Here is a 72089-nt window from a genome sequence, read left to right on the forward strand (position 1 = left end):
GGCCAGCATATGCAAATAACTTAAGGATACAGTACAGCTAGTAAAATCTTAACTCCATTTTTGTTTAAGCAGACTTAATCAATATTAAGAGTTACTGAATCTGATCGTACCACAGTTAACATCAGGGATCTACAAAAGTTTCTCTTAAATGTGCTTCAGCTTAACCTTTAAAAGACTTCATGTGCACCAACGCTATGGTCATTAATCACTGCGCAGTGTAGACATTAGTGGGAGGTAGTTAGGTTTAATAGAGTTTCTAGAATATATATAGTAATACATTATACAAACGTGTGTTGAGTATTATACTCTTTATGCTTTAAACAAATACATATGATGCACGATCTCCAAGCGCTGCTACATAAAACTCGGAATCCTTATATCCTGGGAGTCCTCTAAGAAACAGAATATGACACCATATATGAGAGAGTCCTCAATCTGTTTGTTGCAATCCTGTTCTGTCACGGAGACTAACCTTGTTTACAAACCCTATGTTCCCATAAAGGTTTCTTTCAAGAGTTTCTCACTTCTTCCATGCACTATATAGTTACATCAATGGCATCCATCCATCAAAACATGGCTTACCTTTATAAGGAGCCTTATATGCACCAAAAGGTATCTTTAGCGCTCCTTCATCCACCGGGAATTTCCTGTATTCCAGATATAGCCTTTCATGCAATATTAAAAAACCAACTGCATGTTCTCTCTTAAAAACACAATTTATTTTCACCCAACAGTGAAAAAATACAGAATAATTAAAAACAAATAAGAATAAGGCACCCCCTATCGACAGGCAAGGCCACTTCCACTCATACCCCTTAGATGGAATGGGGAATGTGTATACACCGCTAAGATAATTAGTAGTTATACTTAATCTCAGTGGATGTCCACATGGGTGGTGGGGTTCAAGCCTGGGGTCCTTCTGTCATAAAACCAACGCGTTTCGGATGCAAATCCTTCCTCAGGGTATGATTATGGAAGTGTCCTTCTCGGTCTTATATACCCACTAACCCTCATCACATGACAGTGTTCACCAATACAATTCTACCAATATCAAATCCTATGTTTTTACATGACTGACCTCCCTCCAATCATCAACATATATATAATCTGCATATATCTTTAGCAATAATTACGTTTATTCCAGAAATTCATTCAAAATAACTCTAAAAAATATAAATTCATGATAATTGGCTATATCTAAAACCCGGTTGTAATCCAAATATATTCCATCCTTATGTAATAGTGTTCCAGTCCCTGGATTCTATTGTCCTTATATTATCCAGGTCGAGCAGCATCATTCTCCTCCTCCAATGACGTCATATCCTTTTCCTAGTATGTGTCACCCGTTACCATGGATTCCGCACGTACATATTCTGTCTTATTATAATGTTATCTCCTCCCCGCTGTTGTCCTGGTTACGGGGAGTGTTTACTATGATAAGGGAACGGACGTCATCCACTCCTCGTCCGCCCTGTGGTTGAATCGCTGGAGAGGTTCCGTTTCCTACGCGGCTTCCGGTATTTGGAACGCAAACCGGAAGTCGACCTCTCTCCGCTGTGGAACGCATACCGCTGTTCCATATACCCATTCAGACATAGGAGGAAAAGACAGAATATCAATAATGTTGTTCATGATACTATACTCGTTTCAAATGATATATATATATATCTCCATTCACAATTAGTACATCAGTAACATCCATTAACCAGCATATTGGGCACCAATTCCGCATTTTCCATACCATATAAAAGTACTCATAACTTGGAGGAACCATTTGGTCTCAAAGTCCATGTTGAGACCATTAGGGTGTAATGTTTTTAATTCAAATATTTTTCTCATTTCTGCCTTTGCTAATCGTTCCTCATCATCATCTCTTCGCCAATTAGGACTTACACACATAATGGCACAGAAATTCACTAGCTGATTAATATTGCAATTGTGTCCATTTTTAAAGTGAAGTGAAACGTTATGTGTCTCTAGCCCATTCTTTATATTTCTGACATGCTCTGCCATGCGTGTCTTCAGTGTCCTTGTGGTACGCCCCACATATTGGGACCCACATGCACACTGTAATAGATATACACAGTTTTTTGTAGAGCATGACAAGAAATCTCTAATCTGATATACTTGTTTGGTATATGTAGAAGTATATTCAGTGATCTTGTTACTTTTATCTCTACAGGAGCGGTACATCTTACATGAGCCGCACCTGTAAAAACCTTTGGATTTGATCCTTGTTTGCATTTTTGGGACTGCTATGACACTGCTGACAACACCATCTTTCAGATTTCTCGCTTTCCGATAAACAAATCTAGGGCCTTTAGACACATATCCTTCCAGTGTGGGATCTCTAGTCAAAATGTCCCAATGTTTTCTTACTATATTTTCTATCTGTTTATGCTGACTATTATATCCTGTGACAAAGGCTACTTCGTCATTTCTCCTATTTTCCTTAACCTTAACTTTTTTGATGGTATTAACACGATCCAGATTGGTCCCTACTTTCCTAGCTTTTTCTATTACTTGGGGGTCATATCCTTTTTCCAACAGATGTTCCTGCAAAATATCTGCCTGCTGTTCATAAACCTCTATATCTGTACAGTTTCTTCTAATACGGTGAAATTGGCTCATTGGAATACTTCGTAGCCAATTCATATGGTGGTTGCTTGTAAACTCAATAAATGAATTGCAATCCGTATCTTTTACAAAATTGCTGGTTTTAATTACCCCATCCTCCACATAAATTCTTAAATCTAAAAAATTGACCTCTACTTCACTAATATTGAATGTGAGCTTAATGTTATATTGATTATCGTTTAGATGTGCACAAAAGGTATCCAAGGTGCTACGGTCTCCTCCCCAAACAAAGACAACATCGTCAATATAACGATGCCATGACACCAGACTGGCGCCATGTTGATGGCCCCCCCATACTGAATTCTCCTCCCAGAGGGCCATGAATAAGTTTGCATAACTAGGCGCCAGTCTGGTGCCCATAGCTGTACCTGTCAGCTGCAGATAGAACGAGTCATGGAACCAAAAAAAATTATTTTTAAGGATCAAAGATATACCCTCTAGGATAAAGTCCCTCTGTTTTTCCTCCATCTGATGTTTTTCTAAAAAGAACCTAGTTGCTTCCAAGCCATGCTCATGTTCTATAATCGTGTACAGCGATGTCACGTCAGCCGTGACTAGACAGAACCCGGGTTTCCATTCTATCTCCGTAAGTTTATTGATAGTATCAATGGTGTCCTTCAAATAGGACTGGGTTAATTTAACCATAGGTTGCAATTTCCTATCAATAAACATAGACAGATTAGATAGGCAGGAGTTCGTGCCGGCCACAATCGGCCGTCCTGGTGGTTTTTCTTTGTTCTTGTGAATTTTAGGGAGTACATAAAGTACTGGTACAGAGGGACTTATAATGGTAATGAATTCACTATCCTCTTTATTTATTACCTCCCCAGACATGTATATGGCTAGAAATGTCCTAAGTTTCTCCTCAATATTACATGTCGGGTTGCCCCTTAATTTTTTATATGTATTCCCATCCTGTAATTGTCGAAAGACTTCAGCATTATAATCTTCTAGGTTCATGATGACCACACTGCCCCCCTTATCGGCGGGTTTAACCACTATATTCTTATTCTCCCTCAGGGTTTTGATGGCACCACGTTCCTCTTTGGTAAGGTTCGTTCTTCTATTGGGTCTTAGTTTAATACTTTCAAGGTCACTTTTAACCGATTTTTCAAATGCTTCTATGAAGCTACCCTTTTTATGCCTAGGGTAAAACGTGGATTTCCGTCTCAGTTTAATTTCCCCCTCAACCTGTGGTATATTTGATTCAGGTTTATCGTCGAAGAATCTTTTCAACGTAAGGCGTCTAATAAATCTTTCTATGTCTACATATACATCGAATTTGTCACAACGATTAGATGGGGCAAATTTAAGACAGTTTTTAAGGATTTCCTCCTCATGTTTAGTTAATTGATAATCACTTAGATTATATATCCTAGTGGTACTCTTAGAGTTAACCTGGTTCTCCAGGGCCACTGGGGTTTCTATCTCCTTACTATTATTTTGTATGGAGTCCAATTTATTATTTGAAGCTCTAGCCTTTCGTCTCCACTTTGAATTGAGAGATTTATATTTCCCCCCTCTTTTACCCCTAGTTCTATTTTTGACCTCAGTTAACCCCATTTTTTGTGGTTCCTTTCTCTCACCTCTAAAAAATGATTTTTATATCTGCGGTTATCCTGATCATCTCTCCCCCTTGGGTTAATTTGTTCATACTCTTCCCTTCCATTCCTCCAACTGAGATCTTCCTGATGTCTCCTATTTCTCCATTTCCTATCATCCTCTCTCTGCATACTGAATCTTCCATTATTAACCTGATCATAGTAATTTCTTTTTTCATCCTGATTATTTTTATATGTACGGTTAAAACTCTGGTGCTTCCCAACATAATATGTCTTTTTTTCATTAGCATAATATTTCCCCAATTTTCTTTTAGTATTTTCCTTAATCGGGGTTTCCTCTGTATTCCTCTTATCATCTACTACCTGGGATTTAGCCTCTCCCCTCTTTCTCTTGACCTCTTCAGTGTCCCTAAGGTACTTCTTACGTTTTTTGTCTTTTATTTCCCTCTCATTTTTTGATACCTTCTTAATAACCTCCTCCTCCATTTCTTTGAAGTCTCTGAGTTCCGAAAAGGGTTCTACCAAAGATCTCAACATATCAATTTCTTCCTCTATACCTTTAAGGACCTTACTTTTTTCCCCCATAATTAACTGCATGAGAGAATATGAACAACCATCTAGGATCTTTTGCCATTCATTTCTGAAGTCAGTGGACTCATTGTTAAAGGAGGGTGTTTTAAAAATCTTTAAACCCTTTGGTACCAATCCCTCCGAACAATATTTCTCAAGAAATGCTATCTCCCACCATACTTTACTTTCTCTTACAAGCAATTTTTCTAATTTTGACATTGCCTCCTCCAAATTGTTATCCATCAGCTCTACATCTCTATTCTCTCTGAATAAACCATCAATCTGGGCCTGTCTGTTGGCCCTATGCGAAAACATACTTTAGGCAGCAAGACACAATTATATGGTAAAAAATGAATACAGTATTTAAAAAATGAAACAGTGACTTGCGCCCTAGCTGCAGCTTGGCACTCGTCCAATAGAACACCACTTCCTTCTTAGATATACAAATACATATGATGCACGATCTCCAAGCGCTGCTACATAAAACTCGGAATCCTTATATCCTGGGAGTCCTCTAAGAAACAGAATATGACACCATATATGAGAGAGTCCTCAATCTGTTTGTTGCAATCCTGTTCTGTCACGGAGACTAACCTTGTTTACAAACCCTATGTTCCCATAAAGGTTTCTTTCAAGAGTTTCTCACTTCTTCCATGCACTATATAGTTACATCAATGGCATCCATCCATCAAAACATGGCTTACCTTTATAAGGAGCCCTATATGCACCAAAAGGTATCTTTAGCGCTCCTTCATCCACCGGGAATTTCCTGTATTCCAGATATAGCCTTTCATGCAATATTAAAAAACCAACTGCATGTTCTCTCTTAAAAACACAATTTATTTTCACCCAACAGTGAAAAAATACAGAATAATTAAAAACAAATAAGAATAAGGCACCCCCTATCGACAGGCAAGGCCACTTCCACTCATACCCCTTAGATGGAATGGGGAATGTGTATACACCGCTAAGATAATTAGTAGTTATACTTAATCTCAGTGGATGTCCACATGGGTGGTGGGGTTCAAGCCTGGGGTCCTTCTGTCATAAAACCAACGCGTTTCGGATGTAAATCCTTCCTCAGGGTATGATTATGGAAGTGTCCTTCTCGGTCTTATATACCCACTAACCCTCATCACATGACAGTGTTCACCAATACAATTCTACCAATATCAAATCCTATGTTTTTACATGACTGACCTCCCTCCAATCATCAACATATATATAATCTGCATATATCTTTAGCAATAATTACGTTTATTCCAGAAATTCATTCAAAATAACTCTAAAAAATATAAATTCATGATAATTGGCTATATCTAAAACCCGGTTGTAATCCAAATATATTCCATCCTTACGTAATAGTGTTCCAGTCCCTGGATTCTATTGTCCTTATATTATCCAGGTCGAGCAGCATCATTCTCCTCCTCCAATGACGTCATATCCTTTTCCTAGTATGTGTCACCCGTTACCATGGATTCCGCACGTACATATTCTGTCTTATTATAATGTTATCTCCTCCCCGCTGTTGTCCTGGTTACGGGGAGTGTTTACTATGATAAGGGAACGGACGTCATCCACTCCTCGTCCGCCCTGTGGTTGAATCGCTGGAGAGGTTCCGTTTCCTACGCGGCTTCCGGTATTTTGAACGCAAACCGGAAGTCGACTTCTCTCCGCTGTGGAACGCATACCGCTGTTCCATATACCCATTCAGACATAGGAGGAAAAGACAGAATATCCATAATGTTGTTCATGATACTATACTCGTTTCAAATGATATATATATATCTCCATTCACAATTAGTACATCAGTAACATCCATTAACCAGCATATTGGGCACCAATTCCGCATTTTCCATACCATATAAAAGTACTCATAACTTAGAGGAACCATTTGGTCTCAAAGTCCATGTTGAGACCATTAGGGTGTAATGTTTTTAATTCAAATATTTTTCTCATTTCTGCCTTTGCTAATCGTTCCTCATCATCATCTCTTCGCCAATTAGGACTTATACACATAATGGCACAGAAATTCACTAGCTGATTAATATTGCAATTGTGTACATTTTTAAAGTGAAGTGAAACGTTATGTGTCTCTAGCCCATTCTTTATATTTCTGACATGCTCTGCCATGCGTGTCTTCAGTGTCCTTGTGGTACGCCCCACATATTGGGACCCACATGCACACTGTAATAGATATACACAGTTTTTTGTAGAGCATGTCAAGAAATCTCTAATCTGATATACTTGTTTGGTATATGTAGAAGTATATTCAGTGATCTTGTTACTTTTATCTCTACAGGAGCGGCACATCTTACATGAGCCGCACCTGTAAAAACCTTTGGATTTGATCCTTGTTTGCATTTTTGGGACTGCTATGACACTGCTGACAACACCATCTTTCAGATTTCTCGCTTTCCGATAAACAAATCTAGGGCCTTTAGACACATATCCTTCCAGTGTGGGATCTCTAGTCAAAATGTCCCAATGTTTTCTTACTATATTTTCTATCTGTTTATGCTGACTATTATATCCTGTGACAAAGGCTACTTCGTCATTTCTCCTATTTTCCTTAACCTTAACTTTTTTGATGGTATTAACTATTAACACGATCCAGATTGGTCCCTACTTTCCTAGCTTTTTCTATTACTTGGGGGTCATATCCTTTTTCCAACAGATGTTCCTGCAAAATATCTGCCTGCTGTTCATAAACCTCTATATCTGTACAGTTTCTTCTAATACGGTGAAATTGGCTCATTGGAATACTTCGTAGCCAATTCATATGGTGGTTGCTTGTAAACTCAATAAATGAATTGCAATCCGTATCTTTTACAAAATTGCTGGTTTTAATTACCCCATCCTCCACATAAATTCTTAAATCTAAAAAATTGACCTCTACTTCACTAATATTGAATGTGAGCTTAATGTTATATTGATTATCGTTTAGATGTGCACAAAAGGTATCCAAGGTGCTACGGTCTCCTCCCCAAACAAAGACAACATCGTCAATATAACGATGCCATGACACCAGACTGGCGCCATGTTGATGGCCCCCCCATACTGAATTCTCCTCCCAGAGGGCCATGAATAAGTTTGCATAACTAGGCGCCAGTCTGGTGCCCATAGCTGTACCTGTCAGCTGCAGATAGAACGAGTCATGGAACCAAAAAAAATTATTTTTAAGGATCAAAGATATACCCTCTAGGATAAAGTCCCTCTGTTTTTCCTCCATCTGATGTTTTTCTAAAAAGAACCTAGTTGCTTCCAAGCCATGCTCATGTTCTATAATCGTGTACAGCGATGTCACGTCAGCCGTGACTAGACAGAACCCGGGTTTCCATTCTATCTCCGTAAGTTTATTGATAGTATCAATGGTGTCCTTCAAATAGGACTGGGTTAATTTAACCATAGGTTGCAATTTCCTATCAATAAACATAGACAGATTAGATAGGCAGGAGTTCGTGCCGGCCACAATCGGCCGTCCTGGTGGTTTTTCTTTGTTCTTGTGAATTTTAGGGAGTACATAAAGTACTGGTACAGAGGGACTTATAATGGTAATGAATTCACTATCCTCTTTATTTATTACCTCCCCAGACATGTATATGGCTAGAAATGTCCTAAGTTTCTCCTCAATATTACATGTCGGGTTGCCCCTTAATTTTTTATATGTATTCCCATCCTGTAATTGTCGAAAGACTTCAGCATTATAATCTTCTAGGTTCATGATGACCACACTGCCCCCCTTATCGGCGGGTTTAACCACTATATTCTTATTCTCCCTCAGGGTTTTGATGGCACCACGTTCCTCTTTGGTAAGGTTCGTTCTTCTATTGGGTCTTAGTTTAATACTTTCAAGGTCACTTTTAACCGATTTTTCAAATGCTTCTATGAAGCTACCCTTTTTATGCCTAGGGTAAAACGTGGATTTCCGTCTCAGTTTAATTTCCCCCTCAACCTGTGGTATATTTGATTCAGGTTTATCGTCGAAGAATCTTTTCAACGTAAGGCGTCTAATAAATCTTTCTATGTCTACATATACATCGAATTTGTCACAACGATTAGATGGGGCAAATTTAAGACAGTTTTTAAGGATTTCCTCCTCATGTTTAGTTAATTGATAATCACTTAGATTATATATCCTAGTGGTACTCTTAGAGTTAACCTGGTTCTCCAGGGCCACTGGGGTTTCTATCTCCTTACTATTATTTTGTATGGAGTCCAATTTATTATTTGAAGCTCTAGCCTTTCGTCTCCACTTTGAATTGAGAGATTTATATTTCCCCCCTCTTTTACCCCTAGTTCTATTTTTGACCTCAGTTAACCCCATTTTTTGTGGTTCCTTTCTCTCACCTCTAAAAAATGATTTTTATATCTGCGGTTATCCTGATCATCTCTCCCCCTTGGGTTAATTTGTTCATACTCTTCCCTTCCATTCCTCCAACTGAGATCTTCCTGATGTCTCCTATTTCTCCATTTCCTATCATCCTCTCTCTGCATACTGAATCTTCCATTATTAACCTGATCATAGTAATTTCTTTTTTCATCCTGATTATTTTTATATGTACGGTTAAAACTCTGGTGCTTCCCAACATAATATGTCTTTTTTTCATTAGCATAATATTTCCCCAATTTTCTTTTAGTATTTTCCTTAATCGGGGTTTCCTCTGTATTCCTCTTATCATCTACTACCTGGGATTTAGCCTCTCCCCTCTTTCTCTTGACCTCTTCAGTGTCCCTAAGGTACTTCTTACGTTTTTTGTCTTTTATTTCCCTCTCATTTTTTGATACCTTCTTAATAACCTCCTCCTCCATTTCTTTGAAGTCTCTGAGTTCCGAAAAGGGTTCTACCAAAGATCTCAACATATCAATTTCTTCCTCTATACCTTTAAGGACCTTACTTTTTTCCCCCATAATTAACTGCATGAGAGAATATGAACAACCATCTAGGATCTTTTGCCATTCATTTCTGAAGTCAGTGGACTCATTGTTAAAGGAGGGTGTTTTAAAAATCTTTAAACCCTTTGGTACCAATCCCTCCGAACAATATTTCTCAAGAAATGCTATCTCCCACCATACTTTACTTTCTCTTACAAGCAATTTTTCTAATTTTGACATTGCCTCCTCCAAATTGTTATCCATCAGCTCTACATCTCTAATCTCTCTGAATAAACCATCAATCTGGGCCTGTCTGTTGGCCCTATGCGAAAACATACTTTAGGCAGCAAGACACAATTATATGGTAAAAAATGAATACAGTATTTAAAAAATGAAACAGTGACTTGCGCCCTAGCTGCAGCTTGGCACTCGTCCAATAGAACACCACTTCCTTCTTAGATATACAAATACATATGATGCACGATCTCCAAGCGCTGCTACATAAAACTCGGAATCCTTATATCCTGGGAGTCCTCTAAGAAACAGAATATGACACCATATATGAGAGAGTCCTCAATCTGTTTGTTGCAATCCTGTTCTGTCACGGAGACTAACCTTGTTTACAAACCCTATGTTCCCATAAAGGTTTCTTTCAAGAGTTTCTCACTTCTTCCATGCACTATATAGTTACATCAATGGCATCCATCCATCAAAACATGGCTTACCTTTATAAGGAGCCCTATATGCACCAAAAGGTATCTTTAGCGCTCCTTCATCCACCGGGAATTTCCTGTATTCCAGATATAGCCTTTCATGCAATATTAAAAAACCAACTGCATGTTCTCTCTTAAAAACACAATTTATTTTCACCCAACAGTGAAAAAATACAGAATAATTAAAAACAAATAAGAATAAGGCACCCCCTATCGACAGGCAAGGCCACTTCCACTCATACCCCTTAGATGGAATGGGGAATGTGTATACACCGCTAAGATAATTAGTAGTTATACTTAATCTCAGTGGATGTCCACATGGGTGGTGGGGTTCAAGCCTGGGGTCCTTCTGTCATAAAACCAACGCGTTTCGGATGTAAATCCTTCCTCAGGGTATGATTATGGAAGTGTCCTTCTCGGTCTTATATACCCACTAACCCTCATCACATGACAGTGTTCACCAATACAATTCTACCAATATCAAATCCTATGTTTTTACATGACTGACCTCCCTCCAATCATCAACATATATATAATCTGCATATATCTTTAGCAATAATTACGTTTATTCCAGAAATTCATTCAAAATAACTCTAAAAAATATAAATTCATGATAATTGGCTATATCTAAAACCCGGTTGTAATCCAAATATATTCCATCCTTACGTAATAGTGTTCCAGTCCCTGGATTCTATTGTCCTTATATTATCCAGGTCGAGCAGCATCATTCTCCTCCTCCAATGACGTCATATCCTTTTCCTAGTATGTGTCACCCGTTACCATGGATTCCGCACGTACATATTCTGTCTTATTATAATGTTATCTCCTCCCCGCTGTTGTCCTGGTTACGGGGAGTGTTTACTATGATAAGGGAACGGACGTCATCCACTCCTCGTCCGCCCTGTGGTTGAATCGCTGGAGAGGTTCCGTTTCCTACGCGGCTTCCGGTATTTTGAACGCAAACCGGAAGTCGACTTCTCTCCGCTGTGGAACGCATACCGCTGTTCCATATACCCATTCAGACATAGGAGGAAAAGACAGAATATCCATAATGTTGTTCATGATACTATACTCGTTTCAAATGATATATATATATCTCCATTCACAATTAGTACATCAGTAACATCCATTAACCAGCATATTGGGCACCAATTCCGCATTTTCCATACCATATAAAAGTACTCATAACTTAGAGGAACCATTTGGTCTCAAAGTCCATGTTGAGACCATTAGGGTGTAATGTTTTTAATTCAAATATTTTTCTCATTTCTGCCTTTGCTAATCGTTCCTCATCATCATCTCTTCGCCAATTAGGACTTATACACATAATGGCACAGAAATTCACTAGCTGATTAATATTGCAATTGTGTACATTTTTAAAGTGAAGTGAAACGTTATGTGTCTCTAGCCCATTCTTTATATTTCTGACATGCTCTGCCATGCGTGTCTTCAGTGTCCTTGTGGTACGCCCCACATATTGGGACCCACATGCACACTGTAATAGATATACACAGTTTTTTGTAGAGCATGTCAAGAAATCTCTAATCTGATATACTTGTTTGGTATATGTAGAAGTATATTCAGTGATCTTGTTACTTTTATCTCTACAGGAGCGGCACATCTTACATGAGCCGCACCTGTAAAAACCTTTGGATTTGATCCTTGTTTGCATTTTTGGGACTGCTATGACACTGCTGACAACACCATCTTTCAGATTTCTCGCTTTCCGATAAACAAATCTAGGGCCTTTAGACACATATCCTTCCAGTGTGGGATCTCTAGTCAAAATGTCCCAATGTTTTCTTACTATATTTTCTATCTGTTTATGCTGACTATTATATCCTGTGACAAAGGCTACTTCGTCATTTCTCCTATTTTCCTTAACCTTAACTTTTTTGATGGTATTAACTATTAACACGATCCAGATTGGTCCCTACTTTCCTAGCTTTTTCTATTACTTGGGGGTCATATCCTTTTTCCAACAGATGTTCCTGCAAAATATCTGCCTGCTGTTCATAAACCTCTATATCTGTACAGTTTCTTCTAATACGGTGAAATTGGCTCATTGGAATACTTCGTAGCCAATTCATATGGTGGTTGCTTGTAAACTCAATAAATGAATTGCAATCCGTATCTTTTACAAAATTGCTGGTTTTAATTACCCCATCCTCCACATAAATTCTTAAATCTAAAAAATTGACCTCTACTTCACTAATATTGAATGTGAGCTTAATGTTATATTGATTATCGTTTAGATGTGCACAAAAGGTATCCAAGGTGCTACGGTCTCCTCCCCAAACAAAGACAACATCGTCAATATAACGATGCCATGACACCAGACTGGCGCCATGTTGATGGCCCCCCCATACTGAATTCTCCTCCCAGAGGGCCATGAATAAGTTTGCATAACTAGGCGCCAGTCTGGTGCCCATAGCTGTACCTGTCAGCTGCAGATAGAACGAGTCATGGAACCAAAAAAAATTATTTTTAAGGATCAAAGATATACCCTCTAGGATAAAGTCCCTCTGTTTTTCCTCCATCTGATGTTTTTCTAAAAAGAACCTAGTTGCTTCCAAGCCATGCTCATGTTCTATAATCGTGTACAGCGATGTCACGTCAGCCGTGACTAGACAGAACCCGGGTTTCCATTCTATCTCCGTAAGTTTATTGATAGTATCAATGGTGTCCTTCAAATAGGACTGGGTTAATTTAACCATAGGTTGCAATTTCCTATCAATAAACATAGACAGATTAGATAGGCAGGAGTTCGTGCCGGCCACAATCGGCCGTCCTGGTGATTTTTCTTTGTTCTTGTGAATTTTAGGGAGTACATAAAGTACTGGTACAGAGGGACTTATAATGGTAATGAATTCACTATCCTCTTTATTTATTACCTCCCCAGACATGTATATGGCTAGAAATGTCCTAAGTTTCTCCTCAATATTACATGTCGGGTTGCCCCTTAATTTTTTATATGTATTCCCATCCTGTAATTGTCGAAAGACTTCAGCATTATAATCTTCTAGGTTCATGATGACCACACTGCCCCCCTTATCGGCGGGTTTAACCACTATATTCTTATTCTCCCTCAGGGTTTTGATGGCACCACGTTACTCTTTGGTAAGGTTCGTTCTTCTATTGGGTCTTAGTTTAATACTTTCAAGGTCACTTTTAACCGATTTTTCAAATGCTTCTATGAAGCTACCCTTTTTATGCCTAGGGTAAAACGTGGATTTCCGTCTCAGTTTAATTTCCCCCTCAACCTGTGGTATATTTGATTCAGGTTTATCGTCGAAGAATCTTTTCAACGTAAGGCGTCTAATAAATCTTTCTATGTCTACATATACATCGAATTTGTCACAACGATTAGATGGGGCAAATTTAAGACCCTTTTTAAGGATTTCCTCCTCATGTTTAGTTAATTGATAATCACTTAGATTATATATCCTAGTGGTACTCTTAGAGTTAACCTGGTTCTCCAGGGCCACTGGGGTTTCTATCTCCTTACTATTATTTTGTATGGAGTCCAATTTATTATTTGAAGCTCTAGCCTTTCGTCTCCTCTTTGAATTGAGAGATTTATATTTCCCCCCTCTTTTACCCCTAGTTCTATTTTTGACCTCAGTTAACCCCATCTTTTGTGGTTCCTTTCTCTCACCTCTAAAAAATTATTTTTATATCTGCGGTTATCCTGATCATCTCTCCCCCTTGGGTTAATTTGTTCATACTCTTCCCTTCCATTCCTCCAACTGAGATCTTCCTGATGTCTCCTATTTCTCCATTTCCTATCATCCTCTCTCTGCATACTGAATCTTCCATTATTAACCTGATCATAGTAATTTCTTTTTTTCATCCTGATTATTTTTATATGTACGGTTAAAACTCTGGTGCTTCCCAACATAATATGTCTTTTTTTCATTAGCATAATATTTCCCCAATTTTCTTTTAGTATTTTCCTTAATCGGGGTTTCCTCTGTATTCCTCTTATCATCTACTACCTGGGATTTAGCCTCTCCCCTCTTTCTCTTGACCTCTTCAGTGTCCCTAAGGTACTTCTTACGTTTTTTGTCTTTTATTTCCCTCTCATTTTTTGATACCTTCTTAATAACCTCCTCCTCCATTTCTTTGAAGTCTCTGAGTTCCGAAAAGGGTTCTACCAAAGATCTCAACATATCAATTTCTTCCTCTATACCTTTAAGGACCTTACTTTTTTCCCCCATAATTAACTGCATGAGAGAATATGAACAACCATCTAGGATCTTTTGCCATTCATTTCTGAAGTCAGTGGACTCATTGTTAAAGGAGGGTGTTTTAAAAATCTTTAAACCCTTTGGTACCAATCCCTCCGAACAATATTTCTCAAGAAATGCTATCTCCCACCATACTTTACTTTCTCTTACAAGCAATTTTTCTAATTTTGACATTGCCTCCTCCAAATTGTTATCCATCAGCTCTACATCTCTATTCTCTCTGAATAAACCATCAATCTGGGCCTGTCTGTTGGCCCTATGCGAAAACATACTTTAGGCAGCAAGACACAATTATATGGTAAAAAATGAATACAGTATTTAAAAAATGAAACAGTGACTTGCGCCCTAGCTGCAGCTTGGCACTCGTCCAATAGAACACCACTTCCTTCTTAGATATACAAATACATATGATGCACGATCTCCAAGCGCTGCTACATAAAACTCGGAATCCTTATATCCTGGGAGTCCTCTAAGAAACAGAATATGACACCATATATGAGAGAGTCCTCAATCTGTTTGTTGCAATCCTGTTCTGTCACGGAGACTAACCTTGTTTACAAACCCTATGTTCCCATAAAGGTTTCTTTCAAGAGTTTCTCACTTCTTCCATGCACTATATAGTTACATCAATGGCATCCATCCATCAAAACATGGCTTACCTTTATAAGGAGCCCTATATGCACCAAAAGGTATCTTTAGCGCTCCTTCATCCACCGGGAATTTCCTGTATTCCAGATATAGCCTTTCATGCAATATTAAAAAACCAACTGCATGTTCTCTCTTAAAAACACAATTTATTTTCACCCAACAGTGAAAAAATACAGAATAATTAAAAACAAATAAGAATAAGGCACCCCCTATCGACAGGCAAGGCCACTTCCACTCATACCCCTTAGATGGAATGGGGAATGCGGAATTGGTGCCCAATATGCTGGTTAATGGATGTTACTGATGTACTAATTGTGAATGGAGATATATATATATCATTTGAAACAAGTATAGTATCATGAACAACATTATTGATATTCTGTCTTTTCCTCCTATGTCTGAATGGGTATATGGAACAGCGGTATGCGTTCCACAGCGGAGAGAAGTCGACTTCCGGTTTGCGTTCCAAATACCGGAAGCCGCGTAGGAAACGGAACCTCTCCAGCGATTCAACCACAGGGCGGACGAGGAGTGGATGACGTCCGTTCCCTTATCATAGTAAACACTCCCCGTAACCAGGACAACAGCGGGGAGGAGATAACATTATAATAAGACAGAATATGTACGTGCGGAATCCATGGTAACGGGTGACACATACTAGGAAAAGGATATGACGTCATTGGAGGAGGAGAATGATGCTGCTCGACCTGGATAATATAAGGACAATAGAATCCAGGGACTGGAACACTATTACATAAGGATGGAATATATTTGGATTACAACCGGGTTTTAGATATAGCCAATTATCATGAATTTATATTTTTTAGAGTTATTTTGAATGAATTTCTGGAATAAACGTAATTATTGCTAAAGATATATGCAGATTATATATATGTTGATGATTGGAGGGAGGTCAGTCATGTAAAAACATAGGATTTGATATTGGTAGAATTGTATTGGTGAACACTGTCATGTGATGAGGGTTAGTGGGTATATAAGACCGAGAAGGACACTTCCATAATCATACCCTGAGGAAGGATTTACATCCGAAACGCATTGGTTTTATGACAGAAGGACCCCAGGCTTGAACCCCACCACCCATGTGGACATCCACTGAGATTAAGTATAACTACAAATTATCTTAGCGGTGTATACACATTCCCCATTCCATCTAAGGGGTATGAGTGGAAGTGGCCTTGCCTGTCGATAGGGGGTGCCTTATTCTTATTTGTTTTTAATTATTCTGTATTTTTTCACTGTTGGGTGAAAATAAATTGTGTTTTTAAGAGAGAACATGCAGTTGGTTTTTTAATATTGCATGAAAGGCTATATCTGGAATACAGGAAATTCCCGGTGGATGAAGGAGCGCTAAAGATACCTTTTGGTGCATATAGGGCTCCTTATAAAGGTAAGCCATGTTTTGATGGATGGATGCCATTGATGTAACTATATAGTGCATGGAAGAAGTGAGAAACTCTTGAAAGAAACCTTTATGGGAACATAGGGTTTGTAAACAAGGTTAGTCTCCGTGACAGAACAGGATTGCAACAAACAGATTGAGGACTCTCTCATATATGGTGTCATATTCTGTTTCTTAGAGGACTCCCAGGATATAAGGATTCCGAGTTTTATGTAGCAGCGCTTGGAGATCGTGCATCATATGTATTTGTATATCTAAGAAGGAAGTGGTGTTCTATTGGACGAGTGCCAAGCTGCAGCTAGGGCGCAAGTCACTGTTTCATTTTTTAAATACTGTATTCTTTATGCTTTATAACAGAAACTGTATGCATTTATTGTATGTGATAACATTGATCCTGAGTTCAGTTTGACACAGCTCAAGACGGAGATTTGCTGGAATCGGCGGCTGCTGTGAAATAAAAGAACTATCTTTATGTGTTTGAGTGTGCGAGTATATATATTATTATGTGATGGTGTCTCTCTAACTGATTAATATTAGTGTGGTCATTGGGGAATATTTATTCAACGCATTGACTAGTTATAATATCAAGAACTAACGGGAACCCATTACAAAACTTGGCGTCCCACGAACAGGATTGCGAACAAAGAAAATGTCAGACAACGAACAGACATCCAGTATAGCGACAACAAGTGCAACAAGTGCAGACACGACAAGTACATCTAGCACAACAAGCACTTCAGCAACCATGACCAACATAAATCCCATTACCCTCCCTTATTATTTTGGGGCTCCATGGTTACCAGCGTATGCGGGATCGGGGGATACAAGTGGGAAGGATTCAAGTACATTCATTGAATTTAAAAGAAAATTACAAGCTATATTCAGACTTTACACATTAACCAATCTTCAACAGGTGGAGATTTTAGTCGGTCAATTAAAAGGGTCAGCCTTACGGGAAGTCTTGTCTTGGCCCTTGGATGAACGAAAGACAGTGGAGCAAGTATTTCAACGGCTGGCAACTATTTTTGATATTAGTACCCTTTCAGAATTAAAATCCCGTTTTTATTCCCGCAAACAGCAACCTTGGGAGTCATTGCGAGACTTTGCATTGAGTCTGCAGGAAGCATTACGAGATATACAAGAAATAGATAATGCAGAGATAAGGGAGGTGGATGAGACTTTAGTAAATCAATTTATCGATGGGGCGAATTGTGAGAATGTTCGAACTCAATTGAAACTCCTGAGAATGCAGAAAGCTACAGCCTCCTTTTTGGATTTTAAAGAAGCAGCTATTAAAGTAATAGGCCCAACACAATCCAAGGTAGTATCTTTTCCTGAATTACCCGGTTATCAAGAGCGATTCGGTGAAACGGGCGCTCCTAATCGTCCATCTACAGAAGTGACAAACCTACAGAAAAATCCCATGCAGGGTATGCAAACCCCAAATGCTGACACAGTTCTTATATTAAAAGGACAAATGGAAGAGTTGACGGTGGGGATGGCTAATATGAACCGAGAGCTGCAGAGGCTCGCCAAACATGTTCCATCAGGCTGAACCGGATCAAACTGGCGCCGAGACCGTAGAGGAACAGGAGAAGATTGGTGGGAACCGCCTGAGAGAAGAGGCCGTAGACCTACCGACAGATTTGATTCACAAGGCCGTCCCATCTGTCGAAGATGTAATAGGAGTGGCCATGTGGAAAGAGTCTGCTCTCAAGAGGAGTCTTTAAACGCCAATGCCCCGAGGCCAGAGACCAACCCTCGGGGAGATCAAGCAGAATAGGTCCTACACCCGAAGAATGGTGCCCTAGATACATAGGGCAGCTCCCCGTTCTTAACATCTGGATCAATGGGGTACAAGTACCAGCCACTTAAGACACTGGTTCTCAAGTAACAACCATCCAAGAAGGTGTGTTCCATCAGTATTGGGGAAGATTGGAGCTATTACCACCACCCCCAACTTGGCTGCGGCTAGTCGCCAGTAATGGGTTAAGTATCTCCTGTCAGGGATACTGTGAATTGGACTTTCAGATTGGGCAGGCCCAACTAGTAGGGCAGGGATGTCTCGTTACGAATGTAAAGGATCCAACGGTACCTCCCATTATTGTAGGGATGAACATATTGCAACTATGTCCGACTGAACTAATTACAGCTCTCCAGATGGAGCTAACTCACGCGCCATCTGCTTGCCAAAGGGCTCTGCATCGGACCATCAAAATCATACAGGGACAACAACAATTTGTTAGCCTCAGTGGTGAGGTGGGCAAAGTAAAGACTATAGATCGAAGACCCATTATTTTACAACCCAATTCAGAAACTATAATTTGGGGAAAAACCAAGTGTGGACCGCAAGGATGCAATTATAATGCGATTGCTGAACCTTGCCCTATTTCCACTCGGAATGATATAGTCGTTGCACGGACCTTAGTAACTGTGGAAGGAGGAAGAACGCCAGTGAGGATCCTTAATCCACATGACCATTCCATTAAAGTGTATCGTCATCAAGTTATCGCCAGGTTATCTTTGGTCACATTTCAAGATGTGATAGAAGTACCCTCTCTGCAGGCTCAAGTAAAACACTGTTCCCAAGAAATCGAGAAGAGCGAAGATCGATCTAACTGGTGGCAGGAGCTCCAAATTGGAGATGGGAGCACTCCAGAGGAATTAAGATCAGGAGTTCTGCGTGTGGTACAAGAGAATACTGCCACTTTCAGCAAGAGTGCATCGGATTTCGGGAAGGTAGATCGCATTTGGCATTATATTCCAACTGGAAATACCCCACCTATTAAAGAACGGTACCGTCCACTTGCTCCGGCTTTATATCAACCTGTGCGCAAGATGCTTGAGGAGATGGAAGCCTCTGGGGTAATTTGTGAGAGCTATAGTCCATGGGCAGCCCCGATCGTTTTGGTCTGAAAGAAAGATGGCACTCTCCGCTTTTGTGTAGACTATAGAAAATTGAATCAAGTAACTCATAAGGATGCCTACCCGCTGCCACGTATTGAAGAATCATTAGCGGCTCTAAAATCAGCCACCTATTTTTCAACTCTTGATTTAACCAGCGGGTATTGGCAAGTTCAGATGGCTCCGGGCGATCGAGAGAAAACAGCTTTCACCACGCCCATGGGATTATATGAATTTGAGCGCATGCCGTTTGGACTCTGCAATGCTCCAGGGACCTTTCAAAGAGTAATGGAGCATTGCCTTGGTCATAAAAACTTTGAAATGGTACTGTTATATCTAGATGATATTATCATTTACTCCAAGACCTATGAAGAACATTTACAGCACCTTCAGTACGTCTTCCAGCGACTTGCTGAGTATGGCCTCAAGGTAAAGCCATCCAAGTGTCATTTACTAAAAACAAGTGTACAATACCTGGGACATATTGTGAGTGCTGCAGGTATTATTCCTGATCCAGAGAAAATTGCTGCTGTACAGGATTGGCCTATTCCAAGTACCATCAAAGAAGTACGGCAATTTCTTGGGTTTGTAGGATACTACAGAAGATTTGTTGAGAAGTTTGCTCATGTGGCAGCCCCTTTGCATGAATTACTTAGAGGAATGTCTAAGAACCCACGTGGGAAGAACATGAGAATAAACTGGACCCAGACCCAACAAGTCGCATTTGAAAAATTGAAAAATCTATTGATCCAGACGCCTATACTGGCATACCCTGATTATAGTCAGCCTTTCCATCTTTACATGGATGCCAGTAATCAAGGCCTTGGAGCGGTACTATCTCAGAATCAAGATGGGAAAGAACGAGTCATTGCGTACGCTAGTCGAAGCTTAAAGAAAACTGAGCGTAATGACGCCAACTATAGCGCCTTTAAATTAGAATTTTTGGCGCTAGTATGGGCAGTCACAGAAAAAATTAAAAATTACTTGGCTGCTACTCCCTTTATAGCCTTCACTGACAACAATCCGTTAGCTCATTTATCAACAGCTCAATTGGGAGCATTAGAGCAGCGTTGGGCTTCTCGGTTGGCCAATTTCCAATTTACCATCAAATATCGAAGCGGTAGAAGTAATGTGAATGCTGATGCCCTGTCGAGAGTACCCAAAGAAACAGACCATAGATTTCATGAAGAAGGATGGGAAGAAGTAGAAATGCCAGCTTTTCATGCCATGTTAACATGCCAACCAGTTTTATTTACCAGAACTACCGGTACATCTAAGTTCAAAAAGCAAGTTGTGTTGGAAAATGAACCGGAAGAGAAATGGAGGCAAATACAAAAGGAGAGCCCTGTGCTGGAGCAATTGAAAGCTCTCTTGCTTGAAGGAAAGACAATGACCAGAGAAGAGAGACTGAATGCTGCACCGGAACTTCTCAAGCTCTGGAGACAGAGAGAACATCTTAGAATCCGGAAAGGGCTCATCATCCGCAGTAGTGTCCACCCAAAAACACACCGTCCCATTACTCAAATTGTGATACCATCGGCAAGAAAGAATTTCCTCCTACACGAGTACCATGACCAATCTGGACATTTCAGCACTCAGAAAGTGGAGGCGCATTTGAGAAAACGATTATTTTGGCCTAATATGGGACAAGACGTTGAGAAGTGGTGTATGAACTGTAAAAATTGCGTTATGCGGAAGCAAACTTCTTCTACTCAGAGAGCTCCTCTCCATCCTATCATTAGTCGTTATCCGTTGGAAATACTGGCCATTGACCATGTGAAATTGGAAACTAGTCGAACAGGATACCAATACGCTATCACCATGATCGACCATTACACTAAGTTCGCTGTAGCTCTACCGGTAAGGGATTTGTCAGCGAAAACGACAGCGGAACTCTTGTGGAGAGCATTTGTACGGCCCTACGGATACCCGGAAAACATCTTGACGGATCAAGGTCCTGCATTTGAGTCCAAATTGTTTAAGGAACTGTGTGACTTGTACGGATGTAAAAAGTTACGGACAACTGCTTATCACCCTCAGGGTAACGGGTTATGTGAGAGAATGAATCAAACCTTAATTAATATGTTGAGGGCTATTCCGTCACCGGAACGTCAAGAGTGGCCTACCCTGCTACCAGAGCTTACATTCCTCTATAACAACACAGAACATAGCTCCACTGGATATACTCCCTACTACTTACTATTTGGGCGAGAAGGAAGGTTACCCGTAGATGTAAAATTGGATCTGCCTCCAGCCATCGTTCAGGAAGTGATTCCACAGAGTAATTGGGTGAAAGAACATAGGCAGAGATTGAAGACCGCACAGAACATTGTAGATCAAAGAATGGGGGATGTACGACAGTATCAAGCTGAATACTACAACGAGACAGCCCATGCAGAGCCGTTGAAAGTGGGTGACATGGTATGGCGAAGAAAAAATCAGCCTATCAGTAAACTTGATAGTCACTGGGAGGCAGTGCCTTATTTAATTATCGAAATCCCACACTCCAACGTAGAAACGTACCGGATCTCTAAAGATAAAGGCCAGTCTTCTTTAGTAGTCCATAGGAATCAATTAAAGCGCTGTTCAAACTTGTCCCCATATGATGGTGAGAAACAGAAAGATAAAGCCGAGATATCTAGTCCATTCACCGATACTGAAATCAGTGACCCTATGGGCATGTTAAGTTGGTGTTGGCCAGTATTGTCTAGCATAGGAATGCCTACTGCGGAAAGAGATCTTCCTGGCCCGAAAACAGTACTATCTGAAATTACAGAGGAAAAGAATGACATTGCTGCAGATTTTCCCTCGATACTACCAGATACACTAGCGGAATACGATCACACATTGGTCAGGTCTCCAGTAGAATTAAGAAGATCAAAAAGAAGCAACAAGGGAATTTTACCTATTAGATACCAATGTTAATGGTTTATTAGAAAACTTGGGTACTTAGTAAGGCCAAAAAGATACATTAAGATTTTATCTGTTTAAGTTAAAATTTCGTTCCTTTAAGTATTTGTTGAAATTGTTACAGTAAATGTAAAGAAATGCATGAGGACATGCATAATTTAAGCGGGGATGTATGTAATAACCTGATAAAACCTAAATGTGGCCCTTTGCTCAGTCCCCTGTGTGGGCAATGAGTTGTGATAGCACAACGTATAATGTTAATAAATATGTCCTGTGTAGATAGGGATAAAAGAAGGATATTGGTATATTTATTATAAATACTTTGATAGAAAGAGACAATTGTGAACAAACGCCCCACACAGAGGGAAGTTGGTACTGTCACCCTAAATTGGGTATAGTAGACTGCCACACTGCACATCAAGGTGTGGGGGAGTTGCTGGCACGAGACTTTTCAACGGAGTAACCAGCTCGTGCAGGAGACCTCTGGCGGGACTGATCCGGGTCCCGAGTAGAAAAGAGATAAAGGGGACTGAAGGAGAGCCGTTAGAGGAAGTCTGAGGAGACAGAGATCAGGACCAGAGCTGCGCAGCAAGAGCAACGGATTCGTGGCAAAGAACGGACAACGGAGGAGGCGGTAGCATTACCTCGTTGGCGGCTCCGGTGTGTCCCTGTCAGGCAGCAGTGGCTATTGAAGTGCGGACGGCGGCGGTGGACGAGGTTAGCTGCCGGAGTCGGAGGCGGACAAGCTCGGATGATTGACGCCCACCGGGAGGTAGCTGAGACTGTCCAATCCAACCCGATCAGAGCTGGGCTGTGGCCGGATCAGTGAGTGACACTGTCGGGGAGTGGAGGAGGCGGATCCGGTTATCCCTTATAAGGGTAAAGGTGGGCCCAAGTAATTAATAACACAGGACGGCCTCACATTGAAGGGAAACTAGCCCCAGTGCCACAGTAGAAACTATTCAACTGTTACATAGCGTCCCCACACTGAAGGGGAAAAATCTCAGTATTACCTCAGACTGTTCATTTGTAGCTGATCATCAAAAAGGAATGATTATAATAATTTATAATATAGTATTTGTCCTTTCTACAAGTGACATTTGGAAAATTTTGTTACTTAAAGCAGCAGTCAGCAGTTAATTCCTGATAAGGAGTACAAAGTTAATAAGAGAAAGTTACAAGTTACTATTTTAATTGCTTCTGGAAATATACTTACCTCAGACACAGTGAATAGCAGTGATACCAGCGGCTCCCTTTTATCACAATGAAATATTGAATTAGACACAGAAACTTCCTCCGGAAGCTACAGTAATAGAAGAAGAGAGAAGGCAATTAATATTTCACTCTCAGTCACATTAAATAAATGTTAACTCAGTGCAGTGGCACAGAATGTGTTGCAGATAACTAAAGGCCAGCATATGCAAATAACTTAAGGATACAGTACAGCTAGTAAAATCTTAACTCCATTTTTGTTTAAGCAGACTTAATCAATATTAAGAGTTACTGAATCTGATCGTACCACAGTTAACATCAGGGATCTACAAAAGTTTCTCTTAAATGTGCTTCAGCTTAACCTTTAAAAGACTTCATGTGCACCAACGCTGTGGCCATTAATCACTGCGCAGTGTAGACATTAGTGGGAGGTAGTTAGGTTTAATAGAGTTTCTAGAATATATATAGTAATACATTATACAAACGTGTGTTGAGTATTATACTCTTTATGCTTTATAACAGAAACTGTATGCATTTATTGTATGTGATAACATTGATCCTGAGTTCAGTTTGACACAGCTCAAGACGGAGATTTGCTGGAATCGGCGGCTGCTGTGAAATAAAAGAACTATCTTTATGTGTTTGAGTGTGCGAGTATATATATTATTATGTGATGGTGTCTCTCTAACTGATTAATATTAGTGTGGTCATTGGGGAATATTTATTCAACGCATTGACTAGTTATAATATCAAGAACTAACGGGAACCCATTACACCCCCAATAAAGGAGTCGTTCTGCAGGTGGTGACCACAGACCACTTCTCAGCTCCTATACTTTCTGGCTGATATTTTGGTCACTTTTGAAAGCTGGTGGTGCTTTCACTATAGTGGTAGCATGAGACGGAGTTTACAACCCACACAAGTGGCTCAGGTAGTGCAGCTCATCCAGGATGGCACATCAATGCGAGCTGTGGCAAGAAGGTTTGCTGTGTCTGTCAGTGTAGGGTCCAGAGCATGGAGGTGCTACCAGGAGACAGGCCAGTACATCAGGAGACGTGGAGGAGGCCGTAAGAGGGCAACAACCCAGCAGCAGGACCGCTACCTCCGCCTTTGTGCAAGGAGGAACAGGAGGAGCACTGCCAGAGCCCTGCAAAATGACCTCCAGCAAGCCACAAATGTGCACGTGTCTACTCAAACGATCAGAAACAGACTCCATGAGGGTGGTATGAGGGCCCGACTTCCACAGGTGGGGGTTGTGCTTACAGCCCAAGACCGTGCAGGATGTTTGTCATTTGCCAGAGAACACCAAGATTGGCAAATTCGCCACTGGCGCCCTGTGCTCTTCACAGATGAAAGCAGGTTCTCACTGAGCACATGTGACAGATGTGACAGAGTCTGGAGACGCCAAGGAGAATGTTCTGCTGCCTGCAACATCCTCCAGCATGACCGGTTTGGCAGTGGGTCAGTAATGGTGTGGGGTGGCATTTCTTTGGGGGGCCGCACAGCCTTCCATGTGCTTGCCAGAGGTAGCCTGCCTGCCATTAGGTACCGAGATGAGATCCTCAGACCCCTTGTGAGACCATATGATGGTGCGGTTGGCCCTGGGTTCCTCCTAATGCAAGGCAATGCTAGACCTCATGTGCCTGGAGTGTGTCAGCAGTTCCTGCAAGATGAAGGCATTGATGCTATGGACTGGCCCGCCCGTTCCCCAGACCTGAATCCAATTGAACACATCTGGGACATCATGTCTCGCTCCATCCACCAACGCCACGTTGCACCACAGACTGTCCAGGAGTTGGCGGATGCTTTAGTCCAGGTCTGGGAGGAGTTCCCTCAGGAGACCATCCGCCACCTCATCAGGAGCATGCCCAGGCATTGTAGGGAGGTCATACAGGCACATGGCGGCCACACACACTACTGAGCCTCATTTTGACTTGTTTTAAGGACATTACATCAAAGTTGGATCAACCTGTAGTGTGTTTTTCCACTTTAATTTTGAGTGTGACTCCAAATCCAGACCTCCATGGGTTAATAAATTTGATTTCCATTGATAATTTTTGTGTGATTTTGTTGTCAGCACATTCAACTATGTAAAGAACAAAGTATTTAATAAGAATATTTCATTCATTCAGATCTAGGATGTGCTGTTTAAGTGTTCCCTTAATTTTTTTGAGCAATATATATATATATATATATATATATATATATATATATATATAAAATTATGGGTAAAGTAGAATATTTTTGACAGTAGTGAGGAGATTTGTCAAATTAAGTGTTTGGGGTCAGACATAGTTCAAAAGCAAAGAGTTATGTGATTTTCTTTTATCTCTTACTAGTTTTGTTAGGATTTGTTTTGTATTTCAGGGGATTCATATTACTTGAACTATGAAAACACATTCAATGGACTGAATAATACCACAAAGGTTTAATTGACTGGTTAAAAGAAAAAAATGCTATGAACACAGGAAAAGTGATTTGTTTAAAGGATTTCTAAGGAAGAAAATACCTTTTGTAGTAATTCATATATTGTGTTAGAATGACAATAGAACCATGTACTGTGTTACATGGCTTAAAGTTTAATTCCTCCCAAAATGTAAATTTATTAGTTACACCCCATCATGAGAATTTACATGCCCTGAGTTTGACGTTCCTAATGTTCTGCTTCTAAATGTCCAGAATCAGACATAATCGTTCTTTCCACTTTTCTGGTGCACCAGTCTTTATTAAAAAAAAGTCACAACCTGTGAAAGTGTAGGAGTTATAGCTTGTGAATAAAAAAACAAAACAAAACATAACCACAATGTTAGCTAATAATATTAATAAATTTTTATAGGCTTAATTTATTTTGTTGCAGTGCTGGAATAAGATAATCTGGAGCCCTGAGCTATCCAGAGGCAATTCTTATTACAGCAACAGCAAGGGAAGGGTATTGTCATTAATCCTCACTCTCTCATCTCTCCCTCAGTCCAGCTCCTGTTGGCTCAGGGAAACATCAGCTGCTCTGGGAGAGCAAGGGCTGTGTCTTCCCAGTAAGTACTCTCCTCAGGTATCTATGGTGACGCTCTCTCTCTCTCTTCTGGTAAACTCTGTGATCCTTTTACCTAACCACCCTCCATCTCCTTCTCTGGACCAGCCCCTTCTAGTGGGAGGAGGCTGCCTGTCTCTCACTAGATCAGGTACCTGACTCAAAGTGAATCCCTCCTCTCTCCGCCATTACCTCAGACCAACTCTCGTCAGCAGTTGCTGCTTGTCAGATGCTCCCATCTCTGCTTCTTTATTTTAGTACCCTCATGGTCATTTGCAGCACTGGACCTAACCATTCTTAGGCAGCAAAGGACCTTCTGGAAGATTCTGTCCTACACCACTAATGATGTATAAGTACACAAACAATACTGTGCAAAAGTTTTAGGCATGTGTTGAAAAAATGCTGCAAATGCTTTTGAAAATAGAAGTGTTAATAGTTTGTTCATCAATTAACAAAATTCAATGTGAATTCAGCAGAAGATAAATCTAAATCTGGTGTGATCACCCTTTGCTTACAAAACAGCATCAATTCTTCTACACTTGCACAAACTAGTCAGGTGTATGATAACCAACCATACCAAACAGATGATAATGATCATTTTCATATGTATGTTGAAACACAGTCATTAACTGAAAGAGAAACAGCTGTGTAGAAGGCTTAAAACTGGGTGAGGGACAGCCAAACTCTACTAAAATGGTGAGGTTGTGGAAGACCGTTTCATGTCATAGGTCATACATCATGGTAAAACTGAGCACAGCCACAAGACACAAGGTAGTTATACTGCATCAGCAAGGTCTCTCCCAGGCAAAGATTTCAAAGCAGACTGGGGTTTCATTATGTACTGTTAAAGCTCTTTTGAAGAAACATAAAGAAACGGGCAACAGTGAGGATTGTAGACACAGTGGTTGGCTAAGGAAACTCAGTGCATCGGATGAAAGAAACATCATGCTTACTTTCCTTCAAAATTGCAAGTTGTCCAACAGTGACATCAGCTCTGAACTTGCAGAACCAGTGGGATCCAGGTACAGCCCTATACTGTTCAGAGAAGTCTGTCCAGAAGTGATCTTCATGATAGAATTGTGGCCATACCTATTATTATTATTATTATTATTATTATATTTTATTTATAAAGCGCCTCAAGTGTTTCGCAGAGCCGTACAAAGGACAGTACAGAGAAACAAGAAACAAGAAACAAGGCCAAGCAACTCATCTATGCACGAAAACATAGGAACTGGGGTGCAGGAACATGGCTGCAGGTGGACTGATGAGTCAAAATTGAAATAACAGAAGGCAATCTGTTCGCAGAAGGGCTAGAGAGCAGTACAATAATGAGTGTCTGTAGGCAACAGTGAAGCATGGTGGAGGTTCTTTACAAGTCTGGGGCTGCATTTCAGCAAATGGATTTGGGGATTTGGAGGTATATTTACTAATGTTCGATTTTCAGTTTTGAGGGATTTGTCATTCGATTCCCATTCGATATTGACTTGGGAGATTTAATAAAGTAAAATCATATGTCAAATCGAACATAAAACTGAATTCAACTGAAACCCACTCAAAATAAAATTTCTGCACAACATTGATGTTGTCCCATAGTCGAATATAGGATACCCTCATTTACTAACGTTCAATTTGCAAATCAAATGCATATTGAACTCAAACTCGAACTTGAATTGAATAGAATAATAAGAGACAGGAGATTTGAGCTTCTACACCATTCAGTTGGTAGGCAGGCATAGGTTTTGTTACCAACAACTGAATATGTGAGCACAGAAAGTGGAAGGCAGATTAGGGCTACACTTATTGCCAACTATTGCAACTGTAAGGATTTTTATTTTTACAGATAAATAACACAAAATAATATTCCACAGCTAGGTGTTTATGTTTAAAACAGTGTAAACGCAGATTTTTTTTTAGTAATGTTATGATTTTGTACAGGACAAAAATAATCACTTTAACTTTATATGCTTACCTAAAATTAAGCAACAAACAAAAGTTTTGTATGGTTAGAAAAAAAACTCTCTTTTACATTCAGTTCCTGTATTCTAGAGTGTGCACAAGTGTTTCCAATTTCTCCCATTAATTAGTGTTCATGTAATACATTTGGCCAAATAGGAAGGAATGAGGAAGTTGAGTTCGATTAATCTGCAATCAATTTGGCAGGTGATTTAATGTTAATTTTTGGAAAGAAATTAAAAAACCGAACACAAAATCCCTTGTTAAAATCAATCAAAATTGAATTTAATTTGAAACTCAAATGCAAAATCAAAAATATGTAAATTAGGGATCTTTTGATGGATTTTACAGATCGATTAGAATCGTTTTAAGTTGATTTTATCGTTTTATAAAATTGTATCCCCAATTGAACTTTAGTACATTTACCACTTAGTCAGGATTGATGGTGTCCTCAATGCTGAGAAATACAGCCAGGTACTTATCCATCATGCAATACCATCAGGGAGGTGTCTGAATGGCTCCAAATTTATATTGCAGCAGGACAACAACCCCAAACATACAGCCAATGTCATTAAGAACATCTTCTTAAGTGTAAAGAAGAATAAGTAGTCCTGGAAGTGTTTACATGGCCTCTAAAGAACCCTGATCTCAAAATCATCTAGTCTATCTGGGATTACATGAAGAGAGAGAAGGATTTGGGACAGAGGATATGTGGTTAGTTTTCCAAGATGTTTGGAACAACACTTCTACAGTATTTTTGAAAGCATTCTTTCCACACCTCCCTAAAACTTTTACACAGTGCTGTATGTAATACATATTTGTGTTTCAATAATATATCATAACTAATATTTCCTCACAATGCCACTTACACTATCCCTATCTTTATTTAATTACCATTTTTTTTTAGCTATATATTTTTTTCAATTTACAATTTAATAATACACAAAAGTACAATCAGCAGAAACACACTTCACATGAATATACGAATAAATGTAATTAGCATACATATCTATGTATACATTAGAATAAACAATAAAAAGGGGGAAAAAGGAGGGGGGGAGGTTGAAAGCTTGCCCGGGGTCAGATATAGAAAGGAAGTGCAGTAAATAAAGTGAAGAGGCATGAGAATTAACATTTTTTTCCTATAACTATATTTCTTATTGCAGTTTAATACACATAACCCCTAACATTACTGTGGTTACATTATTGTTATTATTATTATTATTTTTATTATTATCCTTTATTTATATAGGGCCACAAGGGATCCATAGCACCTAATTACATAGTACATAAACAAATAATCAAAAACAGAAAAACAGTTGAAGACAATATAGGACAAGTACAGGGTAACTGAACATAGCTACATCAGCAGATGACACTGGAATGAGTATCAGGGTGGCAGAAAACCATGGGATTTGGTGCAATCAAAGATTATTAAAGTAAGAAAAGGATAGGTACTTGAGGGAAGAGGGCCCTGCTCGTGAGAGCTTACATACATTTATAGCACTCCTAAATTATGAAACAGTATCACAAAGTAACAGTTATTTTTATAAAACAGTATCACATTTACTGTAGACAGCAGCTTGCAAATGTATTCAAGAGGTTAAAAGTTAAAAAAGTTAAATGATTTGTTTTTATTACAAATAACTTATTTTTATGCAAATTTTTTTTTTAAAGTAAGCATTTCCAGCTTTATGTCTGTGGTTTTACCAGATTTGCACTCTGTGGTAAGATGTGATAAAGTGGAAAGAGGTAAGGTACCAGCTAACAAGCTCCTAACTGCCATGTTACAGGGTGTGTTTGAAAAATGGCAGTTAAGAGCTGATTGGTTATGTAGTTTATTTCCCCACTTGATCTCTTTCCAAGGCTTAGTACATCTGCCAGTGTATGAGAGTACATTTTACCTATTCTTCTTAGTAGATTTGCTCAGGGTTGTTCAGGATGGGTGGATGACACTTGTGGATTGTGAATTTGAGATAATGACACAGATTATTAATTGGATTGAGATCTGGACTTTAACTTGACAATTGGAGAATATCTATCCACCTTTTTGTTCTCTAAAAACACCAGTGTTGCTTTCAACTTGTGCTTGGGATCATTGTCCTGCTAAAAGGGGAATTTTTCCAAAGCATTTAGTTTTGCAGCACACTAAATATGGTTACTGTATGTCCCTGTGTCCTATCCTACTTCAATAGTTTCTGGGTTTCATTCAGCAAAAAAGTTAGCAATAAGCACTTCAAACTATAGCGCAGTATAATAAACTTATACAACATTTTAAATATATCATATTACCAACACTCTTGAATTGTCACCTCCAAATACTAAGTTAACAATTAAAAATTATTTCTGTGGTATTAACAGTTTATGTCTAATATGGATGCAGTTTAAATACAGGCTTTCTGGATCACGTCGTTCAGAAGAACAATGCCGGAATCTCGACAGCCAGTGAAACACCGCCGGAATGAATTCCAACCACTGCCGGGTATTCCCACTTGGTTGGTGGGTCCATGCCACCAACCGAGAGAGAATAGAACCTGTGGTGAGTGAAGCGATCCACCGACCCAAAGCGTGGTGAGCGCAGCGAGCCCACAAAAGGGACTCGCTGCCGGGATTCTTACAGACGGGATGCTGCTGTTGATATACTGACAGCCGGCATCTCGTCTGGTGGTAAAACATACCCATTCTGTCTAATATATAGGTAATGCCACTACACCAAATAATTATAATTGTCTATACAAAATAATGTCCACTTCTATGGTCTGTCTTTACGCCACAGTGGAAGGGCTGCTGCAGTCTGTGATGCTCTGTATAAGAAATCCTCTCCTGAGGTAAAGTTGGAGCTCAACTCTCCCTGTTTACTGCAAAGCTAACTGTGCAGTGCAACAGCCTTTAGATATTTCCTAGCATAATTTAACTGTAATATAAGCAGCTGAAAGCACCCTGATAAATGTATCTTTTAGGAGTGTCTGGATAATGTTGTCATTGAGGATATATACATTTATAAAGCAGACATTCTTTCTCAGTCACTTTACCTCACAGACCATTAAATTAATTCTCAAATCCTGAGAGGTCTCTTCCTATAATTCATAGGGACAGTTTATTAAGTCTCTATGCAGAAATGTAACCATGACTCTAGTAATGTGCAAAGTAAAAAGGGAAATATGCATCGCTATAGTGTTGTACTTCAGACTTAAACAGTAAGTCTAATTTCAACTGTACTAACTGACTCTTCACTTTCTTCAACTGCAACTCAGCACTACTTTCAGGCTGTCAGTCTATGGAAGCCAGGTTTCTTATTCATGTTAGTCTCTCCAGGGTCTGTCATCAAGTGAACAGCCACCACCCTGGGTGCAGCATGTGTAACATCTCGGAGTTGTCAGGTATCTAAGTGGCTGGAAAAGGATCACAGATGTTCAGTGGCTAGGTGATAGACCCTTTCCCTAAGACATTTTCCCCATACCTTGTTTGTTGTATTTGGTGCAGGAGGTAGAATAGATTAATACGCAGCAGTGATTCAGTGACAGCAATCTCCAACAGGAAGTTTCTTTTTTTAAGCTGCAATGACTTCTAGATTAAAGATGGTAATTAGCTATACCGTGTGAATTAGATAATCACAATGAAAATGGAAGAAAACTGTTACAAAGATTGAAGGTTACAAGAAAATAAAATGTAGCTACAGTTTACAGTACACTGGGACGTTCAATAATTAAATGATTTCAATTAATCTAATAACAGATACAGTACATGCATATTCTGAAAAAAATGATACGACAATAAAAACAGTGCAGAAGATAATTAAGAATACGATTTTCAATATCAATTGCTACTTGTTTAAATATCCCTAATACTCAAATATCTCCAAATCTTCACTGGCAATATATGTTGGAGCTCATAGATCTTACAGTGCCACAGTATTGCAATAGGGTTTGTGGTGTAACTGGACTTGTTGAACAAGTGACAGCGATCCTACAGTGCCACAATATTGCAATAGGGGATGTAGTGTAACTGCACTTTTAGAAGAAAGATTGATCCTGGGTTTCAGTTATTAAATGTCACTGTACTCCAATGTTGCACAAGGATGTAGGTAATGAAGGTGTCTTAGAATCCATAACAAGCAACTGTCTCTATAGCAATTATCTCTTGAAATGAATAACTCAGTCTTTTACTCTCTATAACAACTCAATGTCTCTATGAAGTTTTTCCCACAAGTAATGCCTCTGTACTGGTTAACACTGTTTAGACAGGGGTCACTCTACGTGATTCTCAGTTAAGAGTGTGGTAGCACCCCTTTTCTCTATGCGGTCATGAGTAGTATGTGTGTGACAATGGACAATATAGCTTAGCACTCACCTTTCTGCAGTCCACAACAAACAGTCTCTGTTACTCACTCTGAACCTCATAGGTTATTCCACTATCTCTCTGACTCTGTCTCAGCAGTTTCAGCTCTCTCAAGATGGCCACGGCGTCTGCGCTTCTGCATAGGCTTAGTGGTGTCCAGTCCCCAGCTGTAATGTCTCACGCCTGCTCTTCCAGTTCTCCACACTCGCAGAAGTACCCCACTGCTTCAGCTCTGCAGCGCTGCTCTCCACCACCCTGCATCAGCACTCGGTTTGTGCCAAATCAGCTCTCCTCCTCTGCTCCTCAACACATATCCAGCTCCTTCAATGGCTTCTCTCCAACAACACACATCACTTCCCTCTTGTTCCTATTAAGGCTCTCTCCTTTACTGTCCAATCACCTCCTTATTCCTCACAAACAGGACATGTGATCTGGTTCTGGTCTGTCCCTTAACTCCCGCTGTGCAAGCCAAGTGAATTGTCAGGTTGCAAACACTGTCATTTATTTTTAAAGGGTTATGCACATTTCACTAAGTTGCCGCACATGGATACGACTATTGCCTCAGGACCTTACACAGTCCTGGTCTCCATCATGCTGAAGTGCTCACACACAACTGTCCTGTCAGCCAGCACAACAATGTTTATCAAAATGGTTACCACAGTCCTCAGTACTGATCAACTGCCACTAGCTTTCAACTTACACTTGCCTCACCACTTGAAACTGATTATGTGATGTGATTGTGACAACCTGAGCAGCCGCTGCCGATGCTGGGAACCATTTGTCTGTGTAATCACATGCACCATACGTCAACCCACAGTGTCACAGTGCCGGGGGTGACAAGCTGAAATGTGTGAAAGGGAACGTCACTTTTTCCGATCACGCCCTTTAGTTTAGTCGGGATAAACATGACACTAATGGGCGCGATCAGCGTAATAGGGGACATCAATTGTATATCGCCCCCTGCAATTTTCTGTCACTTTAGATGGGAGATCGGGGGCGATAACATTTGAATTTCCCCTAATGTGCCTAGTTACAGGGACAAAGAGTGTGGCTACATCTGTCTGCTGCTGTTTTTAAATCATTAGCAGGTTCAATTGTCTTGGTAAATGAATCCTCAGTCAAATGCACCCAATGTTCAACCATCTTTTAAAGTAAGCAAAGTGACAGAGATTGCAGCAATGCTAGTCATAAATAAAGATTATTAGCTCAATATAATTATGACATTACCTCATGGAAGTTTGATAGTCTTGTGTCCCTCATTTATCGTGGTGTTCCATTTTTTTATCAACAATTTCCTGTATAAACTCATATACTGTAAGCTCCTTGATGAATTTTCAGAGATTATCACATACATTGGGACAGATGTACTGTACTAAGCCTTGGAGAGAAATAAAGTGCAGAGAGATAAACTACCAATCAATCAGTTTGTAACAGTAATTTTTCAAACAAAGCCTGCAGCATGGCACTTAGGAGCTGATTGGCTGGTACTTTATCTCTTTCCACTTTAGCACTCTCCATGGCTTGATACATATGCCCAATAGTATAGTGGTAGAACTACAGTGAGTGCTTTGAGTACAGTCAATATGGGACCCAAGATTAAGGGGAACCAAGGTTCCCACACCTAACTCTCTAAAACCTCACTGTTATATTGAATGAGAGGAAAATAGGCCTTATCTTAACTGCAAAAAAGAAAACTAAAGAGAACATGAGCGACGTCGCTCAGGAAGGGGGAAAATGAGCGACTTCGCTCATTTTCTCGGCAAGTGTGTATGCACCTTTAGTGCAATAATCTGTATCTTTATAAATGAAGGCAGTAAACATTGTTCTAGCAATTATTTGGAAAACATCATATAATTTAAAATGGGCATATTCCTTTAATTATATCTTTATCTTGTGGACTTCCTTTAATGGCACTCTTTTAACTGTAACATACAGTATTGTTTTTTCAAATTATATAACATCTTTTATATATTACATGGTAAATTGTAACTAATTACTAGCAATAAAAGATTACCTGTATATTATCCAGGGAAAAATCTGAAACAGTTCACAATGGCCCTCATTCCGAGTCGTTCGCTCGGTATTTTTAATCGCATTGCAGTGAAATTCCGCTTAGTGCGCATGCGCAATATTCGCACTGCGACTGCGCCAAGTATCTTTGCTATGAAGATAGTATTTTTACTCACGGCTTTTTCATCGCTCCGGCGATCGTAATGTGATTGACAGGAAATGGGTGTTACTGGGCGGAAACAGGCCGTTTTATGGGAGTGTGGCTGAAAACGCTACCGTTTCCGGAAAAAACGCAGGAGTGGCCGGAGAAACGGGGGAGTGGTTGGGCGAACGCTGGGTGTGTTTGTGACGTCAAACCAGGAACGACAAGCACTGAACTGATCGCACAGGCAGAGTAAGTCTGGAGCTACTCAGAAACTGCTAAGTAGTTTGTGAGCGCAATATTGCGAATACATCGGTCGCAATTTTAAGATGCTAAGATACACTCCCAGTAGGCGGCGGCTTAGCGTGTGTAACTCTGCTAAATTCGCCTTGCGACCGATCAACTCGGAATGAGGGCCAATATTTTTAACAGTGCTTTATAAGCAATATATAAAACACAATGTGTATTCATGTCATTCAAGGACAAGGGTTACATAAGGCAATCTCGGTTTTATGTTAAGCTCAACACTTTTATTAATCTGTTTAGGTGTATTCTAGTTTGATAACATTAAGTCATGATATAGTACATATCATATTTCTGGCCAATATTTATCATATGCAGCTGCATATTACAGTACAAGGTCCCAATCATTAAAATACCATTAGGCTTATGGGTATTGGCTGTCTTAGTTTATACTCTTAATAGTTTAACTCCTTGGGATTCTTGCATACTTTTATAATAACCTGTAAACTGACAGTTTGCCAACAGAGCTATTCTATGATGGAAATTTTTATAAAAGTACATTTTTCAGTTACCAATTACTTATATTTTTTGAGACAAGTTATGTTTTCTGGAGTCCTGGATTTTTATTTTTTTGATGAGATACGCATACCATATGTGTGAGAGACTTTTGTAGATTGCTAACACCCTATTCAGCAGCAGTTGCAGTTTTGCTAAAATAGCAAATCTGCTATTACTCAAAGCTGGGGGCCGACCAGCACAGGGCAATGCCGCACAGCATGCTAATGACGGACAGAAATTGACTGCAATTTAATTGCAATTGCATCGCTGATTAAGGGAAGCCCTCCCCCCTTTGACGGCTGTCAGGCTGCCTGCATTTTCCACATTGCATTGGCCACGTGTGACGTCACGTGGCCACCCCAAACCCCCATTTTTTTTTGTCAAGCCCCCGCAACACCACATTGCCACCCCCACAATGCCAACCCGCGAATGCCTCTGCCTGTCAATCAGGCATTCGCAGAACGGGACCTCCGTGGATCTTGCACATGTACAAAAGGGGACCTCCGTGTGCGCACTGGACTGAAAATCGTCCCAATGCGATCGCATGGCTTATGTGATGTAAGCTGAATAGACGCCAAAGTCTACATGTGTTTTAAAGTCTTGAAAAGACATATGAACACATATGGTACTGAATTATTTGTTGTGAGCTGCCCAGTATGAGCACAGTGACAGCTGTATCTGCATTCCCAATACTATGTTCAATTAATTTAGGTGTGTGTTGGCCTTCACCTAGGGATTCAGGCATCTTGTACCAAAGCACTATTAGTCCCTACAAAATGAGTTTACTGCATGTAGAGTGAAAAGTTTTTAACTGTATTGAGTCTACTGTCTTAAGGGGGTACTCACGGAGCAATAATCTAAGCAATCTGACCAGATTGCTTAGATTTTAAGCATGATCGCTCCGTGTGTACCCCCCACAGCGATAGCTATGCGCGGGGCTATCGCTGGTGCTAGCACACATCTCTCCCCAGATCTGCCCGTGAATACGGGCCTTTACTCTTCTATTTGTTTAAATACACCAACATTCAGTTCACATATTATTATTATTATTATTATTCTTATTATTCTTAATATATAACAATCATAATAGCATTTACATGAATAGTAAATTATAGTAATGTAAGCCTCCTGTACTTAGAAAAACCTTATAAATAAACAACTGAGCTTGACATTTCTGGTTAAATTTACTAAGCAGCACTTTTAAAAGTCTTCACAGCCTCTGGCTCTAAATAGGCAATAATATTCAATGCATAACCAGCCCTTAGTAAAATCTATACATAAATCACAGTACTGTATGTACATACTGTATAAAGTCCATATAAAAGCAGTCCTATTAAAAAACTTATCACTACCACATGTACTCAGTCACTGTAAAAAAAAGTCCATAAAAAGATAATAATTTTTATACATGAAATTTGTATTTAAAAATGGTAATTTGCGCAACTGCCGCAGATACTCAGTTATATTTTATTCAGGGGACTCTGAGAGTATGTGACGCTGATACTATTACAGTTCGTAGTTTCTCAATAAGTGTGAGTCCAGGTGTCCTTTAGTTAAAATCACACTTTCACTCAGCACAGCCAGTGAATACTTAGAGGTGCCAACCTCAAGTCTTTCCAAAATGCCTTTTGGAAAGAAGTTCTAAAATGAGGCACATACATCTAAGTATACTTTGCCAGCACTGAGTAACAGCATGATTTTTATTAAAGGACACATGGAGGGGAATGTAATAGGGTGTGAGAATCAGGAAGTGAGAGATTTTGTGAGAGTTTTTAAGTTGTTTTAAAGCGACAGTATTTTACATCGCGAAATTAACTTGGTTTTGACGTGTAAATGATTGTCACTTTAAAAAACAGATAAATGCTCATAAAATCTCTCACTTCCAGATTCTCACACCTTATTACCTCCCCCCATGGAATCATGTTTATTATAATAATATAATCACATGGTCACAGATGAAACCACTTGCCCTGGAGGGGTTCGACACAAGATACCGGTAGTCAGAATACCAACACCGACATCTCAACTGTTTGAAATCCCAACAAGGGTGCAGGAGCAAGCTAGCCCAAATCTCTCCCTTCCCCTAACCCTAACCCTCCCTCTCCACAGCCTAAACCTAACCCTCCCCCCACAGCCTAGTCCTAACCTCTCCGGAATACTTATGCTCGGCATCCCCGCTGTCGTGATGCCAGTATCAGTTTTCGAAGAGGTGTCGACATTCTGACTGCCGGTCCCGAGCACCGGATTCTCAACTGCATCCCCTCTGAAGTATATCTGAGTATGTGCTGCATTTGCATAAAATGACTCCCTTAATTATAAATTTCATTTATAAAACCATAATGATTTTATGAACTCAGTTTACATTGACTGAGTGCATGTGCAAGATATGGTATAAGTTGTTGCTTTTTTGGGACTGTTTTTATTAAGACATTTATATGTTCTTACTGTACTATATTTTGGTTTTATGTATAGATTTCACCAGAGCCGTAACTAGAGGGCCGATCTACACCAGATTTTAGGTGGGTATAAAACAGTGCACCAAAACTGCCCCCCTCCCTGACTTGTTATTCCCCCAATGCCTCAATGAAAATAATACCTTAGAACTTCTATCCCAGATCTGATAATCCCACTATGCTTCAATGAAAATAATGTCCCAGAATTGCCTGAAGGGCAGAGAGAACTGTGCCGCAGCAACCTGAGAGGTGCTGCAGCTGCCTGTGAGTCAGAGTAAGGTGCTGCATAAGCAGCTGGGGCAGAGAGAAGTGCTGCAACATTAATGTAAAGAGAAGTGGGGCATCAGCCAGGGTAGAGAGAGGTGCTGCAGCATCTGAAGTAGAGACATGTGCTGCAGCTTCCAGGAAAGAGAGAAGTGCTGCAGCAGCTGGGGCAGAAAGAGGTGCTGCAGCAGCTAGGGAAGAGAGAGGTACTGCAACATCTGAAGTAGAGACGTGCTGCAGCCTCCAAGAAAGAGAGATGTTCTGCAGCAACTGGGGCAAAGAGAGGTGCTGCAGTAGCTGGGCTAGACAGAGAGAGGCGCCCTCTAACTTTTCCGATGCCTGGAGCTCGCGCTCCACCGGAGCCACCCTTGCTACACCCCTGCATTTATATATGCATATGCAAATATCTTGGCAAAAATACTACTTGTACATGTCACACTTACTGTATCCTACATAAGAAAATCAAGTTTCCAACCAATTATACCCACTCACCTGAATGTGGACTCTAAATTGCCCATATTTTCTATAAGTTGAGTATGCAGACTCTGTACAGTTTGCTCAAAAGCACCACACCTGTCAGTAAAGAATTTACCCACTGCCTGTTCAAAATTCTAATTATAGTAATAACATTTGTATTAGTACAGCTTCAGTTTGTTTCCTGTAAAAAACAATAAATAAATAAATAAACAAATAAATAAATATCATATTTGTAGCATTTTATACAATAAGGATTCATTTAGTGTGCAGACACTGAAAAATGCAATTATTCCATTTGTGTTGCATTATCAATAAAGCCAAATGCTTCTCTATTTATTCCACACTGGTGTTTATAAACACCATAAGTGTTGAAGGTGTCAGTGGTGGCCTAACTGCAGACTATTGCATAATGAAGCTGTCTGTCTGTATTCACTGGGCCAGAATGGAGAAGGTCTGGGTAGCAGCTGTCGCTGTGTTTTTGCTTTGTCTCTACTTTTGTGTGCCAATGTTATAATTCACCAGCTGACACCCGTTGTTCAGTGCCAAAGCAACGCCACTATTCTGAAGTCAGAACTGCACATGAATTAATTAGACTTTTCATTATGTTAGTGAGAACCTACAGAGTAAATGACGAAAGGGTTAGCTTGAAATTCACATATACATACAGGTGTAGTTTTGTCTCATAGGGCTTAACATCTCTTCAACTATTTCAGTTGAAAAAACAGTAAAAAAAAACAGCATAATTCAAATTAGTTATCTACTTGTTCGAAATAGAAATGATTTTATTTTACTTTAATGATTAACTTTGTATTAATGCTTGCAATAATAATAATAATAATAATAATAATAACAACAATGAATAATACCATAGACTTACTACTGTACTACTGTATATGATAGGATTCTTTCCTTAATGTATAGTACAGGTGATATACTGTAAGAAGTGAACATGCACTGAAGTAAATGGCTCAGGAGGCACTGGCTAGTACCAGAGCCAGATTTACACACAATATTTGAGCCCAAGGGTTCATCTGGGCATTATACATAGGTGCAGCATACTGGTGGAGATTTGGTGAGTTTTGATCAGAGATGTGCGGACAAAGGCTTCACCTTTCATAGATTTTTTACTCCAGAGTTCTGACTATAAAAATGATTAGAATAATACAAAGAAGATATTTCTAATATATTCTTTGTATTTTTCATATACTTTATATAGTCAAAACTGTGGCGTATACGTTAGTATGACAGGAAAGGCTCTGCCTCACCTGATCGCACGTCACTGATATACTGTATATAAGATCCTATTCTGGGAATCATTAATTAGTTTTATGCATAGAGAATTAGGGACGGATGTACTGTAATGCAGCGTGAGGTGGCCAAACAACCTGGTTTTGCCTTGTAAATGTTTGCTGCTTTAACCACTTAACTGACGATTTTTTCCCAAAAAAACGATCAGAAGTTGTCAGGTTTTTTATGAGTGAATTAGGTGAAGAACATTGAATTTAACCTTATCCAAAATGATTTTAGGGCCTAATTCAGACCCGATCGCTGCAGTGATCACAGTCTGAAGCTTTTTGCGTAGTGAGCTCGCGCAACAGGCGAAAGCATCTCACTGGTGCGATCGCATCTGCCTGATTGACAGGTAGAGGCGGTTGTGGGGTGGGAGGGGGCATGCTTGGGCTGGTAGATTTACACTTCTCCAGTGGATGCTATTGTCTATAGTCGCTGGGTAGTGGGCCCTGCCGGGCTGACTGATCAGCAATGATCGGCAGCACGGCAACACTGGCAGGAGGGTGCGGGAAGGCAGAGGGACCTTCCGTTCCCCTTGAGAGAGCGGCAGCGGATGGAAGTTTCCCTTCACTGCAGCTGCTATCCTGTGCGACCAAGTCAGATAAAGCACTTGCTGGTGTGGTCGCATCTAATGCGACCATGACAGCAAGTTGTTAAAAACCGTATGAATATGGCTGGAATCTTGAAGCTCCCTGAGGCCGTCTCACACTACATTACATCCTATCCTTAGAGACTACTATTTATTCAAAGAAAGATCTCAGCCGTTTTTTTAAAGGGGCAATCACTTGCTAGGCAAAACCATACCTTGTAAGTGATTTTTAAAAAAACGACCAAGATCGGCCAGCATTTCACCCCTACGGCGATCTCGGGCATCATTTCAACCGGCCCAATATTTTCAATTTAGCTTTCAAATGTGTTCAGTGAGCGTATATTATTTTACACTATATTTGTTTTTCCAAATGATTATTTGAAGAATCACATCCTTTCAGTACGTTTGCTGTGATTATTGTTTTTGCATTGCTGGGGTGATACCTGCAATGCCGGCAATTACATGATTTATACTGCAGTGAAGAAATGGTGATGGGTGGCAAGTTGCGGGATAGTTAGGAAAAATGATGTAATTCTGCACATACAATAAGTTGTTGCTTGATATCAGTAGATGATTCCATTTTTCCTGGACCCAGGAGACACTCCCCAAGTTTTGGAGTCTCACAGTAGTTTTAGGAGAGTGGGCAAGTATGGACAGTATGGTGGGTTGAAAAGTGGGTCAAAAAAGAAAACAATTGTGGGACCACTAAAGAAGATGATTGGCATTTAATTTTTCAAAATCACATAATATCTTAGTCGACCAACCAGTGCCTAAAGATTTCATATTTACACTCTATAGGCATGCCCACAGAGTGCCGCAAAGCACTCTGGCAGCACTTGTTTCATACTGTTTGTTGCTAAAGAGCAGAATACAATAGTTTTGACATGTAATACACACTCTGTTCATTGTATAGTGTCATATAGTAAGTGCGCTCAACATAGCTGTATCATCTAAAATGCAGTAGTAGGGTATCTGTTGCCCTCTGCCTGCAGCTCTCAGCTTGTTGCAAACAAATACATGTAATTCATCACATGCGCAATTTCTGACATAGGAACCCCAAATCTACCTGTAGCCCTTGTCGTACATGTTGTTATGTGGTTTTTCTGTCAAAACTAAACCAAAGTGTAAGGATGGTTCAAGATACTTCTGTCAGTTAGTGAAACTTTCTAGGAACCACCCTTTCTCACTAAGGGGTCTATTTACCAAGCCATGAATGGAGATAAATTGGACGGAGATAAAGTACTAGCCAATCAGCTCCTGCCATGTTACAGGCTGTGTTTGAAAAATGACAGTTAGTAGCTGGTTGGCTGGTACTTTATCTTCGTTCACTTTATCTCCAACCAAGGCTTAGTAAATAGACCTTTAAGAAATGTAATTGATCCTGTACTACTCTGCAGAGATGCTTTCTGGGCTCCCCCAGAATATATCCTCTTGTCAATGATCACAGATGAGAATCAAGATATAGGAATTTTTTTTTGCTTACCATAAAATCTCTTTCTCTGAGTCCTTCTGGGGGACGCTGCGTCTGTACTGATGGGTTAGAGTGTGTGGGAGGGAGCTTTGGCACAGAACCTATCGAAAGAAACTCCTCCCCCCTCTAACCCCTCCCATCTCCAGCCTGACCAGCCCAACACCTCAGTTAACATTTAGCAAAGCCAGAAGAGGCACACAGAATACAACTAATAAACCAGACAAAAATATGGAAGGGATCGCAGCGTCCCCCAGATGGACTCAGAGAAAGAGATTTTATGGTAAGCAACAAAAAATCCCTATTTCTCTGTCATCCATCTGGGGGACGCTGCGTCTGTACTGATGGGATTTCCCAAAGCCAGCTAAGTAGAGGAGGGAGAACCAGATGGCAGAGCCATCCGAAAAATCTGACGCCCAACAGAGACAGTCTCCAAACCAAAAGTATGAAAACGGTAAAACCTGGTAAAGGTATGCACGGAAGACCAAGTTGCTGCTCTGCACAGCTGCTCAACAGACACACCACCACAAACAGCCCAAGAGGCTCCAACAGCTCTAGTCGAATGAGCCCTCAACGAACCAGGAACATGCAATTCTCAAGAAATATAGGCTTGTCGAATAGCCGACTTAACCCATCGTGCCACCGTGTTTTTAGAGGCCAGCCACGTTTGGGTGCGTCAATTAAAATCAACAAGGGATCCATACAACGACGGGTGCGTCAATTAAAATCAACAAGGTATCCGTCCGTACGGGACAAATAAATGCTCAAGGCTCAAACAACATTCAACGATGCCAAATGACAATCTCGTCCAGAAGGTTCAGGGACAAACGCCGGTAGTACTATGTCCTGATTCATATGGAAGGCTGACACAACCTTTGGAAAAAGGAAGGTTTGTATGAAGAACCACTCGATCATCGTGAAAAACCAACAAAGGCGGTCTGCACGAAAGAGCGGCTAACTCAGAAACACGCCTGGCCGAAGCAATGGGCAAAAGAAAGACCACCTTCAGAGTAAGAAAACATAAGTCAACATGTTCTAATGGCTCAAACGGAGGCTTCTGAAGAGCCCAAAGAACCAAATTTAAATCCCAGGGTGGAACCGGAGGGACAAAAGGAGGTTGAATTCTGAGTACACCCTGAAGGAACGTCTGAACCTCCGGAATAATAGCCAAACGTCTTTGAAAAAGAACCGACAATGCCGAAACTTGACCCTTAAGAGAGGATTAACGAAGTCCCTTAGTCAATCCCTCCTGAAGGAAGGACAATAGACGCGGCAAACGAAAAAGGTGTGGTGACAGTTCACGCTTCTCACACCAAGCTATGTAGATACACCATACCCTATGATAAATACGAGAAGTAACCAGTTTTCTAGCTTGAATCATGGTTTTTACCACTGGCCTAGAGAACCCCTTAGCTCTTAATATCTTGGATTCAAGAACCATGCCGTCGAAGCCAGACGACTTAAATCTTGGACAAGGACCTTGTAGAAGTAGATCGAGTCTCAGAGGTAGCCGGAACGGGTCTTTGGCCACCATGCTGCGAAGAAGAGAGTACCACGGCCGACGCAGCCAGTCTGGTGCCACAAGAATAACTGGAAGACCCTCTCTTCGAATGCATTGAAGCAGTCTCGGTATCAGAGGAAATGGTGGAAATACGTATCCCAGTTGAAACTGCCACGGAGCTGTCAATGCATCGATCAGCGCCACCTGAGGATCCTGAGTCCGGGACCCGTACCAGGGTAGTTTTCGGTTGAGACGAGACGCCATGAGGTCTATGTCGGGTGTTCCCCAGAGAGACACGAGAATTAGAAAGACTTCATGATAAAGATCCCACTCTCCCGGATGTATCGTGTGACGGCTTAAGAAGTCCGCTTCCCAGTTGTCGACGCCTGGAATGTGATAATCAAGATCCACCGTTCCGCCCACTGGAGTATATGTGCAACCTCCTTCATCGCTTTCCAGCTGCGAGTTCCTCCTTGTTTGTTTATGTAAGCCACCGCCGTGGCATTGTCTGATTGAATTCGTACCGGGTGACCCTGAACACTGGTCTGTACCTGAATCAGAACATAGCGAATTGCTCTCAACTCCAAAATATTGATTGGTAACCGTGATTCCTGACCGCTCCAGAGACCCTGGAAGTGTTGGGTTTGAAACACTGCCCCCCAACCGGTGAGACTGGCGTCTGTGGTAATCATCATCCAAGACCAGACAGTGAACTGGGCCCCTTTTGTTAAATTTGGACTGTGAAGCCACCAATGAAGAGACTGTTGAGTCTTAATCGACAGGCGACACAATTGTAAGTCAAGACGTGGGCCCGCCTGATTCCAAGAGCTCAATATCTGAGATTGAAGGGCCTGAGCATGAAACCTGGTATACGGTACTGCTTCGAAGGTCGCCACCATCTTGCCCAGTACTTGCATACATCGGAGAATGGAGACCCGAGGTAATTGTAACAGGCAACGGACTCTCGACTGGAGGTCCTGGAGTTTGTACTGAGGCAGAAAAACCCTCTGACTTCTGGTGTTGAAAAGGAGACCTAGAAAAATCATCTCCTGAGAGGGAGTCAAGGACGACTTCCGAAAATTCACAATCCATCCGAAAGAGTGTCTGTGGTGGTTCGAAGATGTTGTTGAATAAGCTCCGGAGACGGAGCTTTTATCAACAAATCGTCCAGGTAAGGAGTAATGTTGACTCCCTGACATCTGAGTATCGCCACTACATGGCCCAATATTTTTGTAAACACTCGAGGAGCCGTGGAGAGACCGAAAGGAAGAGCCTGAAACTGGAAGTACCAAGGACTGATTGCGAACCGCAACAGATGCTGATGACCGGACCAAATTGGAACATGGAGGTACGCTTCTTTTATGTCGATAGAGGCCAAATACTCCTCTTGTTCCATTGCTGCGATAATTGAACGAATCAATCCCATCTTCAATTTTTGGACAGCGAGATACGGAGTCAGGCTTTTTAAATTCAAAATGGGTTAAAACGAACCGTCCGGTTTGCTCACGAGAAAAAGACTTGAGTAAAAATCCTGACCCTGTTGTAGTCTGGGAACTGAAAGAATTACTCCGTCTCGCAAAAGTTTGAAAGTAGCATGAATTAGCGCTTGTCGTCTGGAGGGATCGTTTGGAAGGGGAGTGATGAAAAAACGGTCTGGAACAGGTTCCTCCAGATCCAAAATGTACCCTCGGGATATTACCCCTGTCACCCACCGATCCGGTTGCGTCAGGAGCCACGTTTCCCGGAAGTGTAGTAACCATGCTCCCACTACCAAAGATCCCTCCGAAGATCTCCCCGCGTCATGCGGTAGGTTTGTCGGCTGGCTTAACCGCTGGCCTGCGGGATGACTGTGATCCCCTACCACGGTATACACCTCGTCGTGGGTACCTGGAACTGAACATTAAGTGTCTGACGTATGGCCTCAATTAACAATTTGACACCTGAATTTAATGACAATTCCTCCTCTTCCCAAGCGGAAGAATCATCCCACTCAGGATCCAGTTCTCCCTCTTCCAAAGGAGTGTCTGGATCTGCCTCCTCACCAGGAAAGGTGATAGCAGGTAGCGGGTGCTGACGTTTCGAGGCTGCTGAGCCCGAAGTAGTCACAATTTTTTTAATAGACTGTGCTAAATCCGACAGATATTTACCCATATTCCTAGCCCAAAGTGGTTCCTCCGCAGGTTGATCAGTATGAGAACCTGACTGAGACTGACGCAAATCCGCAATAGCATCATCCATGTTCCTAGCCCAGAGAGGTACCGACTGATCTGTCAACCCACTAGACTGCTCGACTACAGGCGTCCCAGAGCATGTAGTGCAGAGAGAACCTGGATCCGTGCTATCCTTAGAAAGTTTGGATCCGCATTGGGAACAAGCAAAATAAACAGCCGAGCCTGTCTTCTCCGTAGCAGGTTTGTCTGGCTTATTGGCCATCCTGCAAATCCAATGATCAAGGCTATGCTTAAAAGGGGGATGTTAAGGAGCACTGACAAAACTACTCCTAAACCCTTATCTACCTTTTCCTTTTTTTTTCTTTTTTTTTTTAAACAAAACCCCCCTTAAATAAGGAAAACACAAGAAATGCAAAAATATTACTAGGGACATAGGACCTCCCGGTTAGGAGACAATGGTGCCTAACCCTAGGCTACAGGCTCAGTTATTTATAAAAACAATCACAGCTCCTATTGGGGACTTTACAAAATACTTGCGGTTGGCCGATGCCTTCCTCAAGGTGAGAGCCCCGCCGTGTGTGTGATGTGGCACGCAGCGTCCCCCGCATGCAGTAATGTGGAGAAAATGGTGCCCTGTGAAGAAGTCCGCCCCCACAGACTGAGGTAGGTGGCGCTGTGTTGAGCGGGAGACTGACTGCTTCTGCCACGGCTAGCGGTCACCTACACTGCCGCGCCAGCCAGCGGAAGTCAGGCACGACGGTGTGTGCCTCTGACAGCGGTGACCGGCGGCCGTAAGAAGAAGAGCCGTAGCCTGGTCGCCCTGCCCGACGCCACCAAGAGCGGCTGTAAAGTGCATCCCCTTCACCGCGCGCGCTGTAATCAGCACAGCACGCGCTGCACACACACATAATCAAGTAACACAGTAAAAACAGCCCAACACAGGGACCTGGTTGTGGCTGCAGAACATACCCATAGAAGCCTTCTTAACGGATAGGAGAGAGGGAGTGGTGACTACCCCGTAGGCTGCATAGAGTGGGGAGAACTCACTAACTAGACCCCACACTCAGAGACCTGTCGCCTGTAAACAGGGACTTAGGATCTGTTTCAATAAAATAAAACAAAACAAATAAAACCTAACTAAAAACTAATAGACAGGAACTGTGCCTGCACTCTACAGGCACAAAACTTAAACTGAGGTGTTGGGCTGGTCAGGCTGGAGATGGGAGGGGTTAGAGGGGGAGGAGTTTCTTTTGATAGGTTCTGTGCCAAAGCTCCCTCCCACACACTCTAACCCATCAGTACAGACGCAGAGTCCCCCAGAGGGATGACAGAGAAATTAGGTTTCTTGGTTTGAGCCTCATCTTGCAGGCTAGGGCAAGTGCAGCTCCATCTGAAAATGTGCGGGTATTTCAAGTACCTAAAATCAATTTTAAGGCATCAAAATACTGCCAGCGCATAAACTGGGAAAGGGTCAATGTCACAGAGCCTCCAGCTCTCCGTAATATGCCCTCAGATGTGCTCACCCAAATGTGCATGGATGGAGTATATCCTCTTTCTGCATTCCCTTCACACATCCAAAGTGTGTGAAGAATTATCAAATTAGTGACTGAGGCTTCTGAATAATGTTGTGATGAGGTAAGCCGGGATGGTTTCATTAGGTCTACGTGCCATAATGTCAAAGTTTGATTCTAAAAAAGATTACAAGCCATTTGCATAGTGAGCAGTGATTGGCTGAGCGCGTTATAATGTGACAAAGTGGGCAACAGGTGGGAATGAAGCATACTTGCCTACCCTCCCGGAATGGCGGGGAGGCTCCCGAAAATTGGGTGACCCTCCCGGCCCCCCGGAAGAGCAGGCAAGTCTCCCGATTACAGGGGTCCCCCCCTGCCCGGCTGCCCACTTAGCGAGTGAAGTGGGCGGTCCGGGCAGGCGATGACGTGATTCTTGTTGAATCACGTCATGCAAGCCACGCCCCCACTGTATAATGCCGGTAATTGTGGCATTACACAGTGGGGGGCGTGTCTTGCATGATGCAATCCAGCAGCCACGCCCCCACCCCTCCTCTGGCCCGCCCCCATGGCGCCTCCGGCCCGCCCCCCTCCTCACATCAGCTCACTGCCGTCCCCCTGCTGAGCCGACTGGCTGCTCTCTCCCAAAGTCGGCAACTATGGAATGAAGCCACCTCCATGTGGTAAGTCCTGGGTTGTTGCATTTATTTGTTCGCAACAAACCCATAAGAGTCACCTCAATTAACCTCGTGGTCTACCGCAGACCACAAGGTTCCCACTATGGGGGTAATTCTGAGTTGATCGCAGCAGCAAGTTTGTTAGCAATTGGGCAAAACCATGTGCACTGCAGGGGGGGCAGATATAACATTTGTAGAGAGAGTTAGATTTTGGTGGATTATTTTGTTTCTGTGCAGGGTAAATACTGGCTGCTTTATTTTTACACTGCAAGTTAGATTTCAGTTTGAACACATCCCACCCAAATCTAACTCTCTCTGCACATGTTATATCTGCCTCCCCTGCAGTGCACATGGTTTTGCCCAACTGCTAACATATTTGCTGCTGCGATCAACTCAGAATTAGGCCCTATAGGCGATAATGGGGATTTCTCTCCCCATTACTACCTATGCGCTCCGCTTATTTGGCAAGCCAGGAGCGCACAGCCAATCAGGAGAGCACTATAACACAGTGCTCTCTGATTGGCTGGTGGGTCCCTGTTAGGCGCCGGGGTCCGCTCGTCGGTGCGGCCCGGCGCCTAGCAACCAGGGACGCCGTGCGCGTACAGCCGCCGGCTCCCTGGCAATGCTGGACGCCGGGCGCACGGAGCCGCTCAGACCCTAGCAACGGGGACGCCACGTTCGGGCCGCGTTCCCCGTTGCTGGGTCTTTTCTAATTTGTATTAATGGTGTGCTGGCCGTGCAGCATGCAAGCTGCACGGCATTACTTGTGATTACCCAGTCTGGCTCCTGATTGGGGAGCTCACAGTTATAAGCACCCTTTGGACTTCTCACAGACGCCGGTGATAGCTTCCTGTTTGCCTGTGTCAGTTACAGAGAGTTTCCAGTCCTGCTCAATCCGGTTGTTCCTGTCCTCAGTGATCCTGTACTCGGAAGTTTGTCATCTATTCCTGGAGTCTGACCGAGCACCTTTAACATCCTGTGGTGTTCGTGAGTCGCGGCATAGCCGTGTGTTGCGGCTTGACCGCTTACTGTTTATTATTTTGTATCTTTGTGTTCTGGAGCTTTTGCGGAGGATTCCGCTCTCCCTGGTCCACTCTGGTGTCCAGCGGTGCTGGATAGGAGTGACGGATCAGTGGATCTTTGGTTGTCCTTTTCCCTGACGGCTAGTCCGCACATACTTCTTTGGTTAAGTTAGTTAGCTTGTAACCCCTGGCCTGGTTGCTTAGTCAGAGGGCCCCTTGTTATCACCCTGTCTCGGATTTCCCTTTGTCTCCCATTAAGACCTGAGGGGGCATCGGGGTTGGGCAGACATAATCCGCCCTTCGAACGCGGCTGCCATGGGCTCAAGCAACCATAGTCTCGCAGGGGATTTCTGATAACACGGGCGAGACAACGGAGTTAGGGCGCCAGGGGTTACTAGGCTCTCCTGCTCCCACAAACCAGTATATCTTTCCTGTACTCAGACCTCTGCCATAAGATCTCCTCTGGTCTGGAGTACGGGAATCATAACATTATCACCGGCCATACTAAAATTTAAAATTAACAGGAGTTAATTTTTCCCTTGTTCAGTTGGGAGATTTGTCGGCCTCATGAATCCCACCGGTGTCGGGCCAAATCCTGGCCAGCTTCTAGTTAGCCAGATTCAAGAACTTACTCAGATGGTTCAGGATCTGTCCCTTCGGGTGAGGTCACAGGAAGATCTGTTACGGACTTCCCCAAGGGTCATTCCTGAACCAAAAATGCATCTGCCTGACCGTTTTTCTGGGGATAGAAAACAGTTTTTTAATTTTAAAGAGTCTTGTAAACTTTATTTTCGTTTGAGACCAGTCTCCTCAGGTACGGAGGCTCAGCGGGTTGGAATTATTATTTCTCTGCTTCAGGGGGATCCTCAGACCTGGGCTTTTGGTTTAAAGACAGACGATCCGGCTTTATTTTCTGTAGACGCCTTTCTGAAGTCTTTAGGACTGTTATATGACGACCCTGATAGAGAGGCATCCGCCGAGACTCAGTTGCGTGCTCTCAGACAGGGTAGGAATCCCGCAGAGAATTATTGTACGGAGTTTCGCCGTTGGTCGAATGACTGTGGATGGAATGACCCAGCCCTGCGCAGTCAGTTTCGCCTCGGCTTATCTGAGTCTATAAAAGACAGTCTCCTTCAGTATCCCGCTCCTGAGACTCTCGATAAACTCATGGAGCTCTCTATTAAGATTGATCGTCGGCTCAGAGAGCGGAGGGCTGAAAAAGGAGCATCTGTCGGGTCAACTCCTTGTGTTTTTTCCATCCCTGTAGACATAGAGGAGCCTATGCAGATAGGTCTCTCCAAACTGTCTCCTGAAGAAAGAACCAGAAGGCAAAATTCTGGTCTTTGTTTATACTGTGGAGGTAAGGGACATTTTGCCCGTAGTTGTCCGAACAAGTCGGGAAACGTCTCGACCAAGTGAATTGTGAGGGGGTTCACTTTGGTCTGCAGCTTATCTCCTCAAATAATTCACTGTTAGTCCCAGCTAAAGTTTCCTTTGGCAGCCTCTGTTCCTCGGTCTCTGTTTTTGTGGACAGTGGAGCTGCAGGGAACTTTATGGATTTAACATGGGCCAAGACCTTAGGTATTCCTCAGTTAGCCTTGGGTAGGTGTATCACCATGCATGGTTTAGATGGGACTCCCTTGTCCAATGGGGTTATTTCTCTCTGTACACCTCCTGTTCTACTCTCGGTAGGAGCTCTGCATTCTGAAAAAATTTAGTTTTTCCTCACCCATTGCCCAGCAGTTCCAGTGGTTCTGGGTCACCCTTGGCTGGCCTTTCATAATCCCATCATTGATTGGCAGTCGGGGGAGATCTCACAATGGGGTACCATCTGTAATAAAGAATGTATTACGCTTCCCATCAGAATAGCTGCTGCCATTCCCGCACCCATTCCTGTGGAATACCAGGATTTTGTTGATGTTTTTTCCAAGGGCAATGCGGATATTCTGCCTCCCCATAGGCCTTATGATTGTGCTATTGAGCTAATTCCTGGTGCCACTTTGCCTAAGGGAAGGTTATATGCATTGTCCGGACCTGAAACCATGGCCATGAATGAGTATGTTAAAGAAAGCCTAGGGAAAGGATTTATCAGGCCATCTAAATCCCCTTTAAGTGCAGGCTTCTTTTTCGTAGAGAAGGATGGTTCACTCAGACCCTGCATTGACTTTAGAGCCTTGAATAAAATCTCAGTAAAAAATACTTACCCTCTGCCACTGATCTCTGTCCTCTTTGATCAGCTACGTTCGGCTGTGATTTTTTCTAAGATTGACCTGAGAGGAGCATATAACCTCATCAGAATCAAGTCAGGGGATGAGTGGAAAACGGCATTCAGTACTCAGTCAGGCCACTATGAGTATCTGGTTATGCCATTCGGCCTGTCTAACGCTCCGGCAGTTTTCCAGGATCTCATTAACGATGTGCTCCGTGAATTTCTTGGAAAATTCGTTGTAGTCTACTTAGACGATATTTTGATTTATTCAGACTCGGTAGAACAACATGTTACCCAGGTGCGTCAGGTTCTAAAAAAATTACGTGAAAATCACCTATATGCCAAGCTGGAGAAGTGTGAATTTCATGTCACGGAGGTATCCTTTTTAGGATACATTATTTCCCCTCGGGGATTCCGTATGGAACCAAAAAAGCTCCAAGCCATCCTCAGTTGGGCGCAACCCACCAACTTAAAAGCAATTCAGCGCTTTTTAGGGTTTGCGAACTACTATAGAAGATTTATTCACTCTTTCTCTGACCTAGTTGCTCCCATTGTGGCACTGACTAAAAAGGGAGCAGATCCTACCAATTGGTCACGTGAAGCTGAGTTATCTTTTCAGGCCTTGAAACAAGCCTTTGTCTCAGCCCCTGTCCTCAGACACCCCAACCCAGAATTGCCTTTCATTGTTGAGGTTGATGCCTCAGAGGTTGGAGTAGGGGCTATCCTGTCTCAGAAGGATCCGGATTCCCTTGAATTACATCCTTGTGCCTTTATGTCCAGGAAATTCTCTTCTGCTGAATCCAACTACGATGTTGGTAACCGGGAATTGCTGGCTATTAAATGGGCTTTCGAGGAGTGGAGGCATTGGCTTGAGGGAGCGACTCATATCATTTCAGTTTTGACTGATCACAAAAATCTTCAATACATTGAATCAGCTAAACGACTGAATGCCCGGCAGGCTCGTTGGGCTTTATTTTTTACTCGTTTCAAATTCATTATCACCTTCAGGCCAGGTTCCAAGAATACCAAGGCAGATGCCCTGTCACGCAGTTTTCTTCCAGTTCAAGACAACAGTCCTGTTACTCCCATACTTCCGTCTTCAGTCATTCGGGCAGGCCTCACACAGGATTTATTTACCCAGTTAAAGCTGCTTCAACATCAAGCTCCTGGAAATACTCCTGCTGGTCGTCTTTTTGTCCCTGAGTTTTTGAGAGCAACTGTTTTGACGGAGTTTCATGATAGCAAAGTTGCCGGGCATCCGGGAATCGCTAAGACTTTGGAATTAGTCTCCCGCTCAGTATGGTGGCCTGGTCTTTCCAAAGACATTAAAGAGTTTGTTTTTTCGTGTCAGGTCTGTGCACAGCATAAAGTTCCCCGTTCTTTGCCTATCGGTCAGCTTATGCCCTTGAATGTTCCTCTTAGGCCATGGTCTCATATCTCCATGGATTTTGTGGTGGACCTCCCTCTGTCAGCCGGATGCCGAGTCATATGGGTGGTAGTGGACCGTTTTAGCAAAATGGCCCATTTCATTGCTCTTCCCCGATTGCCATCTGCCCAGGGATTGGCAGTCTTGTTCCTCCGCCATGTTTTCAGACTCCATGGGTTACCCACTGATATTGTTTCTGATCGGGGTCCACAATTCATTGCACAGTTTTGGAAATCTTTTTGTGTCTCATTGAAGATGAAATTATCTTTAACGTCAGGCTACCATCCCCAATCCAACGGGCAGACTGAGCGAGTTAATCAATCACTAAAACAATATTTGCGTTTGTACTCGGCCAAACTCCAAAATGACTGGTCTGAGTTTCTTCCATTGGCGGAGTTCGCTTACAATAATGCCTGTCATTCCTCCACCAATGTGTCTCCATTTTTTGCAGTTTTTGGTTTTCACCCCAGAGCAAATTCCTTTTTTCAACATTCCTCTGTCTCCTCACTGACCTTGACCTCTCATCTTAGGCTCATTTGGAGAAAAGTGCACCTGGCTCTCAGAAAAGCGGCATTTCAGGAAAAGAGATTTTCTGACAAGCTCCGGCGGCCGTGCACTTTTAAAGTAGGAGATAGGGTATGGTTGTCGACTCGCAACATTAAACTTCGACAAACCTCAGCCAGATTGGGTCCTAAATTTATTGGACCATTTCACATTATCAAAAAAGTCAATCCAGTTGCCTTCCGGTTACGTTTACCAAAAACTTTACGGATCGGAAATACTTTCCATTGCTCTTTGCTGAAACCATTTGTCTCGTCCAGTAGATTTCCTCGTAAGATATCTCAGGGGAGATCACCAATAGATGTACAGGGTCAGCAGGAGTTCTTGGTGGAGAAGGTTCTCGATTCCAAGTTGTCCCGGGGTCGGCTTTATTTTTTGGTGCATTGGAGAGGTTATGGTCCAGAAGAAAGGTCTTGGGTCCTGGATAAGGATCTCCATGCCCCGAGGCTCAAGAGGGCATTTTTTCGAGAATTTCCCCAGAAACCTGGCTTTAGGGGTTCCTTGACCCCTCCTCAAGGGGGGGGTACTGTTAGGCGCCGGGGTCCGCTCGTCGGTGCGGCCCGGCGCCTAGCAACCAGGGACGGCGTGCGCGTACAGCCGCCGGCTCCCTGGCAACCCTGGACGCCGGGCGCACGGAGCCGCTCAGACCCTAGCAACGGGGACGCCACGTTCGGGCCGCGTTCCCCGTTGCTGGGTCTTTTCTAATTTGTATTAATGGTGTGCTGGCCGTGCAGCATGCAAGCTGCACGGCATTACTTGTGATTACCCAGTCTGGCTCCTGATTGGGGAGCTCACAGTTATAAGCACCCTTTGGACTTCTCACAGACGCCGGTGATAGCTTCCTGTTTGCCTGTGTCAGTTACAGAGAGTTTCCAGTCCTGCTCAATCCGGTTGTTCCTGTCCTCAGTGATCCTGTACTCGGAAGTTTGTCATCTATTCCTGGAGTCTGACCGAGCACCTTTAACATCCTGTGGTGTTCGTGAGTCGCGGCATAGCCGTGTGTTGCGGCTTGACCGCTTACTGTTTATTATTTTGTATCTTTGTGTTCTGGAGCTTTTGCGGAGGATTCCGCTCTCCCTGGTCCACTCTGGTGTCCAGCGGTGCTGGATAGGAGTGACGGATCAGTGGATCTTTGGTTGTCCTTTTCCCTGGCGGCTAGTCCGCACATACTTCTTTGGTTAAGTTAGTTAGCTTGTAACCCCTGGCCTGGTTGCTTAGTCAGAGGGCCCCTTGTTATCACCCTGTCTCGGATTTCCCTTTGTCTCCCATTAAGACCTGAGGGGGCATCGGGGTTGGGCAGACATAATCCGCCCTTCGAACGCGGCTGCCATGGGCTCAAGCAACCATAGTCTCGCAGGGGATTTCTGATAACACGGGCGAGACAACGGAGTTAGGGCGCCAGGGGTTACTAGGCTCTCCTGCTCCCACAAACCAGTATATCTTTCCTGTACTCAGACCTCTGCCATAAGATCTCCTCTGGTCTGGAGTACGGGAATCATAACAGTCCCCAACTGACAGAAGTCAAGAGGGGTCCTGGCATTTGGGGAAAGGGGATCTATATATGCATGCTTCAGGTTTTTTAATTTTATTTAATCCCTGGATGCCTACATGTAAAGAAGAGGACCGATCTACACCACATTTTAGGTGGGTATATTTTTTTTTACAGTTTGGTTTTACATCCCATGGATTCTATGGGACAAGTATATGGGATTGGCTGCGTGTGATGTTGGTAAGTATATGTGAGTGTGTAAGTATGTGTAAATAAAACTGTACTGTCATGGTGTGTGTGTGTATGTGTGTATGTTTATTTGAATACAGTGTATTTATTTTGTTGTGGAACTACAGGTACCAGCGGACTTTTAATACCCCGCATGCTGGTACTTGTGGTTCTCCAAGTACCCGCATGTGATGGAGGCTTGCTGGGACCTGTAGTTCCACAGCAAAAGACAATATTTATTTAATTATTTTTACACTTTTTATGGTTATCCGCCCGGTATTAGCATCCCGACTCACTTCAGCAAAACCATCAAACTCTAACATTTCATCAATTGTACTACAGAAGGGGTTGTCTATTGCATTGTTTGTAGGTGCAACAAATGCTTTGTATGGATGATCACTAGATCCTTTAAACAAAGAATTCTGGAATATATATTATCCATCCATAATGCTACCAAAGATCTTTAAAAAATTAGGAAACTAACCTCTGTTGCTCGACATTTCCTATATCACCATGCAGGATCATGAGAAGATCTGAATGTATGCGGTATGTGTATGGGGTGATATTTTTAACTACTTTTTGATGCCATTTTGTTCATGTATAACTCCATTTTGTATATGTATAACTTCATTGCTTTATAAATACTTTTTATTAGGATAAGTGCTTTTGCAGACATATAGGCACCAGTTAGAAATATAGCTCCACAGCTGTCTTTCGCCTTTGACCTAGTGTGAAGGACATAGTGAATGGGGAGTGTACACAGCTTTAAAGCTGGCTAATTCTAATAAATATATGTTCCTATTATCAGTATCTCAGATGGAAAATGCCTAGTAACCTGTTTGGTGTATTGTGTTCATAAGTGGGTAAAAGGGAAAACATTATCTTACATATGTGAATGACAACTGCACCCAGCTTCACAGACACTGAAAGTAATATCTATTAAAACAATGTTAGCATATACCTTCAGGAGGGCTATAAAGTCTAGATATTTACACATAGCAGATCAGTTCCAATCGAAGCTAGTTCTGACTGCAGCAGACCTAGTCTTCAACAAATGCCCTCCAGCCTTTATCTTATGAGAAAGTTATAGGATGGGACCCTAGAGATCGTCTGGACTTCATTATTTGAGCTACTTAATTGATGACTATCATCTGGGACAGATATTGAAACATCTGAGATAAGAGCTGAGTATTCTAATTTGTTCTTGCTATAATAACGTGTTATTTAGTTGCATGTTTTCATTGTTGTAACTTAGATAAATAAATGCTTATCCTTTTTGAAATGTCCTCTGTCAGTCTCCATATTTAACACATTGTATCCCAGAACCTGGTCACTTGAGTTTTTCAGCTGACATCAGTCTGGAAAAAGTAAGATTGGGCATACGATGTGGTGACCTCACAAACTCTCTTCTGCATAAAGAATGTGAATGGACTTTCAAACTGGGGACCTTGAATCCAGGAGGACTCAACAAGAATATCAACTTTGGAGCTTTTCTTCCAACATGTATACCCACCCACACATATTCCACAAAACTATGCATCTGGAGGTATACAAAAGTACACTGAGGTATAATCAACTAGATCAATTACGGCCACACCCACAACTCTTTAGGTTACATAGTCTTCTTATCTACAATAGTGTTCAACATCACATTTCACAACATAAACAGTCCTGGCAATAATTTTGAGAAAACTCACACCTTTTTGTGGCACACACATTTTTAATCACCATTTCACAACCATTGTGTTTGATCAGCACTTTTATTTTATCTCACATCATTGCTTTTAATTCATCACAATTATAACCTTTTCTGCCAACACACACTTATGAGGAATACATACTTCAGTTTAGACTCCCACCTTACCCCTGCATAGACACCAAACCTTTTTCAATCTTTAACAAATCCATCTCACTGATTTAGACACACACCCTGACACCAACTTACCTTTATCTTCACAAACCTACCTCACTCAATTAAGTACATATATCACAAATAAAATATAGAAATATTACATATCATCACTGATTTATTTATTTACACTTCATAACAGCAATACATATGTATTATCTATTAAGTAATGTTTTTCACAGATACTTATTTCAAAATAATTGACCAGTAACATTTAATTCGCAATATAATTCAGTCACCTGTTTTTCTGTATATAATAATGTTTTTCTGTATGCAAATAATGATATAAAATAAAAGTTTTATTAATCAGCAATCATTTGAGCCACCAATGTCTTCAAAAAGGGTTGTTTCTTCTAATTTTCCCTTATCTCTTTTTGTGTGATATTCTAGCCATCAACTTAGTTTAACCATGTCAAATAATCTCCTTCCTTCTAATAGCTAATTGTAATAACTACCTACCTCGTCCTTTTCCTTGTTTTATATAATATTGCATCAGATACTTTTTTTTAGCTTTTAATCTGTAATGTAAAACTCATATACTTACTATGGAATACAAAAATAATGTACCAAATACCCACATCGTTAAAGTAAATATGAATATCGATAAGTCATTTACTAACATAATAACCCCATCAATATAACATGGGAGAACTGTGAGTGGATGAAAAACTCACACCGCTAGTTCATTAAACTGAGGAGGGACGCAATTGGCAGCTCTAAAAAACATGAATTGATTATACTGAGGAGGACCGCAATTGACAGCTCTGTTATAGCAAAGACCTGGGTGGTCTGAGGTTCATGCTACCCATGAACAAACACTCATGGGGGGTGATTCAGACCTGATCGCTGCTATGCATTTTCACACATCGGTTATCAGGTACTAACTGTGCATGCGTATGCACCGCAATGCGCACACGTGCCGGACAACAACAGGCAACGCTGGTCAGCGACGGGATGGTGCAAAAAATCAGATCGCATGGGTGTTCAGGAGGTGATTGACAGTAGGAAGCCGTTTGTGGGTGGTAACTGACCGTTTATTGGGAGTGTCCAGAAAAATGCAGGCATGATCAGCTCCGGTCCCGATCAGCCTGTTGTGATCGCACTGTAGGAGTAAGTCTTGGGCTGCACAGAGACTGCACAAAGTGGATTTTAACAGCTCGGCATACACATAGGATCACACACTTGCACGGCGAATTTACACTCCCACAGGGGTGGCAACTATCTCTACGCAGGACATCAAAGTTTGCAGCACTGCGATCAGGTCTGAATTATCCCCGTGAAACATACGACAGGAAAAGTGAACACAGTCACATGAGGTGCACACACTTGAGCGTCAGAGCCGACAGGAGACAGACCTGGACAATCCTCCAGTACACACCATGCCTCACAAGCAGGAGACAGATGTAGACAATTATCCAGTACACACTGTGCCCTGCAGTAACACAAACATTTTGGCTAGAATGCTACATCGCAAATTACCAATTTTATGTGAAAACCTGCTACCTCTATAAAAATAGCAATACGAATGATGAAGTTGGCTTTCCTTTACTCTAGGCTGGGAGATTTCCTTCTTTCTTTTCTTTCTTTGCTGCCTCTTTTTCTCTGATCTTGTTTCTTTTCTTTCTCTTTTCTGTTAAGTTCTCCCTCTCTCTTCCTTGTGCTTCTTATATGATACTAAACTATGTTCTGGGTCCTGTAACAGTGTTGATCTTTCTGTTATTATTGTACACAGATGACATTTGCTGAACAAAATGTTATGGTCTCATTTTTCCTACACGTGGAATCTGTAAATGCTTTGTTGAATTGTCTTTGGTTTTCCGCTCATTATTACTGTGCTCTTTGCCTTGCACTGTGATATTTTCATTATATTTGATAATAATATTGGAAAATAAAAAGAATAAACAATAAAATATAATTTGCAAAGAAAAAAGGCAATAAGCCACGAGGAATTAATCCATATTGTGTTATAATAAATGACTGGGGATATAAACAGCAAGTAAAGCATAAACATTAATTGCTAATTTATGTTCGGGCACTTAATTGGCCATAACTAGAGATGTGCGGCGGGCACTTTTCGTGTTTTGTGTTTTGGCTTTGGTTCTGGTTTGGGGGTAATTTTGATCCTACGGTATTATTAACATCAATTACATTCATTTCCACTAATTTCCAGTCTATTCCTCACACCTCACACCTCACAATATTGTTTTTAGGGCAAATGGTTGCACCGAGGTGGCAGGATGACTAAGCTAAGTGACACAAGTATGCGGCACAAACACCTGGCCCATCTAGAAGTGGCACTGTAGTGGCAGACAGGATGGCAGATTTAAAAACTAGCCCCCAAACAGCACATGGTGCAAAGTAGAAAAAGAGGTACAATTAGAGTAGGTAGCTGGATGGCTAAGCTAAGCGATACAAGTGTGCAGCACAAACACCTGGCCCATCTAGGAGTGGCACTGCAATGGCAGACAGGATGGCACTTAAAAAACTAGGCCCCAAATAGCACATCATGCAAAAAAAAGAGGTGCAATGAGGTAGATGTATAACTAAGCTATGCGACACAAGTGTGCGGCACAAACAACATGGGATTTGCTGGAATATGCCTAGATGTAATACACACAAAATATTGGTGGCACAGGCGAGCGTACACCTAAACCACACACACACACACACACACACACACACACACACACACAAACACACGGCAAAGCCTGTAAAATTAATTTGGAAAATAATAAACCTTTTATTTGGAGCTATTATAATAATATACAGCACAGGCGAGCATACCCCTACACCACACAGGGCAAACCCTGAAAAATTATTTGGATAATAATATAAGTAATGTATATAACCCTTTTATTTGGAGTAAATAATAAACAGCACAAGACAGCACCACTGGACTTATGGCAGCACAAGACACCACCACTGGACTGATGCAGCACAAGACAGCTCCACTGGACTGGATTTATACAGCAGTACCCCTGGACTTATACGGCAGTACCCCTGGACTTCTATGGCAGTGTCAGACAGGATGGCCCTTTAAAAAACTAGTCCCCAAACAGTACATGATGCTAAAAAGAAAAAGAGGTGCAAGATGGAATTGTCCTTGGGCCCTCCCACCCACCCTTATGTTGTATAAACAGGACATGCACACTTTAACAAACCAATCATTTCAGCGACAGGGTCTGCCACAAGACTGTGACTGAAATGACTGGTTTGTTTGGGCCCCCACCAAAAAAGAAGCAATCAATATCTCCTTGCACAAACTGGCTCTACAGAGGCAAGATGTCGACCTCATCCTCCGATTCCTCACTCTATTCACTGTGTACATCTTCCTCACAGAGTATTAATTCATCCCCACTGGAATTAGTGATGAGCGGGTTCGGATCCTCGGGATCCGACCCGCCCGAACTTCACCTTTTTTTTACACGGGTTTGAGCGACTCGGATCCTCCCGCCTTGCTCGGTTAACCCGAGCGCGCCCGAACGTCATCATCCCGCTGTCGGATTCTCGCGAGATTCGGATTCTATATAAGGAGCCGCGTGTCGCCGCCATTTTCACACGTGCATTGAGATTGATAGGGAGAGGACGTGGCTGGCGTCCTCTCCGTTATATTAGAAAAGAACAGAGTAAACTGAGTGACTTAGTTATGTGGGGAGGATTGGGGACGGGGAGCAGCTGTTAGGGAGTACAGTGCAGGGTTTACCACCAGTGAGTTAGTTTAATCTTTTGTTTCTCTGCCTTAAAAAAAAAAGCTCCACCATATCTGTGCTCAGTGTGCTGCACTGCTGCATGATATATCTGTGCTGAGTGCACTGCTCACACTGCCTAATTGTGGGGACTGGGGAGCAGTTATAGCAGGAGTGCAGTGCACAGTTTTGCTGACAGTGACCACCAGTCCAGTATACGTTTGTCTGCCTGAAAAACACTCCTGTTAGAGATGTGCACTGGAAATTTTTCGGGTTTTGTGTTTTGGTTTTGGGTTCGGTTCCGCGGCCGTGTTTTGGGTTCGAACGCGTTTTGGCAAAACCTCACCGAATTTTTTTTGTCGGATTCGGGTGTGTTTTGGATTCGGGTGTTTTTTTCAAAAAACCCTAAAAAACAGCTTAAATCATAGAATTTGGGGGTCATTTTGATCCCAAAGTATTATTAACCTCAATAACCATAATTTCCACTCATTTTCAGTCTATTCTGAACACCTCACACCTCACAATATTATTTTTAGTCCTAAAATTTGCACCGAGGTCGCTGGATGACTAAGCTCAGCGACCCAAGTGGCCGACACAAACACCTGGCCCATCTAGGAGTGGCACTGCAGTGTCAGGCAGGATGGCCCTTCCAAAAAATACTCCCCAAACAGCACATGACGCAAAAAAAAAAAAAGAGGCGCAATGAGGTAGCTGTGTGAGTAAGCTAAGCGACCCTAGTGGCCGACACAAACACCTGGCCCATCTAGGAGTGGCACTGCAGTGTCACGCAGGCTGGCCCTTCCAAAAAACACTCCCCAAACAGCACATGACGCAAAGAAAAATGAAAGAAAAAAGAGGTGCAAGATGGAATTGTCCTTGGGCCCTCCCACCCACCCTTATGTTGTATAAACAGGACATGCACACTTTAACCAACCCATCATTTCAGAGACAGGGTCTGCCACATGACTGTGACTGAAATGACAGGTATGTTTCTTTCAATGGGGAGAGAATCATATGCAGTGACAGTAGACGACATGTCCGTAATCATTGTCAGGTCCTTCAGTCCGGACCAGATGTCAGCATCAGCAGTCGCTCCAGACTGCCCTGCATCACCGCCAGCGGGTGGGCTCGGAATTCTGAGCCTTTTCCTCGCACCCCCAGTTGCGGGAGAATGTGAAGGAGGAGATGTTGACAGGTCGCGTTCCGCTTGACTTGACAATTTTCTCACCAGCAGTTCTTTGAACCCCTGCAGACTTGTGTCTGCCGGAAAGAGAGATCCAAGGTAGGTTTTAAATCTAGGATCGAGCACGGTGGCCAAAATGTAGTGCTCTGATTTCAACAGATTGACCACCCGTGAATCCTTGTTAAGCGAATTAAGGGCTCCATCCACAAGTCCCACATGCCTAGCGGAATCGCTCTGTGTTAGCTCCTCCTTCAATGTCTCCAGCTTCTTCTGCAAAAGCCTGATGAGGGGAATGACCTGACTCAGGCTGGCAGTGTCTGAACTGACTTCACGTGTGGCAAGTTCAAAAGGTTGCAGCACCTTGCACAATGTTGAAATCATTCTCCACTGCGCTTGAGACAGGTGCATTCCACCTCCTATATCGTGCTCAGTTGTATAGGCTTGAATGGCCTTTTGCTGCTCCTCCAACCTCTGAAGCATATAGAGGGTTGAATTCCACCTCGTTACCACTTCTTGCTTCAGATGATGGCAGGGCAGGTTCAGGCGTTTTTGGTGTTGCTCCAGTCTTCTGTACGTGGTGCCTGTACGCCGAAAGTGTCCCGCAATTCTTCTGGCCACCGACAGCATCTCTTGCACGCCCCTCTCGTTTTTTAAATAATTCTGCACCGCCAAATTCAAGGTATGTGCAAAACATGGGACGTGCTGGAATTTGCCCAGATTTAATGCACACACAATATTGCTGGCGTTGTCCAATGCCACAAATCCACAGGAGAGTCCAATTGGGGTAAGCCATTCTGCGATGATCTTCCTCAGTTGCCGTAAGAGGTTTTTAGCTGTGTGCATATTCTGGAAAGCGGTGATACAAAGCGTAGCCTGCCTAGGAAAGAGTTGGCGTTTGCGAGATGCTGCTACTGGTGCCGCCGCTGCTGTTCTTGCGGCGGGAGTCCATACATCTACCCAGTGGGCTGTCACAGTCATATAGTCTTGAGTCTGCCCTGCTCCACTTGTCCACATGTCCGTGGTTAAGTGGACATTGGGTACAACTGCATTTTTTAGGACACTGGTGAGTCTTTTTCTGAGGTCTGTGTACATTTTCGGTATCGCCTGCCTTGAGAAATGGAACCTAGATGGTATTTGGTACCGGGGACACAGTACCTCCAACAAGTCTCTAGTTGCCTCTGCAGTAATGATGGATACCGGAACCACGTTTCTCACCGCCCAGGATGCCAAGGCCTCAGTTATCCGCTTTGCAGCAGGATGACTGCTGTGATATTTCATCTTCCTCGCAAAGGACTGTTGGACAGTCAATTGCTTGGTGGAAGTAGTAAAAGTGGTCTTACGACTTCACCTCTGGGATGTCCATCGACTCCCAGCAGCAACAACAGCAGCGCCAGCAGCAGTAGGCGTTACACGCAAGGATGCATCGGAGGAATCCCAGGCAGGAGAGGACTCGTCAGAATTGCCAGTGACATGGCCTGCAGGACTATTGGCATTCCTGGGGAAGGAGGAAATTGACACTGAGGGAGTTGGTGGGGTGGTTTGCGTGAGCTTGGTTACAAGAGGAAGGGATTTACTGGTCAGTGGACTGCTTCCGCTGTCGCCCAAAGTTTTTGAACTTGTCACTGACTTATGATGAATGCGCTGCAGGTGACGTATAAGGGAGGATGTTCCGAGGTGGTTAACGTCCTTACCCCTACTTATTACAGCTTGACAAAGGCAACACACGGCTTGACAAATGTTGTCCGCATTTCTGTTGAAATACTTCCACACTGAAGAGCTGATTTTTTTGGTATTTTCACCAGGCATGTCAATGGCCATATTCCTCCCACGGACAACAGATGTCTCCCCGGGTGCCTGACTTAAACAAACCTTCTCACCATCAGAATCCTCCTAGTCAATTTCCTCCCCAGCGCCAGCAACACCCATATCCTCCTCATCCTGGTGTACTTCAACACTGACATCTTCAATCTGACTATTAGGAACTGGACTGCGGGTGCTCCTTCCAGCACTTGCAGGGGGCGTGCAAATGGTGGAAGGCGCATGCTCTTCACGTCCAGTGTTGGGAAGGTCAGGCATCGCAACCGACACAATTGGACTCTCCTTGTGGATTTGTGATTTCGAAGAACGCACAGTTCTTTGCTGTGCTTTTGCCAGCTTAAGTCTTTTCATTTTTCTAGCGAGAGGCTGAGTGCTTCCATCCTCATGTGAAGCTGAACCACTAGCCATGAACATAGGCCAGGGCCTCAGCCGTTCCTTGCCACTCCGTGTGGTAAATGGCATATTGGCAAGTTTACACTTCTCCGACGACGATTTTATTTTAGATTTTTGAGTCCTTTTTTTACTGATATTTTGTGTTTTGGATTTTACATGCTCTGTACTATGACATTGGGCATCGGCCTTGGCAGACGACGTTGATGGCATTTCATCGTCTCGGCCATGACTAGTGGCAGCAGCTTCAGCACGAGGTGGAAGTGGATCTTGATCTTTCCCTATTTTTGGAACCTCAATATTTTTGTTCTCCATATTTTAATAGGCACAACTAAAAGGCACCTCAGGTAAACAATGGAGATGGATGGATACTAGTATACTTATGGATGACGAGCGACTGCCGACACAGAGGTAGCTACAGCCGTGGACTACCGTACTGCGTCTGCTAGTATAGACTGGATGATAATGATATAAAAAATATATATATATCACTACTGCAGGACAGGTATATATTGTATAATGACGGACCTGCTGGACACTGTCAGCACTGCAGACTCCTAAACTACTAGTATGAAGAAGATGAAAAAAAAAAAACCACCACAGGTAGGTATACAATTATGGACGAGCGACTGCCGACACAGAGGTAGCTACAGCCGTGGACTACCGTACTGCGTCTGCTAGTATAGACTGGATGATAATGATATAAAAAATATATATATATCACTACTGCAGGACAGGTATATATTGTATAATGACAGACCTGCTGGACACTGTCAGCACTGCAGACTCCTAAACTACTAGTATCACTGACCTGGTCGAAGGGTGTTGTGGACTCGGGGCTTCTTCCGGTGACAGGGAAGAGGAACCGCTACTGGGTCGCAATAGAGATGGCCGGATGTAGGTCTTCTTCATACAGGATGAAGACGGTAAGCAGGAAGCACGGAGGAATGATGAAGGTCTCCTGAAAAACAAGACTAGTGAAAGTGCTGAGTGCTGAGGTACAGAGATGCTGGTATTATTGAGGTGCTGAAGGCACTGAGGTGCTGAGACACCGAGGTACTGAGGTGTTGGAGTTCTGTGATACTAAGGTGCAGAGGCTCCGAGGTGCTGAGGTTCTATGGTGCTGAGGCACCGGAGTGCTGAGGAACAGAGGCACTGAGGTGCCGAGGTACTGAGGTGCTGATGGCGCTCAGGCGCCTTGGTGGCACGGAGGTGCGTGATGGCGCTCGGGCGCTTGGAGGCACGGAGGTGCGTGATGGCGCTCGGGCGCTTGGAGGCACGGAGGTGCGTGATGGCGCTCGGGCGCTTGGAGGCACGGAGGTGCGTGATGGCGCTCGGGCGCTTGGAGGCACGGAGGTGCGTGATGGCGCTCGGGCGCTTGGAGGCACGGAAGTGCGTGATGGCGCTCGGGCGCTTGGAGGCACGGAAGTGCGTGAAGACACTGGAGACACTGGAGACACTGGGACACTGGAGACACTGGAGACACTGGAGACACTGGAGACACTGGAGACACAGCGGAAAATAGGAACAAGGGAGCTCTGGAAATCACTGCTTCAGACAAGCAGAACGATGATACACAGGCGCCGGCTCCCTGCTCGGCGTCTGGCTTTGAACCTCCCGCCTTGGTCTGATTGGCGGAGCGGGCAGATGACGTCAGCCCCGCTCCGCCTACCTAATCTAAAGCAGCATGGCGGCGCCCTCGCTCCGGGAGCCGCCGGAGAGACCCGCCGACCCGACGCCGGACCCCCGAGGCCGCCGGAGGGGAGAGACGCCAGGCCATCCAGGATACCCGCAGCGGTAAGCGCGGCCGCCGCTGCCCGCGGGGTGTGACAGTACCCCCTCCTCCAGGAGTGGCCCCTGGACACTTTCCGGGTTTAGTTGGATGTCTGGAATGGAAGATTCGAACCAGTCGGGGAGCCATTACCTCAGTAGCATTGATCCAACTTCTCTCTTCAGGACCATAACCTTTCCATTCTACCAAGTACTGTAATTTCTTATGAAAATAACGAGAGTCAAGAATAGCTTTGATTTCAAATTCTGTCCCAGCTTCAGACACAGTAGTAGTTGGCCTAGGAGATGCTGAGTGGAACCGATTTAGAATGAGGGGGCGGAGGAGAGAGACATGGAAGGAGTTTGGAATTCGAAGGTGGGAAGGCAACTCCAATTTGCAAACGACCGGGTTCAAGACTTGCCGCACTGAGAAAGGACCAATGAACCTTGGGGCAAATTTCATGGTGGGTACTTTCAAACGAAGATTGCGGGTAGAGAGCCATACCTTGTCACCAACCTTATATTGAGGAGCTGCTCGTCGTTTCCTATCCGCAAAGAATTTATAGCGACCGGAAACCCTCTTAAGATTGGCATGAACTCGGCTCCAAATTTGAGTGAAATGTCGAAGAGTTGAGGCTGCAGCAGGAACTTCTTCTGGAGGACAAATGGGCAACTCCGGAACTTGGGGATGAAATCCATAATTAATAAAGAATGGAGACTCACCAGTAGAAGAATGATAAAAATGGTTGTGGGCAAACTCAGCCCACGGCAACAACTCCACCCAGTTATCTTGAGAAGGGGAAAGGTAAATACGGAGAAAAGTCTCTAGATCCTGATTGACGCGTTCAGTTTGCCCATTAGTCTGTGGATGGTAAGCAGAAGAGAATTTGAGCTTAATTTGTAGAGTTGAACAGAGGGCTCTCCAGAATCTCGCTGTAAACTGTACTCCCCGATCTGAGACTATTTCCAGAGGTAACCCGTGCAGGCGGAAATGCTCTTGGATGAATAACAGGGCCAACTTGGAAGCGGAGGGTAATCCGGTCAACGGAATAAAATGTGCCATCTTAGAGAATCGGTCAATGATCACCCAAATGGTGTTATGACCCTTAGAGAGCGGTAATTCAGTAACAAAGTCCATCGAGATATGAGTCCAAGGCTTTTTAGGAATCGACAAAGGATGCAACAAACCCGTAGGCGGCAGACGTGGAGTTTTGTGCTGAGCACATTGAGGACACGAATTGACATACTCTTGAACATCTTTTTTCATAGTGTCCCACCAGTATGATCTTCGCAGAAATTCCCACATTTTCTGAATTCCCGGATGACCAGAAAACTTAGAAGTGTGTGCCCACTGCAACAGTCTCGGTCGAAATTTAACTGGTACCGACATTCTTCCCGGAGGAGGGCCCAACCTAGTGGGAGCTGCAGAAATAGAGATGGGACTGAGGATTAATGCCTTCCCCATAGTATTCTCCTCATCGGAAGCCATCACTGAACGGGATAGGGCATCCGCCTTGGTATTTAGAATTCCAGCCCGATACTTGATGATAAAGGAAAATCTGGTAAAGAAGAGCGCCCATCTCGCCTGACGGGGGTTCAAACATTGGGCCGTCTTTAGATACAGTAAATTCTTGTGGTCCGTAAAAATTGTGATTAAGTGTTTAGCACCCTCCAGAAGATACCTCCATTCTTCCAACGCAGATTTAATTGCCAGTAGCTCTTTGTCTCCGATGGTGTAATTTAGTTCAGCAGGGGAGAACTTGCGAGAATGAAACCCACACGGATGCAACTTCCCATCTGAGGCGTATTGCGAGAGTACAGCACCTATGCCTACCGTGGAAGCATCAACCTCCAAAAAGAATGGTTTTAGGAAATCTGGCTGCTGAAGTACGGGAGCAGATATAAAGGCGGTCTTCAACTGTTTGAACGCTGCTATTGCTTCAGAAGGCCAATTGCTAGGGTCAGCCCCTTTTTTAGTCAGAGCCGTAATAGGTGCCACGATGGTAGAGAAACCTCTTATAAATTTCCGATAATAATTTGCGAATCCTAGAAATCGTTGCACTGCTTTTAAGGAAAGAGGTTGAGTCCAATCCCGGATGGCCGAAAGTTTCTCCGGATCCATACGCAATTCAGTTCCAGAAATAATGTAGCCCAAAAATGAAATAGAAGGAACCTCAAAGGTGCACTTGGAGATCTTGCCATAAAGATGATTCTTGCGCAACCGAAGGAGTACTTCCTTAACTTGTAGTCGGTGCTCAGAAAGATTCTTAGAAAAAATCAAAATGTCATCCAAATAGACTACTACATTCAGATACAACATATCCCGAAAGACTTCATTAATGAATCCTTGAAAGACAGCGGGGGCGTTGCTGAGGCCAAATGGCATTACCAGGTACTCATAATGTCCATCTCTCGTATTGAAAGCCGTCTTCCACTCATCTCCTTGACGAATACGTATCAAGTTGTATGCTCCTCTTAAGTCAAGCTTAGTAAATACTCGAGCTCCACGCACTCTATCAAAAAGCTCTGTGATGAGCGGCAGAGGATACTTGTTTTTAATGGTGACTTCATTTAAACCACGATAGTCGATGCATGGTCTCAGCCCTCCATCTTTTTTTTTTACAAAGAAGAAGCCAGCTCCCGCTGGAGAAGTGGAGGGACGGATGAAGCCCTTCTGCAAATTCGACTTAATGTACTCAGACATAGCTTGTGTCTCTGGAACCGACAAAGGATAAGTGCGACCTCGAGGCGGTATTTTCCCAGGAATGAGCTCAATGGGACAGTCCCAAGCCCTATGCGGAGGTAATTTATCAGCCGCCTGTTCCGAGAAGACATCCAAAAACTCTCGATAAGCCTCAGGAACTAACTCCACGTCCAACTTGGCCGACGCACGGAGTGGAACGACAGGAGTAAGACAATTCAATCGGCAGAAAGGACTCCAAGAAATTATTTGTGTCGACCCCCAGTCGACATGAGGGTTGTGTAGCCTGAGCCAGGGAAAACCCAAAACGAGATCGTGAGACATTTCCTGAATAACTAGAAACTTCAGTTGTTCATGATGTAAAGCTCCCACTTGTAGCTGAATTGACTCAGACTGACTCGTAATCAAGGCGTTAGGAATTTGAACCCCGTTAATGGCTGTAATAGTAATAGGTCGTTCGACCAACTGTAATTTCAAACCCAAACTCTGGGCGCAGGAAAGAGAAATAAAATTCCCCGCAGCACCTGAATCCAAAAGAGCCATAACGGTCTTGACTTTTGTTTTAGTAGACAAAGATACTGAGAGTAAACAGTCCACTTCTGGAGAAGATTGAGAAACCACACCCAGCTTGACTTCCCCGGAACAGGCTAGGATTGCCCGTTTCCCGGGCGAGCTTTGCAAGACTTGAGGAAGTGATCCGCGGCTCCACAGTAGAGGCAAAGTTTGTTCTCACGCCGACGCTGTCGCTCCTCTGGAGACAGTCGAGACCGATTAATTTGCATGGGTTCGTCTGGAGCTGTCGTAACCGATGGTTTAGACGGAGGAGCCCGGAATCTGCACCGATCAGACCGAGAACGTTCGCCAACTCGTTCCTGCATGCGGAGATCCACTTTCACACAGAGCGAGATCAACTGTTCCAAGGAATCTGGCAAATCTCTTGTAATCAATTCGTCTTTAAGACGGTCGGACAGCCCGTTCCAGAAAGCGGCCCGTAAGGCATCATTATCCCAGCGCAATTCGGAAGCTATGGTCTGAAAATGAATCACATACTGACCCACTGAACGAGAGCCTTGTCGAACTCTAAGAAGATCTGAAGAGGCAGCGGCCGTTCTGCCAGGCTCATCAAAGATCCGGCGGAAAGATGAGATGAAATTAGTGTAGTTGGAAACCAAAGGATCAGATCGCTCCCATAAAGGAGACACCCATTCCAACGCTGAACCCTCAAGCAAGGAAATAATGTATGCTACTTTGGATCGATCCGTGGGAAAATTGTGTGTGAGGAGTTCAAACTGCACCTCGCACTGGTTAAGAAAACCACGGCAATTCTTCGGGTTGCCGTTGTAGCGAGAGGGAGTGGGAAGCTGAAGGCGTGACCTGGTACCGGACACTGCGTGAGCATTAACAGGAACGACTGCCGGAGTGGGTACTGGAGCTGGAACTGGAACTACTGAAGCCAGGGAAACCTGAATTTGATCCAACCTGCCGGATAGCTCTTGGAGATACCGCATCACCTGGTTTTGCGCCGCTTCCTGACTCTGTACACGGGAAACCAGATCTTGGATGGCACTTGCTTCTGGGTTCCGATTCCCCGGGTCCATGTGGCCTGTGTATACTATCACTGACCTGGTCGAAGGGTGTTGTGGACTCGGGGCTTCTTCCGGTGACAGGGAAGAGGAACCGCTACTGGGTCGCAATAGAGATGGCCGGATGTAGGTCTTCTTCATACAGGATGAAGACGGTAAGCAGGAAGCACGGAGGAATGATGAAGGTCTCCTGAAAAACAAGACTAGTGAAAGTGCTGAGTGCTGAGGTACAGAGATGCTGGTATTATTGAGGTGCTGAAGGCACTGAGGTGCTGAGACACCGAGGTACTGAGGTGTTGGAGTTCTGTGATACTAAGGTGCAGAGGCTCCGAGGTGCTGAGGTTCTATGGTGCTGAGGCACCGGAGTGCTGAGGAACAGAGGCACTGAGGTGCCGAGGTACTGAGGTGCTGATGGCGCTCAGGCGCCTTGGTGGCACGGAGGTGCGTGATGGCGCTCGGGCGCTTGGAGGCACGGAGGTGCGTGATGGCGCTCGGGCGCTTGGAGGCACGGAGGTGCGTGATGGCGCTCGGGCGCTTGGAGGCACGGAGGTGCGTGATGGCGCTCGGGCGCTTGGAGGCACGGAGGTGCGTGATGGCGCTCGGGCGCTTGGAGGCACGGAAGTGCGTGATGGCGCTCGGGCGCTTGGAGGCACGGAAGTGCGTGAAGACACTGGAGACACTGGAGACACTGGGACACTGGAGACACTGGAGACACTGGAGACACTGGAGACACTGGAGACACAGCGGAAAATAGGAACAAGGGAGCTCTGGAAATCACTGCTTCAGACAAGCAGAACGATGATACACAGGCGCCGGCTCCCTGCTCGGCGTCTGGCTTTGAACCTCCCGCCTTGGTCTGATTGGCGGAGCGGGCAGATGACGTCAGCCCCGCTCCGCCTACCTAATCTAAAGCAGCATGGCGGCGCCCTCGCTCCAGGAACCGCCGGAGAGACCCGCCGACCCGACGCCGGACCCCCGAGGCCGCCGGAGGGGAGAGACGCCAGGCCATCCAGGATACCCGCAGCGGTAAGCGCGGCCGCCGCTGCCCGCGGGGTGTGACAACTAGTATGAAGAAGATAGAAAAAAAAAAACCACCACAGGTAGGTATACAATTATGGACGAGCGACTGCCGACACAGAGGTAGCTACAGCCGTGGACTACCGTACTGCGTCTGCTAGTATAGACTGGATGATAATGATATAAAAAATATATATATATATCACTACTGCAGGACAGGTATATATTGTATAATGACGGACCTGCTGGACACTGTCAGCACTGCAGACTCCTAAACTACTAGTTTGAAGAAGATAGAAAAAAAAAACCCACCACAGGTAGGTATACAATTATGGACGAGCGACTGCCGACACAGAGGTAGCTACAGCCGTGGACTACCGTACTGCGTCTGCTAGTATAGACTGGATGATAATGATATAAAAAATATATATATATATCACTACTGCAGGACAGGTATATATTGTATAATGACGGACCTGCTGGACACTGTCAGCACTGCAGACTCCTAAACTACTAGTATGAAGAAGATAGAAATATAATGAATGACGGACCTGCTGGACACTGTCAGCAGAATGCGTTTATAGAATAAATAAAAAAAAACACCACACGAGTGTTTAACTTTTTCAGGCAGACAATATACTGGTGGTCACTGCTGGTCAGTCACACTGGCACTCTGGCAGCAAAAGTGTGCACTGTTAAATATGTACTCCTGCTATAACTGCTCCC

Source organism: Pseudophryne corroboree, chromosome 4, assembly GCF_028390025.1.
Source record: "Pseudophryne corroboree isolate aPseCor3 chromosome 4, aPseCor3.hap2, whole genome shotgun sequence".
In the NCBI taxonomy this organism is placed as follows: Eukaryota; Metazoa; Chordata; class Amphibia; order Anura; family Myobatrachidae; genus Pseudophryne; species Pseudophryne corroboree.